This window comes from Triticum urartu, chromosome 7A (genome assembly GCF_056163025.1).
Source record: "Triticum urartu cultivar PI428250 chromosome 7A, HENAU_Tu73, whole genome shotgun sequence".
NCBI lineage: Eukaryota > Viridiplantae > Streptophyta > Magnoliopsida > Poales > Poaceae > Triticum > Triticum urartu.
In genome coordinates this window covers 695797993-695869164 of record NC_141879.1, presented here as the reverse complement: position 1 = coordinate 695869164, position 71172 = coordinate 695797993, and the positions used below count along the sequence as shown (strand labels likewise).

Here is a 71172-nt window from a genome sequence, read left to right as displayed (position 1 = left end):
GTGCAGAGTGCAGACCCACCATTAGCAACGCCATGTGCTCAACACGAACCTGATCATACAGTATTGTAGCAGCAAGATTATTTGTCCCAGTGATTGGGTGGCTAAGGATTAGATCCAAGAAGATAATGCAGTTCAGCATAACTCGATATGTTACTTGATTTCATTTAGGCTGATATAACCAGTCGCGTAAATTGGCACGATTTGTGCGGTGCACTGTAAATGAATCGGCTCGTGTGACAGTCTCCATCTGTGATTATGAAATGGAATGTAACATGGCCAATGGTAAAATTATACACAACGGCTGTACATAGCTAGTACTATATAAAGTGGAAAATCTTCTAGTCACAACACATGGATCAAGTGCTGGTTGCTTATGCTTGCAGAGTTAGGGTTGGCCGTCGTCCCCCAGACCGCACACCATGTCCTGACCGGATCGGAGCCCTCAGCAATCCATCAAAGCTTATGCAGAGAACAGGGGAGATCATGTTATCAACCCAAAGTTGGCTACAACTTTTGATTCTCTTGGTGAGGCATATGACTTCTACAATGCGTATGCCTGGGAACATGGATTCGGCATCAGGTACGGCAAGAGTCGGCTTAATGTGGAGAGGACCAAGACCATGCAGGAAACTGTTTGTGGGCGTTCGATGAGTAGAACAGAGAGTTCTGGACTGTTAATACAACTTCCTCTTTTTAAGAAAAGTAGGTATTGCATTTCATTTAATTGCAAATACATTCCTGTGTTTCGTTTACGCAGGGGAAACCAAATGCCGAAAACACAAGGTCAAGCCGGTGTGGATGTCCGGCCTTGATTCGTTTGTTGCGTACTGATGACAACGGCTGGTACATCACGGAGCACAGGGTGACACACAACCACCCTTTGACTCCAACGTGAGAAGATCTCTGGCCATCCCACAAACATATAGATCTGTATACAAAGAAGTTGGTACGTCAGCTGAGGGAGGACGACGTGAACGTCGGAAAAGTCAACAACATTATAGGAAGTTTCTCGGGAACCATGGAGAATGCGCCATTCACTAAGCATACACTTAGGAACCTGTGTGGTCAAATTAGCAAAGATCAAGCATACGATGATGTCAGGAAGACAATTGAAGTCTTTGCAGACATGAGAACAAAGGATCCAGACTTCATGTTCAGGATCCAAGCAGATACTGAGAGCCGGATAAAGAACCTCATGTGGACCAACGAGCGGAGCCGAATGCAGTACAAGTACTTTGGAGATGTTATCACGTTTGACACAACTTACATGACCAACCCGCATGACATGCCATTTGGACTATTCGTAGGCGTAAACAGCCACTTTCAGAGTATCATCTTGGCTGGAGTGTTGGTTAGGGACGAGCAGGTAGAGAGCTTCGAATGGGTTTTCACTGAATTCATAAGAATGATGGGCGGTGAAGCACCGATGACAATTCTGACAGGTGAATATCATTTTTATTTTGCGTGTTACCCAGTGGACCATCTACAAAAATCTAAATTAATTAGTTATTTGTATTGTTTCAGATCAGAATCAAGCCATGGAGGCGGCCATAAAGAATGTAATGCCGAACACATCCCACCGATGGTGCAAATGGCACGTCTTGAAGAAAGCAAAGGAGTCCCTCAGACCCCTGTACACAAAACGGAATGAGTTCCGAGCAGAGTTCCATAAGGTTGTCGATCACATGCTGACGATAGATGAGTTTGAGACAGCATGGGAGATGTTGATTGAAAAGTACAACTTAAGGTCACATCCGTACATGAAACAACTTTACAAAATCAGGAAGAAATGGGCAAAGCCATATTTAAAGGGGGTGTTTTGTGCCAAGATGACGAGTACTCAGAGAAGAGAGACCGCCGAGAGCATGCTGAAGACATATATACCACCTGCATGCCCGATGCATATGTTCGTGAAGCATTACATGCGGTTGCAGTTTGACCGGGACGCAGAGGAGAGCTACGAAGAGAAACGGACCAAGATTGTAAGCAATTAGATTTCTCATAATATATAGGATTCAGTTCATCTATAAAACATTGAACCTTGCTAGAAGGATGATATTTGAAATAAGTGATCTGATATTTCCACAGGATGGTGCCGTGATGAGGGCTAACCTGTCAATTGAGCGTCATGTGAGCAAGATATATACTCGTGCGATGTTCAAACAGTTTGGTCAAATCCTCTATGAAGCAGGAGGAGATTGAGAAGAACAGGGTGTACAGGACAGAGCATACTGAACCAGAGACAAGGGAGAAATGGCGCAGGGCGGTCTACGAGGTTAAAATGATAGATAAGGGGGTTGAATTTGACTGTGAATGTGGTAAATTTGATCACATGGGTTTGCTGTGCTGCCACATTCTAAAGGTTAGAAGAATACTACTAACTTCTATCATAAATATTGATCTTCTGCATAATGTTTTCAGAATGTCTACAAGATATTTACCATAAATATATGTACTGTCCGGCAATGCAGGTCATGTATTATGTAGGAATCAAGGAGATACCCAAGAAGCACATCGTGAAGAGGTGGACGAGAGACGTGCGAGATGCGGTGCAACAGGCTCCAACCTTGTACAGCAAAGCTGTTGAACTAGTCAGTCTTGGAACTGCTAGCGCAGAGGCCCGTGATAGGTTAAGGGGGATATTCAAGGAAGCCATGGAGATCATGGCACCATACAAAGAAGCAAGAGGTGGCCAAGGGCTCGAGGATCGACCAACCTCAGGAAGGCCAATGGTGGATGAACGACCAGCAGGTGATTGCTCCGGAGACGACAGCGATACGGTGTCGGCAACACAATACCAACTCGTCAGAGTTCCTGCTCAGCCCAGAAGGCCAGCAAGCTGCGACGAAGCACCAGATGAGATGCGCAAACGCGGCAGGTTTTGCAGCATTTGCCGGGGTCAAGGGCATAAGAGGACGACTTGTCCGGAGAGGGGTGACCTGCCAAAGCAGCCGAGGAAGCAGGGGAGGTGTAGTAACTGTGGTGTTGCTGGACACCGTAGGAGCACTTGTTCTGAGCCCCCTGGATTTTAAATCAATGGTGGTAAGTAGCATGAGTATATGTTGGTTGTGTGACTTCAGTGTTAGAGTTGAGCTTTAGAATCTCTTTTGTGAAACGGCTGCTGGAGTTACCGTTAGCAGGTGATGGTTGGATCAGGGTAGGCGCCGTATTTTGTTTGGCTGTGGTGTGCTGGCTCATGGGCTTTTGCCGTTCCTTTTATGTAGTATCTAAATATCTAATATTGTATAATTAGTTGTCTAACAAAAATGGTGAACCCTGCATTTGATCGACCAGATTTACTATGTGTTGTTATAACATATCTTGCATCTTGTTATGCATGTCATCTTTGATTTTGAGCGGTTCCGTACATGAGTTTGGGCATTTTTTTTATATACAAGTATGTTTGATCAAAAATTTAAATGCCACACCAATTACAGACATTCCAAACAGTGCCTAAGGATTATTTCTGCATGCCAAAGTGCGATATTTGGCTGATCTCGATATGAAGATGAGAAATTGATTGCCTAATGGTGATTCCATAGGTAAAGGGGGAAATGGCCCAACCCATTATTTTCTATTCCACACGGCAAGAGACTGCATTACTAGTACATGACATATTGACATGCATTCAGAAGGCTTCACTTTTATGGCTGCATTCGTCGAATTCGCAAACAGCAGAGTTGGTGTACATGACATTGTTGTAGGCATTAACAAAGATAGTTCAAGCAATGTTTGCCATGTGTAGAAGCTTGCCAAAAGGAAACGAAAGTTTATCCTGGTATGAAAGAGAAAGAGCAAAACTCTCCAACAAAGAGGAACCGAACATTCATAGTAGTCTTGACAATTGCATATCTCAAAGAGTTTTTAACAATCTCAGAGGACAATAAGGCATACAAGTGAACACCGGAACTTGACCTCATTGCAAAATACTACAAAGCATGGATAATATTTCCTGTAATATACAACTTTCGGATTGCTGTTCCATATGTGACTAACTGCAGCAATTAGGTGGCACATTAGCTAAATGCAAACATTTGGAAAGGGAAGACCATAGGACCTAAATTCATGTAGTGACGAGATATAAAATCCCAAAGATGATAATCAAGAGTTACATTTGTAGTATCAGCAGAGATACAATTAGTCTTGTTTTCAGGCTAAACATTAAAGAACACGTGACAATAAGGACTTAAGTGCTATTAGCATCAATTTTTCACGTAAGATATGAAAAACAGAGATGATATCACTCGCGACCTTGTTCATAATTGGCCTCCGAACGCCAGGTGATGCTACCATCAAACACGCAAAGCATCTCCAGCCGATTTGCATCCCATCCTCCTTGACATAATTGTCATGCTTAGCAGATGGGAGGAGGGCAAGAAGACATACTGAGAAGAGCTCGTTGTAGTTCCCAGCGTGACACATTAGCTGTCATTTCTACTTGAAACTACAGTCAGTATATTTACTCCTTCGATGCATCTGCCACCGTGGGCTAGCGATTTTGAAAATATTAGTATTAAAATTTATGAATACTTAATTACAATGATTTAAATTGCAACACAGATGATTCCTTTATCTGTTATGCAAACAGCAAAGACTTGCTTGATTAGAATCCATATACAATATTCCATACATAACATTAGTCTAAGGATATTAAGTTGATTTTTGTTCTATCAATTAGAATGTAGATCCCTATTTTTACATTTATAAAAAAATAACTTGCGGAAGATGGTTAGAAATATCTTTCCAGATAAATTTAGGCATAACAAATAAAAAAAATCAAATGAGTCATACCAGGATGAAAGGTGGCATCTGCTGACCTTCTGACATATCGAGGGCTATGTGGCCTTGTTGATGCTACTGTAGAGGGCCAGGGGCCATAATCATGGTGACTAATGTCACTGGAAATTTCCATGAACATGTGGAAGGAATACCCATCTGCAGAGTACAGTAAGGATAGCCGACTCGTTGACAGTACATGCGCACAGCAAGTGCACTCCACACGCCTGCCAGCAAATTCAGAGAGAGGGAATCAGTCTGACTGAATCGCAATATGCAAGGAAATTATGTGTGATGCCTACGTTTTGTTGTTGCTTCCAGGCTGGTGGCAAAATGAGATGGCATTTCAGGCAGTGTGGAGATTAGGGACAACACCAAGCAGGCTAGCATGATGACTGCCGGGCCAAGCCATGCTACTGTCATAATGCTTTTTTCCTTATATGCAAGAAAAGAGCAACAATAACTGTAGCTATCAATGTAAGCATTTTGTAGTCTGTTTGTCAGTAGAAGCATATCAAGAAGTGATACATATAGATGGACACCTAGATTCAAAATGCCATATAACAGGGTCTGTTGGACCCTGCATCATGCATAACAAAACACAATTTTTAGGAGTGCAATATTCCATTGAAACTTGTATATAATGCAAGGATATGTAATCTGAACCAAAATAACACAACAGAAAGCAAAATAAACATTACATGCCTGCTAGTTTGTCTTGCTTCTCCTTGTGATTCGATCCGACGACCTACTTTTGATTCAGTAAGCATGTAGATCATTTTGACTTGACCTATACCTCGTGAAATTGCCTTAGACAGCGGAAGCTTTTATTTCCTGGATCGTGACATAAATCCTAAATACCACACTGGCAAAATATATGTGAAATCAAATCAGGGTTGAGTATCTTTGTGCCAAGGAAGTTAAATTTATCCATGAGACATTATAGGAACCAAAAGAATAAAATAAATGGTGAGTGGACCTATAGATGAAATTTATAATCAAACCACAAAATAAAATGATGCTTATGTTACATGGAAGACATCACTCTTAACCTCTAAAAAGAGCTTATAGTGAATATACTACTGTTATCTAAGGATATAAAGAAACTTCAAGAATAGATGGGAGGAGTTTTGCTTAACTAAACAATTATATATGCTTGTTTACATCAGTAAACTATTTCACTTCAGTGTTCAGTCCTAAATCTCTTGAGTACATGAATTCTGACATCATAATCGATCACTAGGTGCTTAGCTAGAGAAAACATGCTGTGCAGACAAAAATATTATATTATACAAAAACAGAGCCTTTTGCCCCACGCAAGTTGGGGTAGACTAAAATATTATATTGCATTTTACCAAAAATCCCCACAAGAACATTGACCATGTTTAAAGTGGTGGAACCGATTTGAATCCCGGACAATGATCTCTCTCTCAGTTAGTTTTGATATATATTTGGTGGCATTGTGGCAATCCCCACACACGCGCAAATTCTTGTATATATGGAGCGGAGTTCTTGGAGGAGTATTTATGATGCCAAAGGCAATAGCTAATCTCTCACTATGATTATTCAAGATGTGTTGCTTTTCATCCTCCTCTACATCCTGTAGGACAAAACTGTAGTCCGGAACATAACCTATAGATCTCATCTTGGCCAACAGATTCTGCAGCTCTGCCTGGATCTCTTCATGTTGAGGGTGGGGTTCTGTCTGGTTGCCACTGTAAAACACATTCACTGATCTTTTCACCTCTATTGAACTCCATCCAGGGGTTTTCTGCAAATTTTGGTGTCTGACCAAAGACCTCACTTCGTCAACTCCATCCCATTTCCCAACCTTTGCATACATGTTCGACATTAGAACATAATATCCAACATTCTCTGGATCAAGTTCAAATAGGTTTTGCGAAGCCACTTTGCCCATTTCAACATTCCCATGAATCCTGCAAGCACCAAGCAGAGCTCCCCAAACAGCGTAATCGGGTTTAATTGGCATGTTGTGTATGAAATCAAAAGCTTCCTGAAGCTGACCAGCTCTGCCAAGCATATCTACCATGCACGCATAATGTTTTGCAATGGGGATAATGCCGTATGTTACACGCATCATATCAAAGAAACTCCGGCCTTGGTCAACTAAGCCAGCATGACTACAGGCAGCCAACAGTGAAACAAATGTGACATGATCAGGATTAACTCCTTCCTGCTGCATTCGTGAGAAGACACTGAGAGCCTCTGCGGCATGCCCATGAACTCCAAGGCCAGCCATGATGGCATTCCAGGGACCTGTACTCCTACTCCTTTTGGGCATATTTTCAAAGAAAAGCATTGCGTCCGCCAGCTTCCCGCATTTAGCATACAAGTCTACCATACAAGTTCCAACATAAACATCCAGATTGAACCCAGTCTTAACAGACAGAGCATGCATCCGCATGCCCTGCTGCAAGGCACCAAGTTGTGAGTATGCAGGCAAAACACTGACAATTGTCCCTTGAATAGGCTTCAGACCCTCATGATTCTGCATACGACTATATGCCTCAATTGCCTCGTTGGCAAGTCCATTCTGCATATACCCCGTGATCAAAGTATTCCAAGACACAGCATCTCGAACTGGCATGGTGTCAAACATCCTCTGGGCGGCCTCAATCTTTGATAGCTTGGCATACATATCAACCACAGCATTCCCTGCAATTATGTCACCCAGATCCCACCCCCGCCTCATCACATAACAGTGCACTGACTTCCCACCACAGTCACCTCCACACTGTGCGACAGCAGACGCCAGGCTCACAAGCGTCAGCACGTCAGGGGAAACCCCACTGTCCCTCATACCGTGAAACATCTTGACCGCAGCAGCAACCTGCCCACCCTGCTCATACCCTGAGATGATCGAGTTCCATGTCACCAGATCGCGGCGCTCCATTCCATCAAACACCTGCCGAGCCTCCTCTAGCATCCCAAGCTTTCCATACACATCGATCATGGCATTGCACACGAAGAGCTCCTTGTCCAGCCCGTGCTTCACCGCATACACGTGCACGACCAGCGCAAGCACCCAGTCCCCCAGCAGCGCGCACATGGGCAGCACGCTCGAGACCGTGACCGTGTCGCCGGCGACGCCCTCCCCCGCCATCCGCCCGAGCAGGCGCACGGCCTCGGCCGCGCGGGCGTTGCGGCACAGCCCGGACAGCATCGCGTTCCAGGCCGGCAGGTCCCGCGCGGGCATTTCGTCGAACACCCCGCGGGCCTCCTCCACGCGGCCGAAGCGGAGGTAGGCGTGCACGAGGGAGCCCGACGCGAAGACGCACGGGCGGAGGAGGCCGAGCCGGAGCGCGCAGGCGTGGAGCTGCGCGGCGGAGGCGTGGGCCGGGGCCGCGCGGATGAGCGGCGGCAAGGTGAAGGCGTCGGGGCGGAAGGGGCGGGCGCGGCGCAGGAGGTGGCGGAGGAGCGGGAAGGCGAGGCGAGGGAGCGCGGCGCGGGAGAAGGCGGCGATGAGGGTGTTGGCGAGGAGGAGCGGGGGCACCTGGAGCTGCGGGTCGAGGTTGCGGAGTTGGCCGGAGGTCACCAGCACCGCCTGGACGCCACGGGGCAGCGCCGCCGCTGGCATTGGCGTTCCGCGCGGGGGGGTGTCCGTCTTTCTCTCCCTTTGTGTGTGTGTGTGTGTGTGTGTGTGTGTGTTTTGCCACGCGAGTGCCTCACCGGAGCACGGCACGCAGCATGCCGGGAAGCCGTCGGGCCGTGCGCACACGGTCGGCAAGGAGCTCGTGCGGCGGAGGGTGAGCTGGCAGCGACGGAGGCGGCGGAGGAGATGGTGGCGCCGGCGTGAGGGAGCAGCCGCATCGACCGACGCCAGCCTGGATCGGTCCTGCTTCCCACCGTCCGATTGAATCAACGAAAAGCTAACTGACGACCGTTCAACGGAGAGGCAATCCCAGCAAAGTGCTCTCTTTCGTTGGATTCCTTTGCACGAATCTTGATGCAGGATCGGAGGACCGGAGCCATGTTCAAACTACGTCACATACTATGGTAATTTAAACATTTTTTCCTATTTTGTTTTGTTTCACAAGTCAAGTTTGTTTTTGCACATGGCACTTTTTATTATTAAGAGATGGCATTTTTTATCATGACATTTTCTTAGACGCGAATTTTTGAGACATGCGGCCATGCGATGCCGTAATCCCATGCGTCGGCGCGCACACCGCGATTGCTACTTATTATAGCCCCATTCATAATGCCTGACACGTTAATCACCATTGCTCGTGAATACATTATGCTATACGCCCCGCTAGTGAGCCAGAAGGCATTTATGTTGGTAGGAATACAGGCTTGTTTATGAGCGGCCCACGTCATAATGGAGGCGATGGCATAACTGCTCTTGACGTTGGGTAGACATCATTAAGCACGCGCGCTCACTGGTGGCTCGTAGTGTAGATCTTCTCCAAGCCCTGTCATGTGGAGAAACAAAGGAAGAAGGAGTAATTGACAAAAAACTATCACATTTCACGTAAGCGTCCCACAGAACTACCACATTTTGAAAACTGACCAAAAACTCCAGTTTAGCGCTGATTTCGTGACAAAAAACTACCACATCGCGTTGATGACCGTTTGAAGCGTTTTAAACCACTTTCTGACAGACCCGGCCCACCGGTCAGGATGGAGGCCGCGCTAACGGCTAACGGCGCTCGCCTGCCGCCCGTTAGCCGCGCGTGTTGGTCGGGCCCGGTCGGACCAGGCATAACCTGGCCGACCGGCTCGCTCCTCGTCCTCACCACCTCACTCTCCCCCGACCTCACTGTCCTAACCCTAGCCGTCTTCATTCATGGCGGCGGCGGATCCAAACTCCGGCGCCGAATCGGTTGGAGGAGCGCCCCTCGACGTGGTTGGCGGCGGGGATGCCGTCTTCGTTGAGATTGATAACTGGCTAGGCAGTAGTAGCTTTGCGCTCGAAAACCAATCCCAGCCTCAACCTGAGCCGTCCCAGACGATTGTGAAGAGGCGCAGCGTTGAAGAGAAGAGGCGTGTAGCAGCGTTGAAGAGAAGAGGCGCAGCTCGAGGCCGGCGCAAGCTTCCTTGTCCTGCTGGCGGCGCGAGGTATGGCAACTGATCTGTAATTGTTTTTCTGAAATGATTTATTTTGTTAGGGATCATCATATATAGGATAGTTGCATAGTTAGATTTACATTAGAACCATGTTAGAGCACAACAGGAATTGAAACCTGCTGGGAACATGAACAATTTGTTTTGCTGTGACTGAATCCAAAATGTCAAAAACTAGAAAATTTGAACTGTCAGACACTAAATATTGTGCAGACCATTTAATTATAAATTTTCCAATTTGTGGTGCAGTATTGATGACCCCAAGTGGGAAATTTGGTTCCATTCTTAGCCAGAGAATCTGTGGTTAGAGGAATTTACCAGTCAGACATATCATTTTTGACTATGGTTTCTCTCATTCGGAGTGAGGGCTATGGAGCTGATGATTATATGTACTATGTTGTCGATGAGGAGAAATGAATAGAAGGTATGGAGCATCTTGGTTCTGAACATGATGTGCAGCAGATGTTGATTCACTTTGAGAAGGAAAAGAGTGTGAACATACGAGTTGTCAGAGCAGATGAGCCATGTAATGCAGATGAAAATAGAGATAGTTATTTTGCTGAACATTGCATTAACACTCAACAAAGTTGCACAAAGTTGGTGGATGCAATCAATGACAGAAAGGATGAGCTTAAGCAAAGTTGTCTGCAGATGGAAGCTGACTTTAACCATTTTGAAGGTGACACTGATGTGTCTGAATTTCTTTCTGATGATGCGCAGTCAGGTTCAGATGACAACAATGTGCAATTACATCCAGGTTCCCCCTCTGAAGAAGAAGCTGCACAAGTAGATACATCAGTGGTCCAGAAACTTAAGCCAGTCAGAAACCCTGGTCCAACCATTAGATCCCACCAAGAGGTTCAGAAAGAGGTAAAACCAGACTGGTTTTCTGAAGCAGATGAATTTTGTTTTCCTGGTGATGTTGGCATTAGTGATGAAGAAGAAGAGCCTGAAGGAGCTTTCAAACTAGCAAGTGGCAGGAAGAGAGTGTTGAAGAAGTCAAAGGATAGGGTATGGTTCAATGAGAAGCTTCCAGATCCACATGAACAGTTTTGTAAGGGATTGTGCTTCACCACTGTTTATGAGTTCAGAGATGCACTTAGGGATTTTCACATCAGGACTCTGAGGAATTTCCAGTATCACAGAAATGCCCCTGATAGGATTGTTTTTTGGTGCTCAGAGAGAGCCCATGGATGTGATTTTCATATCAGTGCATCTAAGATAGCTCATGGAAAAACTTTCTGCATCAAGAAGTGTGATATGCTGCATACTTGTGGAGCATGTGCAGAGACCACAAAGGTTACTACAAAGTGGTTGTCCAAATCAGTACAACCAACATTGAGAGAAGACATTAGATCTCCTGTGGATGCATTAATAAAGAAGACTAAGACTAAATTCTCAGTTGATGTTTTAAGAAGTGTTGCCTATAGGGCCAGGAGGAAGGTTGTTGGTGTGGTGCAGGGTGACCACAAGCAGCAGTACTTGAGGCTGAGGGATTATCTTCAAGCTGCTCTTGATACAAACCTTGGGAGCAGGTGTATTGTAACAACATTTGTTGACCCAGAAAACCCTGCACCCACTCCTAGATTCAAGTACATGTTCTACTGTTTGGCAGCTTCAAAGGAAGGGTTTCTTAATGGTTGTAGACCATTTATAGGTAAATATTTCCTGATTGTGTTGTACATATTTGTGTGTCAATTTTCTTCTGTAGCTAATGTGTGACTCCATCCAGGGCTTGATGGATGTTTCATCAAGTTAACCACTGGACAACAAATTCTTGCTGCCACGGGAAGGGATGGCAACAACAACATCTACTCTATAGCTTTTGGTGTGGTTGACAAGGAAGATGGAGACAGTTGGACTTGGTTTTTAAATCGGTTGAGATGCTGCATTGGTAGTGGCAACAAATTTGAAACATACACAATAATATCTGACAGGCAAAAGGTTAGAAACTAAATCATTGACCATAGTTGGTATAGTAATTCACTGAATTATGTGAGCGTGTTCATATGTAGATCTATTTTCTGAATGTACAGGGTTTACTTAAGGCAATAAATGAAGTGTTCCCTGATTCACCTCAAAGATTCTGTCTTAGGCACATATATGCCAACTTCCAATCAGCTGGTTACAGAAGCAAAGAACTAAAGAAGTGTGTTGACAAGGCTAGCTACTTTTATACTAGACATGGGCATGAATTAGGGATGGCAGAGCTGAAAGCACAGTGTGAGGATGCTTGGAAATGGCTTAAAAATATAGAAGTCTCTGCTTGGACTAGGTATGCTATGGACCATACTTGCAAAACAGATCTAGTTGTGAACAACCTTAGTGAAGTCTTCAACAAGATGATACTTGATGTAAGATCCAAACCAATAAGGACAATGTTTGAAGGGATCAGGACAAAGAAGATGATCAAGAGGCAATAGACTAGGGAGAAGTTACAGACTTGCAGGTGGACAATCACACCAAATTACTCAGAGATTCTAGAGGAGAATAAAAAATATGCCAAGTACTGCCAGGCTGACAGAGCTGGTGAAACAATTTGGCAAGTAACAAGCAAAGAAAAGCAATATTGTGTGGACATGGCAACCTGCACATGTGACTGCAAGAGATGGAACATGACAGGTGTACCTTGCAGTCATGGCATATCTGCAATGACAAAACAAAAGCTGCATCCTGAGGACTATGTGTCTGAATTCTTGAAGAAGTCATTGTACATGGAGACATACAAAGCAATTATTTACCCTGTCCCTGGTCCAGATTGCTGGCCTGATACAAACACTCAAGACATTCATCCTCATGTGTTTAAAGAAAAGGCAGGCAAAAAGCAGACATCAAGGAGGAAGGGAGAGTTCGAGGTTCCAGTTCCAAGAGACACAAGTAGGATGGGCACTATCACATGTGGAAACTGTGGTTTGGAAGGACACATATATACAACATGCAACAAGACTCTGAAGCCTAGTCTTCAGATGACGAAAAACAAACACCAGGTAATTATCAAGCTTGGAAAAAATCTCAGACATTTCTGAATGAGTACACTTTTAGAAATAAAAGTTATGTTTGACATGCAGGAAAACAGGGCAGTTTACTCTGATATACTTGCTGCAAGAACCACATCAGTCCCTGTTACAAGAGGTAGAAGAGGAGCACAAGCTTCATGTAGGCCTGCTACATCTCAACCAAGTCCTTCTACTTCTGCACCAGGCCCTACACCAAGAGCTAAAAGAGGTAGGACTGCAGGTGGAGGGAGGATCCATGGATTCACTGCACCAAGAGCTGCAACCACTTCAGATATTCAAGTTGGGACCAAGAGGAAGAGGACCCCAAACTCAAAATTGGCAGGCTACTTCTACTGCAGTGGTAACTACTGAAACCTGTCAGCTCAAATTTGGGAGGTTTTATGTGCACTTTCTTAATTTGTTTAGCACTTCCTGAATTTGTTGTGCACTTTTCTGAACCTGTCGTGCACTATCTGAACTTGTTGTGCACTATCTGAACCTGTCGTGCACTATCTGAACCTGTCGTGCACTATCTGAACATGTCGTGCACTTTCTGAATTTGTGCATTTGTGGGTGGAAATGGGCCTCAGATTGGGCTCTCATATCGGACCACAGTCCACAAGCCTGCGTAGGTGTCTATAAAAAGACCCTAACATGTCCTTTCCCGTACCACTAAAACCCTAGCCGCCAGCATCACTACAACCCTACCTTAGCCACAAAGATGGATCCAAGCATAGGAGAGGTTGTCGACGACCAGGATGAGAGTTGTAGAGCAGCAAGAAGGGCTGCAAGAGCAGAAAGGAGGAGTCGTAGGGCTCAGACACGTGAGCAACGCCAGAGGCTGGCTGCAACGATTATGGCAGCCCGCAACTCCCTCGACGTGATGCAGTTCAAGGAGGTGTTCCCAGATGGAACAATCATCACGGATGAATTGATCATTTGGTGGGCTAGAGATAGGGCAACCTTCCATCGCTACCAAGTCATAAGGGCTAGGTGGAGCAGAATCCTTGATTCTGCGTCTTGAAACAGTTCAATGTTAAGTTCTTCAATGTTATCTGAATTCTCCAAGTCTCTGGTTCTACTATGTATGTGATGATGTGTCTGAAATTTCTCTGAATGTATGCGCACTTGTATGCGTGGATTTGCGGAATTTGCTGAAATTGTGCTCTGAATCTATGCGCTTTTGTATGCGTGGATTTTCTGAATTTTCCGAATTTGTGCTCTGAATCTATGCGCACTTGTTGATTTTCTGAATTTGTGCTCTGAATGTATGTCAATTTCTCTAATTTTTCTCTAGAAACAGTATCCCAGTCAACAATATATGTTTTCACCACAAAATAACTATTGCACAACTTTCACCTAACATCACTTAACCAGCACAAGTTTCGGCACACAATAACTACTCCACAACTACCACCCTGTCAACTACTGTTGCACAAGTTTTACTTCTCCACTGCCTCACTCCACCTCTCTTTAACTACCCCCCTCTTTCTTCAGCTACTCTACTCACATCACTCTAATCACATCACTCTACCTCACGACAACTTCACCTAGCTCAACACCACTGCACTCGCCACTTCCTGCTCCAACCATGGCTGCTTCTTCCTCTTCTTCGGACCCATGGCTCAACCCATTCCCAACTGGCAAGGGATGGGTTGCCATGCTTTATGGTTCAGCGCGCGGCGACGACGACCTCTTCATGGACTACATCAAGGTCGCCACAAGGTACACCAGCGTTCAAGATCTAGTGGATGGAGCAGACGAAGTGAGAAAGAAGGCGACGAGTGAGGAGAAGCAACGCATGGACCAGCAATGTGGAAACCGAGGTAAGGGGATCCTGCCCATAGATATACTGCTATGGGCAATGAAAGAGGCGGGCTCCGCCGATGCTGGGCAGAGGCAGCGGTGGGCAGACCACAACTACGTCGCCCCAGCACAATCTACGGCTGAAGCAAACACAAACAAGCACCAAGACGAGGACGACGACCTTCAGATCATCGCACCACCAGCACTGCAGGCTCACCGCCGCCCTCCTCCCATCATCTTTATCGATGAAGACGAAGATGAAGAAGAACAGGAGGTGCATATGTTGGCAAATCATCCTACCGAAGTGAAGCAGGAGGTACGACGCTCAGGCCGCTTAGCAGGGCAGGCGCCTAACTGAAACTGAATGTGAAACTATTTAGTTTCACATTCAGTTTCGTCAGTCTTATTCAGTGTTGGCTAGTTTCAGTTATCCTCAAACTATTTGGTGCTATCTATCTATGTAATGCTATGTATGTTGCATCCTCAGACAATTTGTGTTATCTATGCTACCTCCTATGTAATGCAAGTTTCATTTTCATTTTCATTTTCAGTTTCAGTGTTTTTTGGTGTTACTAGATTCAAGTGTAAGTATTAGCAACAACTACCTAGCAGCAACAAATTGCAGATGGAGATATAACAACATCTGGATAATATGGTTCAGGTGGCATTACAAATAGGATTATCTTAGAGCATTACAGATCAGGGGTATTACAGCACCCAACAACACAACCAAAATGATCTGAAACCATAGGCAGTTCATAGGGAGTTCATATTAATACTAAGATGCATATCTGCATCAGATTCTAGTACTAGGCCAGTTATATATATAGGCCTCATATTCACTTACCAACCCTAGCTACCACTTCACTCCTCCATGACAACTTCTTTGATCTTGTCTAGCTTTTCTTTACACCCATGACCTTCCTTCAAGAGCTCAGCAATGATATGCTCCAGCTTCTTCTTCTCTTCTTTAAGGAGGTCTCTCTCAACTTGTATCTCCTTCATGGCTTTCCTGGTGTTTTGAATGATATCAACTTGACTCTGCAGGATGCACCTTTGTTCTTTCTTGAGCTTAAGCTTCTCCATTTGAATCTCAATCTTTGCCCGCTCCTCAAGCTGATGCTTCTTCTCCTTAAGTTCATTGATTGCCTGGCTTGTGTAATCCATGTCATGGGATTTCTGCCCATCCTGGTAATCAAACAGCTTGGATACATCATCCACAAGCTGACTGTACTGATTGCCAAGAGAATCCAGCTCCTTCTTCAGTTTCTCAACCTCTATCTCATGAGCCTCTTTGTCTTGCACTCTACCAAGGTTCTCCTCACGATACATGCATATCCCAGAGCTTGGTTAAGCACCTTTGCAAAATCACAGGCCAAGGGGCATCTACCCACTCTAAAACACCACAGTTCACACCATCCTGAAAATTCAGTTAAATTTAAAGTGAGCTTTATTCTTCATTAACAAACATATTCACAATAACAAATCATAAACAGTACTCATATATGTAGCTACAATACACTAGCTAACTCTATGCTACAAATTATAAATCAGTGCTATGTTTCCATTGCTCTTTGCTGCTATTTGCTACAAGTGCATAATTTAGACATAGCAATGTTCTTATAATTAATCAAAAATGAGAAAAGCAGCAGCATTATTCAGAAAAGCACAAAAAGAATCAATCACAGCCATGACAACTTGGTTCATTACCTCAGTTGCACATCCTATGAATCTCCTGCCAGTGTCAGTGCCTTCAAATGCCACAAATTTGCCAGCCCTCTCCCTGTGTAGGATGCACCTACGGTCAGATTCAATCACAAGCCCAGAAAAGCTTGGATCTATCAAAGTGTCTGGAGTTTGCTGCAGCAGGAAACACATATATGTCAACTACAACTCGCATACATGAACTTAAATGGAGAAATCCCTAGCCTTCTTCAAACCCTAACCCTAGCAGAGGAGAGGAGAGGAGAGATTGAGCTGACTTACAAAATACTCCATATTCATGCTACTGAACTCGCTCATGTACTCGTCATCATCCTCAGAGGTCTCGTTGCTGTTGGGCCACGACGGCATGGTCGCGGCGTCGCCGGAGTGCGAGAAGAAGAAGAGGAGCAGTGGAGAGCAGAGGAGCAGAGTGAGTTGGGGGAGAGTGAGGTGGTGAGGACGAGGAGCGAGCCGGTCGGCCAGGTTATGCCTAGTCCGACCGGGCTCGACCGACACGCGCAGCTAACGGGCGGCATGCGAGCGCCGTTAGCCGTTAGCGCGGCCTCCGTCCTGACCGGTGGGACGGGTCTGTCAGAAAGTGGTTTAAAACGCTTCAAATGGTCATCAACGCGATGTGGTAGTTTTTTGTCACGAAATCAGCGCTAAACTAGAGTTTTTGGTCAGTTTTCAAAATGTGGTAGTTCTGTGGGACGCTTACGTGAAATGTGGTAGTTTTTTGTCAATTACTCGAGGAAGAAGAGATGCTTCTACAGAAACGGAGTTCAACGGGTCTTTGCCTACGAGAGAATGTGCCCACCGTCAACAAATTTGCAGATTTGTTGGATTAGGTTGATGTTGGCCAAGGAACAGACCTTGTGGATTCAGACGAGAAAAAGCATGAGTGGATAGAAAACAGATATGTAGCCATTGATGATAAAGTTGGATGGGTTGGGAGCTAAGATTTGGTTGCCGTATCCTTTTTTTTTCTTTGCACGGCTAGTTGGATTTTAGAAGGTTTTCATTGCTCGCTGATTTCATGGAAAAGGAGAGCAGCAACGCTAGACGAGAGAACAAGTTCAAAGGGTAATCACACTGGAAACAACACTAATAGTACTAGTACCCTAAAAAAACACTAGTAGTACTAGTAATAGGATTTGCTGAGAGCCATGATGGGCTGCAGGGGAGCTGGGTGGAATTGATGGGCCTTTTAATTTGCCTCGCTATGGAGTTAAATGCATGTCGGATGTCCAGTCCTGATTGATTGACGTTGGGTGGGTGTGGTTCACATGTAGTATTGAACTTGTTCTCTCGTTATATTAATGCCGGCCCTGCTCCTTGGTGTGCTTTCATTTGTTTTGTGGGGTATCTCATGATTAAAGTTCGGGTAATCTTCATTACGACTTGCCATAATGCTGCATGTAGATGTAATTATTGATAGGCTAGCCTGCTATCCCGCGTGAGCATGCAGCACGTTCTAGCAGCTACATGCAGTGCAAAGCACACACACAAAAAAAAGGAATACATGTGAAACTAGAGCAGCCCCTTCGCAGAGCAGAGCGGAGATAAGCTTTTCAGAGTTTGTGCATGAAGATCATGGCCATGCATGGCCAGCAGGTTCACGAACCCCAAGATGAAAATGTGCTTCAGCCAACAGCCATGTTTGATTCTCTTCAAGAAGTGAGGCGTGGCGATGGACCGATGCGTGGGAAGTACTATATGTACTTGTTCTCCCATATTTAGAAACATCATCCTCCGTGCTGCAATCTGCAAACAAAAAGAAAATATTAGCTAGAAGATGGATGGAAAAGATATTGAAAAAGTTACTCCATGCCAATCGCACTTTTATAAATGCCTCCCTGGGACAGACCAGATCGCGTGGCCTATGTTGCATTTGAGGCAACGAATGAGAAGGAGCGGAGGCAACTGGTTCGAGGTGTTGTAGGATCGAAAGTATGTCTAGAGGGAGGGTGATTAGACTACTTGACCAAATAAAAACTTAACCTTTTCCCAATTTTAGTTCTTGGCAGATTTTAGCTATTGTAGGACAAGTCAAGCAATCATCACACAATTCAAGCAAGCATGCAAAGAGTATATTGGCAGTGGAAAGTAAAGCATGCAACTTGCAAGAATGTAAAGGGAAGGGTTTGGAGAATTCAAACGCAATTGGAGACACGGATGTTTTTCCCGTGGTTCGGATAGGTGGTGCTATCCTACATCCACGTTGATGGAGACTTCAACCCACGAAGGGTAACAATTGCGCGAGTCCACGGAGGGCTCCACCCACGAAGGGTAATGGTTGCGCGAGTCCACGGAGGGCTCCACCCACGAAGGGTCCACGAAGAAGCAACCACCCACAAAGGGTCCACGAAGAAGCAACCTTGTCTATCCCACCATGGCCATCGCCCACGAAGGACTTGCCTCACTAGCGGTAGATCTTCACGAAGTAGGTGATCTCCTTGCCCTTACAAACTCCTTGGTTCAACTCCACAATCTTGTCGGAGGCTCCCAAGTGACACCTAGCCAATCTAGGAGACACCACTCTCCAAGAAGTAACAAATGGTGTGTAGGTAATGAACTCCTTGCTCTTGTGCTTCAAATGATAGTCTCCCCAACACTCAACTCTCTCTCATAGGATTTGGATCTGGTGGAAAGAAGGTTTGAGTGGAAAGCAACTTGGGGAAGGCTAGAGATCAAGATTCATATGGTAGGAATGGAATATCTTGGTCTCAACACATGAGTAGGTGGTTCTCTCTCAGAACATATGAGTTGGAATTGTGTATGTGTTCTGATGGCTCTCTCCACGAATGAAGAGGAGGTGGAGGGGTATATATAGCCTCCACACAAAATACAACCGTTACACACAGTTTTCCAATATCGGTGGGACCGAATCAACAAACTCGGTCGGACCGAAAAGGTAAACCTAGTGACCGTTAGAGATTTTTGGTGGGACTGACATGCAACTCGGTAGGACCGATATGGTTAGGGTTTGGGCATAACGTAATCTCGGTGAGACCGATTACACAAACTCGGTGAGACCGAATTTGGTAATTAGCTAACCAGAGAGTTGGTCAGGCAAACTCGGTGGGACCGATTTGCTCTTTCGGTGAGACCGAAAAGTTACAAAAAGGAAACACTGAATTTACATTGCAATCTTGGTGGGACCGATTCGCTCTTTCGGTGAGACCGAAAAGTTACGGAAGGGAAACAGAGAGTTTGCAATCCCATCTCGGTGAGACCGAGATCCCTATCGGTAGAACCGAATTGCTAGGGTTTGGCAGTGGCTTATGACAAATGAAACTCGGTGGCGCCGGATAGAAAGAATCGGTAGGACCGAGTTTGGCTTAGGGTTTAGGTCATATGTGGATATGGGAAAGTAGTTGAGGGTTTTGGAGCATATCACTAAGCACATGAAGCAAGAGGCTCATTAAGCAACACCTCATCCCTCCTTGATAGTATTGGCTTTTCCTAAAGACTCAATGTGATCTTGGATCACTAAAATATAAAATGAAGAGTCTTGAGCTTTTGAGCTTGAGCCAATCCTTTGTCCTTAGCATTTTGAGGGTTCCACTTTCACATCCATGCCATGCCAATCATTGAGCTTTCCTGAAATAGTCATCTTGGAATAGCATTAGCTCAATGAGCTATATGTTGTTATGAATTACCAAAACCACCTAGGGATAGTTGCACTTTCAATCTCCCCCTTTTTGGTAATTGATGACAACGTATAGATCAAAGCTTCGACAAATGATAATAAGCATGAAATATATCGTCGCTTTGAGAAGTATGTGACAAGTAAGAGCTCCCCCTAAATTTGTGCATATTTAAAATTTGCTTTGGACTGCAAATGCACAAAGAGTTAGAGTCATGGGTTACTCTTCCATGTCACATACATCTTGGTGGAGCGCTTAAAATGATAAGAATGAAATACATGCACTCATCACCAAGAATAGTGAATGATCACATAAGATAGATAAGATAATAGCATTCATCAAGCATTAAGTGTAGCTTATGATCAAACACATGATCATCAATGTCTCACGAGCAATGACATAGTATCTCACACAAAAGCAAACAAAGTTCAAAAAAAAGAAAAAAACACCAAATAAAACAAGAGAGAATAAAAGCAACACTCTCTCTCTCGAAGCCTATGATCTATACATTTTCTCCCTCTTTGGCAACAAGTTACCAAAAAGTTCCTAGAAAATGCATAGTGCTAAGTCGACACTCAGGCTTGATCTTCAGGTGGTGGTGGAGTCCGCAGCACTCCAAGGACAAAGCCTTCTGTAGACGTGGTCGGAGTCGAGGCTGAAGTGGACGCTGGAGCTGGTGGAACTGAGGCTGTAGCTGGTGCAGACGTGGTGGCTCTGGAGTCAGCAACTGGTACTGCAGACGACCTCGGACCTCGTGGCACTCTGGCAAAGGCATCAGTTGTAGTCTTTCCTCTCCTCTCCTGCATGTCATCCTGGAGCTGCTCCACTGCAGTCTGAATCTCTGTCACTTTGACATCCAAGTCATAGAATTTTTGTTCCATGATTCTCTCTAAGCTTGCCTGGTTCTGAGTTAGGGTGGCTAGTCCTTGCTCAATCCGCAGGGTGGATGCAATCAAGTAACCAAGTTGCTCTTGTTTGGTTTTCAGGAAATATTCAGATGCCTCCTCTTGAGTTGGCATCTTGGCAGCTTTCTCCTTCCTTGCCTTCTCCTTCTTTGCTTGTGCTTGTGCAGATGATGGTTCATTCTCATTCATGACAACTTGATTATCTTCAAAATCTGGACGGATGGGCAGGTGTTCCTTGTCCAATAAGTATATGCCCGTGCCCATCTTGGAGTTGATTAACTCCTGAATCTGAGGGGCATAACCACAGCTCCTCTTCTGATCTGCTGCAGTCCTCTTGATAGTTTCTACTATGAGGCTCATGACCTTGAATTTTTGAGGCACATCAAATACATGAAGCAAATTGATTGCATGGCCTCTGATCATCTTGTGATCTCCAGACTTGGGCAATAGGGTGTGCCTAAGAATCCAGTTGATGGTTGGCAGCCCTGACAGAAGATAATGCACTGAGCCAAACTTGAAAGTATCAAGTGCTTCATTTGGGATCTCCTTGTACATGTTTGACATTGAGTTATGATCCATCTTCTTCTTGGCATAGATATCCAAGTCATCCTCATGCTCTTCAGGGGCATTGATGCGCTGTGCCCACTCAGCAACTGTAGATTGGTACCTCGTATCCTCAGACATCCATACAATTCTGCCATCTGAATAAAAATGTGTTGCGGAGTAGAACTGCATGATGAGTTCCTCGTTCCACTTTGTGAGCTTCTGCCCAACAAAGTCCTCTACTCCACATGCCTTGAAGTTGTCCTGCACTCCAGGGTAGTGCTCTTCGTTGTCCTTGATGTATTCCCAGTCGACCCATCTCATATCACAAACTATGGGCTTCTTATCAAGCAGCACTGTCTCATAAAAGTCCTGCTGTTCCTTAGTGTGGAACCTGTAGTCAACAGCAGTCCTTCTCCTTGAAGCATACGGATCTGCTTCTCTCCACTTCCTGAGCCCTGAGTCTCTCCTGAGCTTCATGTCCTCAGCCACAGGATGAGCATCACTATGGTCTGGGATCTTGGGCTTGAGCTTTCTAAGCACTTGACCTTCTTCTTCTTCAGCAATGTCAGGCACTGGGGCCTTGTTCTTTTCAGCTGTAGGTATGCTCCTTGTATTCCTCTTTGGTGCAGACTTGGGCTTGGAGGCAGCTTTGGGTGCTTCTTTGGGCTTAGATGTGGCAGCCCCTGATCTTATAGCATCACCCATAAGCTTAGGTGCCTTAGGTGCTGGTGCATCAACCTCTTCTTCTTCCTCTTCTTCCATGATGGAAGCCTTTCCAAGCACTCTGGCTACGGTCTTCTTGACCCTTTCCTTCCTTTTCTTGCCTTCAGCAGCAACTGGCTCTATGGGAGTGGGTTTCTCAGTTGAAGCTCTAGCCTTTGACATAGGCTGCCTGCCTGTTGGCCTTTTGACTTTCATCCCTAGCTTTGTGCCTTGAGCTGAGCCATGTTCCTTCTCAAGCACTACTCTCTTTGAAGTTGCTTCCTCTTCTGCCACATAATCCTCATCCTCTGATTCTGAGGTTCTCTGCTTCCTCTGTCTGGTGGCAGCTTTAGGCAGATTTCTAGGAGTACTTCTGCTGCCATCATCTGAAGAACTTGAGGGACTAGTGCCCTCACTCATCTGCACTTGCTCTTCTGACATGTTCTGGCTATCACTCTGATCTGACATGATGAACAAGCTGACTGCTGACCCTGTGAATAGTTTATAGATGAGGTAGAGTGGATGAGCATCACAAAATGCAGAGATTTTTGCAAAAGAATAATTCAAAAACTTAGTTTTAGTTTCCCACTGAAATCATCTCGGATCTACCAATTTTTAAACTCGGTGATACCGAAGCAGTTTTGGAACCTAAACTAGTGAACTCGGTCAGACCGAGTCATAGTTTGGTGGCACCGAGACTGCTAGGGTTTCACAAAGTTCCAAAATTGGTCACACCGATAAGTAATTCTCGGTCAGACCGAGTCTCACTTGTGCAATGGCATAAGCCAAATCGGTGGGACCGAGTTTTTCAACTCGGTGGGTCCAAGATGGTTTCGGCGGAACCCTAACCCTAAAATTTTCGAATCAAAACTAATCTACGAAGGCATTGACTGGATAGGAGTGTTTCAATCGTGGCAAGAATCATTAAGAACACAATGTGCTAGGAATCGGACGAGGAATAGCACTGTGATCGAGTCCATACCCTAGTTCGGCGGAGACTCGCTACGGCGGCAACGGCGGGGTTGAATTCCATTGACGGCGATGGAGACCAGCGACTGGAGGCGGCTGGCGGCGAGGAGACGATCCGGAGACCAAGTTGGCAGAGCAGGCTATCGCGCGGGCGAAGGGGTTCGGAGAAATTTCCAAATTTTTGCCCGTGACTATATATAGCCCGACCCTGTCGGTGTGACCGAGTGGAACAACTCGGTGGCACCGAGATGCAAAACTGTATACAGTTGTTGCAACTCGGTGTGACCGAATGGTTCAAATCGGTTGCACCGAGATCGAAAACCAAGATCAACTTAATGATCTCGGTAGGACCGAAAGTGGGGTATCGGTCAGACCGAGAATCATAAAGAGGTTTTGTAAGTTTAAGTCTATGACGAATCGGGGACTCCGAGCGCTCCTCACACAGAGTGGTTCGAATCTGACTTGATCAAATTTTGTGATGTAGCATGAATAGAGTTTGAGACGAGAAAAGCATAGATAGCTAGAGGAGGTTCTTAGGCATTCTTGTCCATCCACTTGGCAAAAGGAAATAAAACCAAACAATCAAAACAACAAGTGGATGTCCTCGAATGAGTAAAATATGCAACCAGCATGCTCACACAATAAGATGGCAAATGAAATATGTGACAAGGCATGCACAACCAATTCTAGCATCTATCAAGCAATTTGTGATGACAGGGTCATCTATATATGAGTATATTGACTTAGGAGTCAAGTGAGAACACTTGATCATAGGTCATACTCATCATTTAAGCTCAAGTGGGGTTACCACTTTTACATAAAGCATTGTTGTGTTCACATCTTTAGAGTTGCTTTTGTTAGGGAACGCAGTAATTTCAAAAATTTCCTACGCACACGCAAGATCATAGTGATGCATAGCAACGAGAGGGGAGAGTGTTGTCTACGTACCCACGCAGACCGACTGCGGAAGCGTTGACGCAACGTAGAGGAAGTAGTCGTACGTCTTCCCGATCCGACCGATCCAAGCACCGTTACTCCGGCACCTCCGAGTTCTTAGCACACGTACAGCTCGATGAAGATCCCCGGGCTCCGATCCAGCAAAGCGTTGGGGAGGAGTTCCGTCAGCACGACGGCGTGGTGACGATCTTGATGTTCTACCGTCGCAGGGCTTCGGCTAAGCACCGCTACAATATAATCGAGGTGGAATATGGTGGCAGGGGGCACCGCACACGGCTAAGGAACGACCTCAAGGATCAACTTGTGTGTCCTAGGGTGCCCCCCTGCCTCCGTATATAGAGGAGCCAAGGGGGAGGGGGCGGCCGGCCAAGGAGGGCGCGCCAAGGGAGTCCTACTCCCTCTGGGAGTAGGATTCCCCCCCCCCAATCCTAGTTGGAATAGGATTCCTCGAGGGGGGAAAGAGAGAGAGGGGGCCGGCCACCTCTCCTTGTCCTAATAGGACTAGGGGAGGGGGGAGGCGCGCGGCCCACCTTGGGCTGCCCCTTTCTCCTTTCCACTAAAGCCCACTAAGGCCCATATAGCTCCCGGGGGGTTCCGGTAACCTCACGGTACTTCGGTAAAATCCCGATTTCACCCGGAACACTTCCGATATCCAAACATAGGCTTCCAATATATCAATCTTTATGTCTCGACCATTTCGAGACTCCTCGTCATGTCCATGATCACATCCGGGACTCCGAACAATCTTCGGTACATCAAAATGCATAAACTCATAATAACTGTCATCGTAACGTTAAGCGTGCGGACCCTACGGTTCGAGAACAATGTAGACATGACCGAGACACGTCTCCGGTCAATAACCAATAGCGGGACCTGGATGCCCATATTGGCTCCTACATATTCTACGAAGATCTTTATCGGTCAGACCGCATAACAACATACGTTGTTCCCTTTGTCATCGGTATGTTACTTGCCCGAGATTCGATCGTCGGTATCCAATACCTAGTTCAATCTCTTTACCGGCAAGTCTCTTTACTCGTTCCGTAATACATCATATCGCAACTAACTCATTAGCTACAATGCTTGCAAGGCTTAAGTGATGTGCATTACCGAGAGGGCCCAGAGATACCTCTCCGACAATCGGAGTGACAAATCCTAATCTCGAAATACGCCAACCCAACATGTACCTTTGGAGACATCTGTAGAGCTCCTTTATAATCACCCAGTTACGTTGTGACGTTTGGTAGCACACAAAGTGTTCCTCCGGCAAACGGGAGTTGCATAATCTCATAGTCATAGGAACATGTATAAGTCATGAAGAAAGCAATAGCAACATACTAAACGATCGGGTGCTAAGCTAATGGAATGGGTCATGTCAATCAGATCATTCATCTAATGATGTGATCCCGTTAATCAAATAACAACTCTTTGTCCATGGTTAGGAAACATAACCATCTTTGATTAACGAGCTAGTCAAGTAGAGGCATACTAGTGACACTCTGTTTGTCTATGTATTCACACATGTATTACGTTTCCGGTTAATACAATTCTAGCATGAATAATAAACATTTATCATGAAATAAGGAAATAAATAATAACTTTATTATTGCCTCTAGGGCATATTTCCTTCAGTCTCCCACTTGCACTAGAGTCAATAATCTAGATCACATCGCCATGTGATTTGACATCAATAGTTCACATCTTTATGTAATTGGTTCACATCTCCATGTGACTAACACCCAAAGGGTTTACTAGATTCAATAATCTAGTTCACATCGCTATGTGATTAAGACCCAAAAAAAGTAATCATGTTTTGCTTGTGAGAGAAGTTTAGTCAACGGGTCTGCCACATTCAGATCCGCATGTATTTTGCAAATTTCTATGTCAACAATGCTCTGCATGGAGCTACTCTAGCTAATTGCTCCCACTTTCAATATGTATCTAGATCGATACTTAGAGTCATCCAGATCTATGTCAAAACTTGTATCGACGTAACTTTTTACGACGAACCTTTTTGTCACCTCCATAATTGAGAAATATTTCCTTATTCCACTAAGGATAATTTTGACCGTTGTCCAGTGATCTACTCTTAGATCACTATTGTACTCCCTTTCTTAACACAGTGTAGGGTATATAATAGATCTGGTACACAACATGGCATACTTTTATAAACATATGGCTGAGGCATAGGGAATGACTTTCATTCTATTTCTATCTTCTGCCGTGGTCGGGCTTTGAGTCTTACTCAATTTCACACCTTGCAACACAGGCAAGAACTCTTTCTTTGACTGTTCCATTTTGAACTACTTCAAAATCTTGTCAAGGTATGTACTCATTGAAAAACTTATCAAGCGTCTTGATCTATCTCTATAGATCTTGATGCTCAATATGTAAGCAACTTCACCGAGGTCTTTCTTTGAAAAACTTCTTTAAAAACACTCCTTTATGCTTTGCAGAATAATTCTACATTATTTCCGATCAACAATATGTCATACACATATACTTATCAGAAATGCTGTAGTGCTCCCACTCACTTTCTTGTAAATACAGGCTTCATCGCAAGTCTGTATAAAACTATATGCTTTGATCAACTTATCAAAGCGTATATTCCAACTCCGAGATGCTTACACCAGTCCATAGATGGATCGCTGGAGTTTGCACATTTTGTTAGCACCTTTAAGATTGACAAAACCTTCTGGTTGTATCATATACAACTCTTCTTTAATAAATCCATTAAGGAATGCAGTTTTGTTTATCCATTTGCCGGATTTCATAAAATGCGGCAATTGCTAACATGATTCGGACAGACTTAAGCATAGATACGAGTGAGAAACTCTCATCGTAGTCAACACCTTGAACTTGTCGAAAACCTTTTTGCGACAATTCTAGCTTGGTAGATAGTAACACTACTATCAGCGTCCGTCTTCCTCTTGAAGATCCATTTATTTTCTATGGCTCGCCGATCATCGGGCAAGTCAACCAAAGTCCATACTTTTGTTCTCATACATGGATCCCATCTCAGATTTCATGGCCTCAAGCCATTTTGCGGAATCTGGGCTCATCATCGCTTCCTCATAGTTCGTAGGTTTGTCATGGTCTAGTAACATAACTTCCAGAACAAGATTACCGTACCACTCTGGTATGGATCTCACTCTGGTTTACCTACGAGATTCGGTAGTAACTTGATCTAAAGTTACATGATCATCATCATTAGCTTCCTCACTAATTGGTGTAGGTGTCGTAGAAACAGTTTTCTGTGATGTACTACTTTCCAATAAGGGAGCAGGTACAATTACCTCATCAAGTTCTACTTTCCTCCCACTCACATCTTTCGAGAGAAACTCCTTCTCTAGAAAAACTCCGAATTTAGCAACAAAAGTCTTGCCTTCGGATTTGTGATAGAAGGTGTACCCAACTGTCTCCTTTGGGTATCCTATGAAGACATATTTCTCCGATTTGAGTTTGAGCTTATCGAGATGAAACTTTTTCACATCGCAACTCCAAACTTTAAGAAACGACAGCTTAGGTTTCTTGCCAAACCATAGTTCACACGGTGTCGTCTCAACGGATTTAGATGGTGCCCTTTTTAACGTGAATGCAGCTGTCTCTAATGCATAACCCCAAAACGATAGTGGTAGATCGGTAAGAGACATCATAGATCGCACTATATCTAATAAAGTACGGCTATGAAGTTCGGACACACCATTACACTATGGTGTTCCAGGTGGCGTGAGTAGTGAAACTATTTCACATTATTTTAATTGAAGACCAAACTCGTAACTCAAATATTTTACTTCTGCGATCATATCGTAGAAACTTTCATTTTTGTTACGATGATTCTCCACTTCACTCTGAAATTCTTTGAACTTTTCAAATGTTTCAGACCTTTGTTTCATCAAGTAGATATACTCATATCTGCTCAAATCATCTGTGAAGATCAGAAAATAATGATATCTATCGCGAGCCTCAATATTTATCGGACCACATACATCAGTATGTATGATTTCCAACAAATCTGTTGCTTGCTTCATTGTTCCGGAGAACAGCGTTTTAGTCATCTTGCCCATAAGGCATGGTTCGCAAGCATCAAGTGATTCATAATCAAGTGATTCCAAAAGCCCATCAGCATGGATTTTCTTCATGCGCATTACACCAATATGACCTAAACGGCAGTGCTACAAATAAGTTGCACTATCATTATTAACTTTGCATCTTTTGGTTTCAATATTATGATTATGTGTATCACTACGATCGAGATCCAACGAACTATTTTCATTGGGTGTGTAACCATATAAGGTTTTATTCATGTAAACAGAACAACAATTTATTCTCTTACTTAAATGAATAACCGTATTACAATAAACATGATCAAATCATATTCATGCTCAACGCAAACACCAAATAACACTTATTCAGGTTCAACACTAATCCCGAAAGTATAGGGAGTATGCGATGATGATCATATCAATGTTGGAACCACTTCCAACACACATCGTCACTTCACCCTTAACTAGTCTCTGTTTATTCTGCAACTCCCATTTCGAGTTACTAATCTTAGCAACTGAACTAGTATCAAATACTGAGGGGTTGCTATAAACACTAGTAAAGTACACATCAATAACATGTATATCAAATATGCTTATGTTCACTTTGCCATCCTTCTTATCTGCCAATCACTTGGGGTAGTTCCGCTTCCAGTGACCAGTCCCTTTGCAGTAGAAACACTTAGTCTCAGGCTTAGGACCAGACTTGGGCTTCTTCACTTGAGCAGCAGCTTGCTTGCTGTTCTTCTTGAAGTTCCCCTTCTTCCCTCTGCCCTTTTCTTGAAACTAGTGGTCTTGTCTATCATCAACACTTGATGTTTTTCTCGATTTCTACCTTCATCAATTTCCGCATTACGAAGAGGTTGGGAATCGTTTCCGTTATCCCTTGCATATCATAGTTCATCACGAAGTTCTACTAACTTGGTGATGGTGACTAGATAATTCTGTCAATCACTATCTTATCTGGAAGATAAACTCCCACTTGATTCAAGCGATTGTAGTACTCAGACAATCTGGGCACATGCTCACTAGTTGAGCGATTCTCCTCCATCTTTTAGCTATAGAACTTGTTGGAGACTTCATATCTCTCAACTCAGGTATTTGCTTGAAATATTAACTTCAACTCCAGGAACATCTCATATGGTCCATGACGTTCAAAACGTCTTTGAAGTCCCGATTCTAAGCCGTTAAGCATGGTGCACTAAACTATCAAGTAGTCATCATATTGAGCTAGCCAAACGTTCATAACGTCTGCATCTGCTCCTGCAATAGGTCTGTCACCTAGCGGTGCATCAAGGACATAATTCTTCTGTGCAGCAATGAGGATAAACCTCAGATCACGGATCCAATCCGCATCTTTGCTACTAACATCTTTCAACACAATTTTCTCTAGGAACATATCAAAATAAACACATGAAAGCAACAATGCGAGCTATTGATCCACAACATAGATATGCTAATACTACCAGGACTAAGTTCATAATAAATTAAAGTTCAATTAATCATATTACTTAAGAACTCCCACTTAGATAGATATCCCTCTAATCTTCTAAGTGATCACGTGATCCAAATCAAATAAACCATAACCGATCATCACGTGAGATGGAGTAGTTTTCAATGGTGAACATCGTTATGTTGATCATATCTACTATATGATTCACGCTCGACCTTTCGGTCTCCGTGTTCCGAGGCCATATCTGCATATGCTAGGCTCGTCAAGTTTAACCTGAGTATTCTGCGTGTGCAAAAACTGGCTTGCACCCGTTGTAGATGGACGTAGAGCTTATCACACCCGATCATCACGTGGTGTCTGGGCACGACGAACTTTGGCAATGGTGCATACTCAGGGAGAACACTTCTTGATAATTTAGTGAGAGATCATCTTATAATGCTACCGTCAATCAAAGCAAGATAAGATGCATAAAAGGATAAACATCACATGCAATCAATATAAGTGATATGATATGGCCATCATCATCTTGTGCTTGTGATCTCCATCTCCGAAGCACCGCCATGATCACCATCGTCACCGGCGCGACACCTTGATCTCCATCGTAGCATCGTTGTCGTCTCGCCAATCTTATGCTTCCACGACTATCGCTACCGCTTAGTGATAAAGTAAAGCATTACATCGCGATTGCATTGCATACAATAAAGCGACAACCATATGGCTCCTGCCAGTTGCCGATAACTCGGTTACAAAACATGATCATCTCATACAATAAAATTCATCATCATGCCTTGACCATATCACATCACAACATGCCCTGCAAAAACAAGTTAGACGTCCTCTACTTTGTTGTTGCAAGTTTTACGTGGCTGCTACGGGCTTAAGCAAGAACCAATCTCACCTACGCATCAAAAACACAACGATAGTTTGTCAAATAGACTCCGTTTTAACCTTCGCAAGGACCGGGCGTAGCCATACTCGGTTCAACTAAAGTTGGAGAGACAGTCGCCCGCAAGCCACCTATGTGCAAAGCACGTCGGGGAAACCAGTCTCGCGTAAGCGTACGCGTAATGTTGGTCCGGGTCGTCTCGTCCAACAATACCGCTGAACCAAAGTATGACATGCTGGTAGGCAGTATGACTTATATCGCCCACAACTCACTTGTGTTCTACTCGTGCATATAACATCAAACCATAAAACCTAGGCTCGGATGCCACTGTTAGGGAACGCAGTAATTTTAAAAAATTTCCTACGCACACGCAAGATCATGGTGATGCATAGCAACGAGAGGGGAGAGTGTTGTCTACGTACCCACACAGACCGACTGCGGAAGCATTGACGCAACGTAGAGGAAGTAGTCGTACGTCTTCCCGATCCGACCGATCCAAGCACCGTTACTCCGGCACCTCCGAGTTCTTAGCACACATACAGCTCGATGACGATCCCCGGGCTCCGATCCAGCAAAGCGTCGGGGAGGAGTTCCGTCAGCACGACGGCGTGGTGACGATCTTGATGTTCTACCGTCGCAGGGCTTCGGCTAAGCACCGCTACAATATAATCGAGGTGGAATATGGTGGCAGGGGGCACCGCACACGGCTACGGAACAATCTCAAGGATCAACTTGTGTGTCCTAGGGTGCCCCCCTGCCTCCGTATATAAAGGAGCCAAGGGGGAGGGGGCGGCCGGCCAAGGAGGGCGCGCCAAGGGAGTCCTACTCCCTCTGGGAGTAGGATTCCCCCCCCCCCAATCCTAGTTGGAATAGGATTCCTCGAGGGGGGAAAGAGAGAGAGGGGGTCGGCCACCTCTCCTTGTCCTAATAGGACTAGGGGAGGGGGAGGCATGCGGCCCACCTTGGGATGCCCCTTTCTCCTTTCCACTAAAGCCCACTAAGGCCCATATAGCTCCCGGGGGGTTCCGGTAACCTCCCGGTACTCCGGTAAAATCCCGATTTCACCCGGAACACTTCCGATATCCAAACATAGGCTTCCAATATATCAATCTTTATGTCTCGACCATTTCGAGACTCCTCGTCATGTCCATGATCACATCCGGGACTCCGAACAATCTTCGGTACATCAAAATGCATAAACTCATAATAACTGTCATCGTAACGTTAAGCGTGCGGACCCTACGGTTCGAGAACAATGTAGACATGACCGAGACACGTCTCCGGTCAATAACCAATAGCGGGACCTGGATGCCCATATTGGCTCCTACATATTCTACGAAGATCTTTATCGGTCAGACCGCATAACAACATACGTTGTTCCCTTTGTCATCGGTATGTTACTTGCCCGAGATTCGATCGTCGGTATCCAACACCTAGTTCAATCTCGTTACCGGCAAGTCTCTTTACTCGTTCCGTAATACATCATCTCGCAACTAACTCATTAGCTGCAATGCTTGCAAGGCTTAAGTGATGTGCATTACCGAGAGGGCCCAGAGATACCTCTCCGACAATCGGAGTGACAAATCCTAATCTCGAAATACGCCAACCCAACATGTACCTTTGGAGACATCTGTAGAGCTCCTTTATAATCACCCAGTTACGTTGTGACGTTTGGTAGCACACAAAGTGTTCCTCCGGCAAACGGGAGTTGCATAATCTCATAGTCATAGGAACATGTATAAGTCATGAAGAAAGCAATAGCAACATACTAAACGATCGGGTGCTAAGCTAATGGAATGGGTCATGTCAATCAGATCATTCATCTAATGATGTGATCCCGTTAATCAAATAACAACTCTTTGTCCATGGTTAGGAAACATAACCATCTTTGATTAACGAGCTAGTCAAGTAGAGGCATACTAGTGACACTCTGTTTGTCTATGTATTCACACATGTATTATGTTTCCGGTTAATACAATTCTAGCATGAATAATAAACATTTATCATGAAATAAGTAAATAAATAATAACTTTATTATTGCCTCTAGGGCATATTTCCTTCAGCTTTAGCTCAAGTCTTGGAGTAAAGCTCCCCCTAGATGTGATATCCCCCCTTAGAGGGATGAACTAACCTCGGGTTTTGTCGATGATGACTTCATGTAGATGTTGAAGATGTGGATGCTCAATGTTGATGTAGATCACTTGGAGCTATCCATTTGAGTGAATTGCACTTTCAATACCTACATGGGTTAGTCCCACAAGGAACAAACAAGGATATCCATAGACATAGAGTGATGCACACACAAGATGATGTCCATGAAAACTTTTAGGTTACCTTGTCCCTTGTCTTACCAACAAGAGGGTTTGTGACTCCTTGAACTAGTGCAAGATGTGGAAGTTGATTGCACTTGTTCTTGCCAAAATGATAAGAGTGAAGTATGTTGGCGGAGTCACCCTCAAGAACTCTCTAGTTCTTCTTCTTTTGGATCCACACCATCTTGATGGGAATCCTTGGAGTTGTAGTCGTACTTGATGAAGTGGAACTTGAAGTAGTCTTGGGAATCCACTTGACTGAGGTCTTAGGAGCTTCTTCAAATGCATCAATTTTCTCTTGAAGCTTGTCCTTGCCTTTTTGCTTGTAGTCTTGTGGTGGAAGATCATATTGAGCTTGTGTCCCCTTGAAAGAAGTATCATACTTCTCTTGTTGAGGAACAAACTTTGTCTTGGGGTATTGATCTTCTTCCCACTCAACTCCATTGGCATTGAACTTTCGTTCAAAACCAACACCTTGATTCTTTCGGTGCATTCCTTGCTTGCGCACAATTTCCTCGAATTGCTTACTCCCGGCAAGGCTTTTTTACACTCCTTTCTCTATAATTCCCTTCAATAAGATATTTTCTTGCTCAAGTGTAACTTGGCTAAGAGAATCATTAGTGGAATCAAGAGAACTACTAGAAGCAACAATATTGGATTTAGCATGATCATTGTTACTGCTAGAGGAAGAATCTTTCTTGTTCTTGTTACTAGACTTGACTTGAGGCATGTAAGTGGATAAGAGTAAATGCTTGGCAATGTAAGAAGAACTTTTCTTGCGGCGATCATCATTGATTGCTTTTAAGAACTCATGCTCTTGCTCAAGATTGAGCTTTTCAAAGCGTAATTTCTCATGAGCTCTTAAAAGTTCTCGATGATCTTCGAAGATAGTTTCATGAGCTAACTTAAGAGTGTTTAGTTCTTTAGTTAGAGCCTCAATCTTCTCCTTATCATTGTCATTCGTTTTATCTTGATTAGATGATTAATTGACGTTTCATCATAGTATTCATCACTAGAGTTGTCAACAAGCAAATCATCACCTAACAAGTCATCTTCATCACTATTGAAATCAACATACTCGGGGTGTGTTACCTTAGGAACTTTGGCCATGAAGCATCTTCCAATTCCTTCATTTGGTGAGTCAAATATGTCGTAGGAGTTGGTTGACACAAGTGCTAGACCGGCAACACCTTCATCTTGAGTATCTTCGGAGTCGGAGTGATAACTTCTCTCGGAGTGGCTGTCGGAGTCGGAGCCGGATACCCATTCACCAACATGAGCTTGATGTCTTCATTTTGTGTAGCTCCTTGATGATTTTTCCTTCCTTTCCGAATCCTTGCTTCTCCGTGAGTATCTTCGTTCATAACGATCATCTCTACTCCTTCTCTCTCTTGGTGGTGATTCTTTGCTTCTTCTTTTTGGAGAATCTTCTCTTCTCTTGTAGGGAGCCGTACACTCATTGGAATGGTGCCCGGGTCTTCCACAACTATAGCAGTTTCGCTCTCGACTAGAAGATCTTTTGTCATTGTAGGACCTTGACTTGAAGCTTCTATCTTTGCTTCTACTCTTGTAGAACTTGTTGAAGTTCTTCACCATTAAGCTCAATTCTTCATTGAAGTTTTGTTTCTCACTTGATGATGTAGGGGCTTCACATGAGGCTTTGTAGGCACCACTTGATTTGTTGTGAAGTTCCTCTTTATCCTTAAGTGACATCTCATGAGCAACAATTCTTCCAATCACCTCCGTTGGCTTGAGATCTTTGTAATTGGGCATCATTTGGATCAATGTGCACACGGTATCATATTTTCCATCCAAGGCTCTTAGAATCTTCTTGATGATGAATCTATCGGTCATCTCTTCACTTCCTAAGCCGGCAATCTCATTTGTGATGAGAGCAAGCCTAGAGTACATTTCAGCGACACCTTCACCATCCTTCATTTTGAACTTGTCAAGTTGACTTTGAAGCACATCCAACTTGGATTCGTTGACGGAGTCGGTACCTTCGTGCATATCAATCAAAATGTCCCAAATTTCCTTTGCATTCTCAAGACGACTGATTTTGTTGAATTCTTCGGGGCACAATCCGTTGAAGAGAATATCACAAGCTTGAGCATTGTATTGCAACATCTTCAACTCATCCGCGGTAGCTTCACGGTTTGGTTCTTTCCCATCAAAGAAGTCACCTTGCAAACCAACACACACAATAGCCCAAACGGTAGGGTTATGTCCAAGAATATGCATTTTCATTTTATGCTTCCAACTAGCAAAATTAGTACCATCAAAGTAAGGACCTCTACGGTGATAATTTCCCTCGCTAGATGCCATACTCTCCTAGGTTGTGAAACCAAGGCTATGACCACCAAAAGCTATGGAGATCAAAGCAAATGGAGACCAAAGCTCTGATACCACTTGTAGGATCGAAAGTATGTCTAGAGGGAGGGTGATTAGACTACTTGACCAAATAAAAACTTAACCTTTTCCCAATTTTAGTTCTTGGCAAATTTTAGCTATTGTAGGACAAGTCAAGCAATCATCACACAATTCAAGCAAGCATGCAAAGAGTATATTGGCAGCGGAAAGTAAAGCATGCAACTTGCAAGAATGTAAAGGGAAGGGTTTGGAGAATTCAAACGCAATTGAAGACACGGATGTTTTTCCCGTGGTTCGGATAGGTGGTGCTATCCTACATCCACGTTGATGGAGACTTCAACCCACGAAGGGTAGCGGTTGCGCGAGTCCACGGAGGGCTCCACCCACGAAGGGTAATGGTTGCGCGAGTCCACGGAGGGCTCCACCACGAAGGGTCCACGAAGAAGCAACCACCCACAAAGGGTCCACGAAGAAGCAACCTTGTCTATCCCACCATGGCCATCGCCCACGAAGGACTTGCCTCACTAGCGGTAGATCTTCACGAAGTAGGCGATCTCCTTGCCCTTACAAACTCCTTGGTTCAACTCCACAATCTTGTCGGAGGCTCCCAAGTGACACCTAGCCAATCTAGGAGACACCACTCTCCAATAAGTAACAAATGGTGTGTAGGTAATGAATTCCTTGCTCTTGTACTTCAAATGATAGTCTCCCCAACACTCAACTCTCTCTCATAGGATTTGGATCTGGTGGAAAGAAGGTTTGAGTGAAAAGCAACTTAGGGAAGGCTAGAGATCAAGATTCATATGGTAGGAATGGAATATCTTGGTCTCAACACATGAGTAGGTGGTTCTCTCTCAGAACATATGAGTTGGAATTGTGTATGTGTTCTGATGGCTCTCTCCACGAATGAAGAGGAGGTGGAGGGGTATATATAGCCTCCACACAAAATACAACCGTTACACACAGTTTTCCAATCTCGGTGGGACCGAATCAACAAACTCGGTCGGACCGAAAAGGTAAACCTAGTGACCGTTAGAGATTTTTGGTGGGACTGACATGCAACTCGGTAGGACCGATATGGTTAGGGTTTGGGCATAACGTAATCTCGGTGAGACCGATTACACAAACTCGGTGAGACCGAATTTGGTAATTAGCTAACCAGAGAGTTGGTCAGGCAAACTCGGTGGGACCGATTTGCTCTTTCGGTGAGACCGAAAAGTTACAAAAAGGAAACACTGAATTTACATTGCAATCTCGGTGGGACCGATTCGCTCTTTCGGTGAGACCGAAAAGTTACGAAAGGGAAACAGAGAGTTTGCAATCCCATCTCGGTGAGACCGAAATCCCTATCGGTAGAACCGAATTGCTAGGGTTTGGCAGTGGCTTATGACAAATGAAACTCGGTGGCGCCGGATAGAAAGAATCGGTAGGACCGAGTTTGGCTTAGGGTTTAGGTCATATGTGGATATGGGAAAGGAGTTGAGGGTTTTGGAGCATATTACTAATCACATGAAGCAAGAGGCTCATTAAGCAACACCTCATCCCTCCTTGATAGTATTGGCTTTTCCTAAAGACTCAATGTGATCTTGGATCACTAAAATATAAAATGAAGAGTCTTGAGCTTTTGAGCTTGAGCCAATCCTTTGTCCTTAGCATTTTGAGGGTTCCACTTTCACATCCATGCCATGCCAATCATTGAGCTTTCCTGAAATAGTCATCTTGGAATAGCATTAGCTCAATGAGCTATATGTTGTTATGAATTACCAAAACTACCTAGGGATAGTTGCACTTTCAGGTGTGTGTGTGTGTGTGTGTGTGATGCAGGTGGTGTAGAGCTACGCTGGAACGTGGATGAACACAAGCTTGTGAATTACAGCGAGACTGAGAAGAATGGAGAAGGAGCACATAGAAGAATGGCAGCAGTAACAAGCAAGCCATAAGTTTAGCGAAACCGTGGGTATGTGGTGCAGCTAGACGTTGGGACTGATAAGTCATGAATGCGTGCCTCACTTCAATGCTTGAGCCTGCCTTGTGGGCAAAGCTGTCAGACGTAATACACGGGACATACCACTTGATATATGGGAGATGGAAAACGCTATACCGGCTCCATCGCACGAATCACGTGGAAACAAGCGGTGTGGATACCGACCTCGCGTGGCTGCATGTCTACTCATGATTTATCGCATTTTCTTCTTCTTTGATGGCATGGCCACAACAAGTTTAAATACGGAGTACATTTTTGAATATCTATGGTTATTTTTGGAGCATAGTATTGTTCTGTTCATGGCATCTTTTTAAGAACAGTTAACGCGACCCTTGCCCGCCCCCTAGTGAGCGATCAGAATCGTTCGATAGGAGCATTTCCCAAACGATCAATCGCCAGCTATTAGGGTCCTTGAATCAATAGCATACGCCGGACAAATTTCTCTTCCTCGGACAAGGTCAACCCTCCTCACGTAGATCATCTTCCTTATCTTGTGGCGCTTGACGGACAAGAAGGAGACAACGGCTAGGCAGCCATGTTCGTGTTACCCTCCATTGGTGAGCTCGAAGCACCCGCCGATGAAGCTCGTCGCACTCGAAGCATCCGCTGATGAAGCTCGTCGCACCACCACTGGATCCCAGCATCCCCGTTCATAGTCACAACACACGTGTGTCGCAGCTTCACCCTGTCCCAGGTGGTAGCCTCACCGTCGTGTCGACATCGTTGTCGTAGCATCAACTTCACCGGGAGGAGCCTTCTAGGTCGACCTTTGAATGGTTCAAAGCCTGTGAATATATGAAATGAGTTGCGAGTGACGGGGAAGCAAGGAAGAAAAATAAGGCAATTCAAGATCTTGCAATCAAAAACATCAGTCTTGAGGGGAGAATCAACCAGATTGAGGCTGAAAATCAAAGGCAGTGAAAAGATGGAGAATGAGCGGCACGATTGTTCTGTGAGTTCGGGTGAACAGTAAAACAAAAAGAAAATGAAAAAAATTCAAAAAAAAATCCCTTTTTTGTGTGAACCGTTGACAAAAGTTTAATAGGTTGCAAAATTTCAACACCAAAATAACATTCATGGAAAATCTAGCAATAAAATCGATGCTCCAAACTGTTATTTTCAAACACATTTTGAAGCATCAATTTTCTTTTTTGCCAGATTTTCCACCAATGTCGTATGGTGCTGAAATTTTGCAAGCTATTAAAACTTTTGTCAATGTTTCACACAAATTTTTGGATTTTTTAAATTATTTTTCTTATTTTTCTTCTGATTTTACTGTTCATCCAAGCTCATATGAGCTCGGGATCAGAACAGCACTTTCGGAGAACGAGAACAAAGATGCAAAATCATAGATATTTGCTGTAAATGTTAGCAAACAATAATTATTTGTATTTTACATACTGGTGACTAAAATGTATACCGTGTGGCTTAGGTTCTAGCCTCCTAAAGGAAAATCAGGGGGTGCTCTGCTTCCTCTGCTTTGCTCTGCTTCGGCCGCACCTTTGTTACAGCGTACGCTCTCCGGCTGAGAAGTTCCCTCTTCTTCCCCGGTGCCCTAGCTCGACGCCGCCGCCTTGCCGTTGCCGTAGCCCCGCCGACGCCTCACATCCCCCGAGCCCTCCCCCTGTCAGACGCCTCACCGCCTCTGACTTTAAGGCCGCATCGCGTCACCACGTCCTGCCGCGATCTTGGGCATTGGTTCTCGAGGTACGACTGCTCTCTGTCGTCCAGCCAACTCATCCTAATCCCTGATGATTAATCAAACCTCCAAGAAATCTGGGTGCTCACCATGTAGACCGGTCCGGCGGTATTGTCGGGGCAATGCATGGAGATCAGTGCTTCATTTGCTTCGCGTATTTAGATGCGCGTTGAATGTGAGATGTGAGAAATTCTGCTCGGACGCCTTTGTAGCTCTGAAATCTGAATGTTGGTCAACAGTCTTGCCAAATACAGTAGAAAATTTTATATGAGGCGATGAGCTGCTCACTAGAGAGAGACATGCTGGAAATCCCAATCAGCACTAGTTACAGTCTCATAGAAGTTGTTCATGCGGTGGCTCCCGAACAAGCATGCATGAATGCAGTTGCAAGAGACCGAGCTGTTACTGTTACTGCATTTTTACATGGAACCTGTTTTCCATGTGGGGTATAACTGTAGAAGGGAGAACACTTTGATTCTAGTTTCAGTGTTTTGCATTTGAAATTTGGCAGATGTTTTGCATTTTAAATTTGACAGATGACAACATCATCTGGGACCCTTTCTTCTGCTCTTTTTTTGTGAACGCAGACTTGGATGCTCTTTTGCAATTTTTTTTTGTTGAGTTGAATGCTCTTTTGCATCTACTTGGAACAAGTTCATGTGATCTTGTGCAGTATCACTATTCATCTAGTACCGTTGTAAAAAAAATGACTAAAAAAAGGCACATCCTAGTCCCAGCTGAAGAAGCATCACATGGGAATAGGAAACACAAACACAACAGCAATTTTTGTCATCTCACTACAGAGAGAGAGAGAGAGACATGGTGGAAATCAGAATCATCACTAGTTAGTTATAGGTAGTTTTCACAAAGGTAATTTTTTTTTGTCTATTTTTGCAGGATCCTCTGGGCGATTAGAAAGGTAAGCTAGCTAGGGTCATTGATATTCTTGGAAGTATTATTTATCTGTCTATTTTCTTAGGCTTTCTCACAGCTTTCTTCTTCACCGGGGAATTTCAATCATGACTAAAATTGGCAAAAGGTAAATTCTCCGAAACCAAATAATAAATATGTCATGGTTTGTATAGTTGAGTTTGAGGACTTTTATTCAGCTAAGCAATCCTCGAGTAATTGCCTAGAAATATTTATCCAAATTGTGTCTTTTCAAATTCACATGCACACTCTTGCATACCTCTTAACTCTTAAGAGAATGTGGTCGTAAGAAATTCTGTAGGAATGAAGGAAATTATTTATTTTCCTGATAGGCACATTGTTGCCCTCATGCTTGGTAACGATCCGATACTTCTTGGTCATTGCAGGAGCTTTTAGGTTTCATTGTTTTCCCCTACAAATAATCGTCTTACAAATGGTCTATGTTCATTTCATTTATAGGATCAAGTTTGTCATATGTTTGTATCTTACATAGGTCACCAACAAGTTGAAATTCGAGTATTTGAGAGATAAGCATACATGTTGCGGCTTAGAAGAATGTTATGTACTATATTCTAAGAACTGGAAGTATTATGTATTTTTCTTTGTCTATCTTGGTAATCCTACTCTTATCTTCTATCTGTACTTTACCAGGGAGTTTTTATTATGACTAACTTGACAAAAGGTAAATCCTCCAAAACCGCACATAGTATAAATATGCAGGTTAGTTTAGTTTCAGGTTTCTAAATTACAACTTTGTCTTTCCCCTCATTAGGAAACATTTGTAGGTCTGAATCTATTCAAAGGCTTGCTTTTACTATTGAAATTCTTCTTTTTTGTTAAGAGTTATTTCATGAATTTATTTCATATATAATATGTACAATTATTGGATTAGGTTTTAAGAACATCAGAGTAATTTACAAAGTTGCAAACAAAGAGTATTTTGTTCATTTAATTTTCATTTATCATGGGTATGCTTCTCTGAATAATTCTCCTACCTAAGGACACATGCATGTTCTACCTCGGCTCATGGCTCTTATTCGTTAACCGAGATGGTACATAGTTCACCGGAGTTACGTTTATAAATATAATTTCACACGGTGCTACATGAGGGCTTCGAGAAGTGCCCAAATGACGAAACACGGAAAATGATCTGATTGCATGTTGTTGATATGTTGGAGTTAAAATTAGCGAAAAGTTTGAACCTCTGCTTCCAAGTGGGTTCCATCTAATGGAAGTACCAAAATATATGTCGAAGTTGGTTTGTATTTTGATCCTCATGGAAAATATTGTACTTTATTTCCGTGGGTTATGACCCTATACTAACTGTTAGAGCATTGTCCAATATGTAGGAACGTTCGTGTACCTCAAACATGTGCATGCATATAGTTCTTTCATAGTGCCTTTGTTTACTTTTAATTATCAACTTAATAAATGTCGTTTAAAAATGTAAGAGCAACTCCAATGGAGCGACCCATTTCGTCCGCGGCCGTCCGTTTGGGTCGGCGCGGACAGAAAAGGCGACCCAACGCGTCGACCTAAACGGACACACGTTCGTTTTTCGTCCGCGGGCGGCCCATTCCCGACCCAATTTTGAGCATGATTTGCGTCGGCGTGGACACGCGACGGATGCGCGCGCGGATCGCCTACTCCTGTCCCCGGGCCCGCTGGTTTGTGGCACATTGGCCTATCTTCCCCCGGCTAACAAGCAACCCTCGCCCCCTCCACCTCCCCCGGCTCCTCCGTCACCGACGCCGTCGGCCATTTTTGCGGCGACTCTTCCAGCTGTCGCCGCCTCCACATCCGCCCAGCAACGCCGCCCCTGTCCCCAGGCGCCCGCCGCCGCCGGGGAGCGAACTAGTTCCCGCGCCGCTTCCCCCACCGCACAGCCGCCCGCAACTAAGAAGACGCCTCGCCGCCCCCGCCACATACGACCGGCACGCTCGTCGGACGCCGTCACACTCGTCGGACGCCGGCAGGGCAACTAGCTGGTCTGTGGGCGCCGCGTCTCCCCTGCCGTCTCCTTCTTCAACGCGCGCAAACTGTTCGACAGTTTGCCAAGGTACGAAAATGGACTCCGCCGATGAGTGTTTTTTTCCAAAATTTCATTTGCGACTCCGACGATTCGTCGTCCGACGGTGAGGAGGAGATATTGGCTGCCGTGTTGGTCCATCACCACCTCAACAGCCAGCGACCGTTGTTCCGTGGCTCCATTCCGGGCCACCTTTGTTGGCGACGAATGCCAGAAGGGGCTTCCCAGGGATGCTTGGCAGCATAGACTGCATGCACTGGGAGTGGAAGAACTGTCCTTCTGCTTGGCAAGGGCAATATAAGGGACATGTCAGGGCTTGCACTATCATACTAGAGGCCGTGACATCTCAAGATCTCTGAATCTGTCACTCTTTCTTTGGCATGGCTGGATCACACAATGATATCAACGTGCTTCAGCGCTCGCCGGTGTTTGCTAGGCTTGCCGAAGGCAATAGCCCACCGGTGAATTTTACTGTCAACGGACACAACTACGACAAAGGATACTACCTAGGTGACGGTATCTATCCTCAGTGGACCACTATTGTCAAAGACAATACCCAACCCTGTCGGAGAGAAGAGGAAAAGGATTTTCCCAAGAGCAAGAGAGTGCCAGGAAGGATATCGAGCGTGCCTTTGGTGTTTTGCAATCTTGATGGGGCATCGTTCGGTATCCTGCTAATATCTGAAGCACGCAGAAACTGTGGGAGGTGATGACTGCTTGTGTGATCATGCACAATATGATCGTAGAAGACGAGCGCTCGGAACGTCTGTACGATAAGGGTTTCAGTTTCAGGATGAGAATGGTGTGCCTGAGCATGGAGTAGAAGCAACGTTTGAACAGTTCACCCAATTTCATCAAGACATGCGTGATTGGAAAACTCACGTGCAGCTGCAAAATGATTTGATTGAGTATATGTGGGGTCATGTTGGCAACCGATAGATGTATCTTCTTTTATTCGTTTGCAAAACTATGAAATATTTATTTTTATTTTTATTTGTATCCGGCTTGTAAAATTATACTATTTTATTTGGTAAACTATGCTATTTGACAATATGTTTGAATGTAAACCAATATAATATTGGATAGCCAGCCGACCACGCCGGCACGTATGGTTCGGCGCGTTGGGCGCGCTGCCGATCCAAATCTAAAAAAGAACGGACGCTGGGTGGGCAGTCGACCCAAACGGATAAAAAACGAACGAAATCGCCGTCCATTTGGCTCACCCATTGGAATTGCTCTGACTGGCCGCCAAATGGAGACGGGACGGACACGTGAACGTGCGGCGTGTCCGCTTCACATCTGCGCTGAGGTATTTTAAACCTAAATTTAGGTAAAAAATGAATCCGTATGGACATGTTTTGGGAATGGGTCGTCACGTTGCGACAATATTTTTATCCACAACGACCTAAACAAATGCGGGCAGATGAAATGTATCGCTGCGTTGGAGACGCTGTTAACGGAGCAAAGTCGTTGGTAGTCGGACCGAGCAAAGTAATTGCTGAGGCAGGTAGTGGACGAGACTGTAGAAAGAATCCACGCTGAGCAGTAAGTAGCAAATGTCTTGTCGGCTCCATAAAAGGATTCTTTTTTCCCCTGCTCTCCACTGCCATCGCATCTGCAAGCCCAAATCAACACACAGAGAGAGATAGAGAGCAGAGCAACCATGGCGGAAGTTCTGGTGAGCGCATCCACAGGGGCAATGGGTTCCCTACTGCGGAAGTTGGGAGCTATGTTGACGGATGAATACAAGCTGCTCAAGAATGTCCGTGGGGACATCAAGTTCCTCAAGGACGAGCTGGAGGTCATGTACGCATTCCTCCTCAAGATGTCAGATGTGGAGGAGCCTGATGAACCAACAAAGCTGCGTGTGACGGCGGTGCGGGAGATGTCCTACAAGATAGAGGACAACATCGACAAGTTCATGGTCCTCGTGGAACAGGAACACGGGTCCTCCTGTTCCGAGGCGGCTCATGGCGTCGCCAAGCTCATGGACAAGTGCAAGAACTTGCTGCCGGACATCAAGACCCGCCGCAGGATCGCCAAGGAGGTCAAAGACATCAAGAAAGAAATTAAGGATGTCAGCGACAGGTTTTCAAGGTACCAGATCTGGTTCTCTTTACAGTACTATTAGTACCTACCATCAGATTTGCGACTGAGCTGATGCTTGCATCCATCTATCCGATTTGTTGTCACTCAAGGTACAAGATTGACTCCTCCTCCTCCTCTATGCCGGCAAAAGACAAGGTCGACCCTCGACTTCGTGCAGTCTACAAAGACGCCACAGAGCTCGTCGGAATTGATGGACCAAAAGATGAACTTGTCAAGTGGCTGAATGAGAAAGAGGGCCAGTCACTTAAATCTGTCTCTATTGTTGGATATGGAGGGTTGGGCAAGACCACGCTCGCCAACCAGATCCGGGTCAACCTTGGAGCGACCTTCGACTGCGGGGCTTTTGTCTCGATTTCACGCAAGCCTGACATGAAGGCGATATTAAGATCTATATTATCACAAATCACCAAGAAAGACGATGCTTGCTCTAGATTAGATGATATACAACTCATCATCGACAAGATTCGAGAATTCCTCCAAGACACAAGGTATATATGTGAGATCTGCTACAAAGTAACATTGCTTAATGCCTAGAATTTTGCTAATGAAGATTGTTTTGTGTGATTTACATTCGTCCTCAACTTGTATGACTGCGTTTAAAATTTGAAGTCATTGTGTCTTGCAACTTATGTCGATCTGTTCACTAGAAGATATAGCTAAAATCTGTATGCGGATTTCTGGCGCCACACATTTTCTAATTGATTGCCACAGGTTTGTCAAACTTGCGGCTATGTTCTGTTTATTAAATAATTGTGACATGGCGCCAGTGAAAACAATAGACTACATGCAATTCCCTTTTTTTTCACAAACAAATATCCGCACGCACTACATGACTGCAAATATATCTATCTTCTAAGGACCCAAAGCGTGCAGACCACTGTTACCGGATATGCTGTACATTAGGTTTGTGATTAGCCACTTTAAGAACATAGGGTTTCTAGAGGCTATAAACCTACGGTTATCAGTATTATAATCCTGAATGGATATCAAATATTGAAGAATTAATAGAGGAATTAATCATGGTCAGATCGGACCAGCCTGACTAGCGTAACAAAATGATAACCGTAGTTTGTTGCTTCTTTCCTGGTTTCGTAGCAATTTGCATGACAAATTGAGGCGCAGACCCACTCAATATGTCATCCTACCAATCATGAGGAAATAACTTGTTACCAAGAAGACAAAAGAAAATAGGTAATCCCCATCATTGTTTCGATATCTATCCTCTTGCGAACATGCTATTGGCAGTGGCAAAACATTGTACCTTGCCACTGGCAACAGCTGCCTTGACTCGGCCTGAGCATGTCGTCAAGGAATTCATAATTTTTCCTCTTGGTTGTTAAATCTTGCTATTTTTTGTTTGCCTCCTATGGAAATGTTTTTTTCCTTATATTGCGACCAAATTGTATCTAAGAGCAACTCCAACGTGCCGACGGAGTTTTTGTTTACTTTTTGTCCATTTGGATCGGCCGAGCGGACGGGTGTGTCCGGTTTTGCCATTGGGTGCGTGGGTGCGCCCAATATGGCCTACGCATTAGTCTGTGTGGGCATTTAAAAAAACTTAAAAAGCTTACAATAATTAAACAAAATAAAAATGCATATTAAAACCGGTCAAAGTCCACATAAACATAAAAGATTAAAACATTAATAAAAAAACTATGGCCCCAGCCTGCAGCCCTAGGCGTCGTCCTCGTCGTCGGAGCGGGTGAGATCGAAGAATGCTGGCGGCTCAGACCACAGGAAGGCCTGCTGGTAGGCCACCAACGCCGCTTGCTGCCGCGGTGGCTTTGCTTGGCGCCGCGCGCGCTCCTCCTCGTACGCCCAATGAAGCCGGTGCTCCTCATCCTCGGGCTCCCGCTGCATGCGGACCTGGTCGTCCTCCCGTTCCTCCTCCAGCGTGTGGTCTTTCCACGCCGCGAGATAGGCCGCCTCCTCCTCTGTCGCGCCCAGCCAAACAGGCAGCGCGCTCACCCACTCCCGGACGATGCCCTGCCATTGGTAGACGCTGGTGGGCGCGGGTGGTGCTGACGCTAGCGCGGGCGGTTACGATGGGGCCGGTGGTGGTGGCAGGTAGACGTTGTCGCTCGCAGCCGACAATTGCAGTGCGTCCTCGAGGCCAGGCCACCAGGAGTCCTCGGGCTGGGACTCCTCAATGGCGCGCTGGGTCGCCTCCTCCAACGCCTCGAGGAACGCCGCCTCTTCCTCCTCACCCTACTGCTTGACCACCGGCGGTGGCGGTGGAGGGCGTGCTTCGAGCTGGACGGCGCCATGGCGGCACACATCGTGCTCGGTGGTGAACCAGACGTCCCAGTTAGGGGAGTCTGGCGTGTAGGCGGGGTCGTAGAACTGCTCCGACGTCAGGAGAGCACACCCGTCTCGGATCTTCTTGGCTCGCGGACGTTCAAACCACGCCACGGACGACACCGAAATGCGGTGGGGGTCGAGGTGCCAGCCGTGGGGGAGGTTCACGTCCAGCCACGACAGTGGGACGCGGTACTCCTAGTGGTACTGCACGGTCCCGTGGCGTTGTCGCCCTCCCGTCCCATGACGCCGACACCAATGCGCACCCCTTCGTCAGCGGCCTCACCGGTCCTTGCGCTGAGCCAGCCTCGTGGTCGTGCTTCCCCTTGCCCTTGCCTTTGCCGAAGAAGCCCATGATGACTAGGGTTTTCTGTCGTCGGTGAGGGAGCAGATGTGGACTGGAGTGGGAGGAGAAGTGGATAAGGCCGGCCCCGCCGCACCATTGCAATTAAAAAGGATGCGATTTGGACACTTCTAGTCACTGCCATGCGGGCCCGAGGTAGGTGGGCTGCATTGACTATGACTGCGGTGGTAGTTGGTTGGCCGACACGCGGGCATGAGGCGGACGCGCAGCACGTCCATCTCGTGTTCGTGTGGACGCAAATCAGGTGCAAATTTGGGTTGGAAATGTGTCCACATGGACACCGAGCGGACGTGGTTTGGGTTTGTGTCCGCGTGTTGGGCTGGCGTTTTTGTCCATTTCGACTCAAACGGACACGCGCGGACCAATGCGCCGGCGCGTTGGAGTTGCTTGTACCTAGTACTATGTGTGGAGTTGTTATCTTTGAGTTTCTTCCCAATTTGTAGTTGTGTATTATTGTGAGATGCTCTGAGGATTTCACTTATCGTACAAGTATGTTTTAGATAATGACATCTTTATTGATGTTAGACAATTACATCAAGGTGTATTATATCTAGGATGCACACAGATGTGACATTGTTTCGGGATTTTACGTTACTTGATAGGTATTACTATAAATATCTAATGAGCTCTAATGCGTATATTCATAAAACTGTGTTGCAGGTACTTCATCATAATTGATGATATATGGGAGTTAGGAACATGGGAAACTTTGAAATGTGCATTTGTCAAGAATACATTGGGCAGCAGAATAATTATCACAACACGTATAGTTGATGTTGCCAAATCTTGCTCTCCTTCTAGTGAAGATCTTGTCTATGAGATGAAACCACTCAGTGAGGCTGACTCAAAGAAATTGTTTTTCAAGAGGATATTTGGCTGTGAAGAAAGCTGTCCTGATAGCTTGAAAGAAGCTGCCAATGATATTTTGAAAAAATGCCGTGGTCTACCTCTGGCCATCAATGCCATTTCTAGCTTGTTGGCCACAACAAGGGAAACAAAAGAAGAGTGGGATCGGGTGCGACATTCAATACGCTCTTCAAAGGTCAAAAGTGATATAATAGAGACCATGAATTACATATTATCCCTTAGTTATTTTGATCTTCCCCACCACCTAAGAAGCTGCTTATTGTACTTGGCTCTGTTTCCTGAAGACAAATTGATTGAAAGGCAGCGGTTGGTACGCAGATGGATTTCTGAAGGCTTTATCCATGGAGAAAGTGGACAAGATCTTATGGAATTAGGAGAGGAATATTTTCACCAGCTTGTAAACAGAAGTCTAATACAGCCCGGCAACATATGGTATGACGGCAAGGCAAAGTATTGCCGAGTCCATGACACCATCCTTGATTTCCTAATTGAGAAATCCTCTGAAGAGAACATGTGTACTGTCCTAAAGAAACAATGCAAGCCTAATGGCATAGTTCGTCGGCTCTTTCTAATGGGGAATGAGGATGAAGAAATCGTGGAGCAATTGGATCTGTCACACGCTCGGTCAATCAGTGCTTTTGGGGGTATCAAGCTATTGCCTTCGCTTGGGAGGTCAAAATGCTTGCGCGTGCTAGACTTGCAACACTGCGGTCAGTTGAAAAATCATCATATCAAGGACATTGAAAGACTCTATCAGCTGAGATACTTGGATATCTCTTATACAGGAATCACGGAGCTTCCCAGGCAAATTGGGGAGTTGCTGTATCTAGAGACGCTAGTTACATCCTATCGATTACGTGAGCTTCCTGAAAGCACAAGTCGGCTACAACGACTGGCACGTTTGACTGTTGACCGCGGTTGTAAGCTTCCAGATGGGTTGGGAAACTTGATAAACTTGCAAGAGCTTGATTGCATTGATGCCTTGCAGTTGAAGCATGTGGAAGAGCTCGGCAAACTAACAAATCTGAGAAAGCTGAGGATTAAATTGTACACTGATGGGATTGAAGGCAACAAATTAGAAGAGTCCAAGGAAAAGCTGGTGTCCTCTCTCTGTAAACTGGACGAATGCGGCCTCCGTTCCCTGAGTATTGATTATTTTCCGAGAGAAAAGGATGGAGAAGAGCCGTTCCTCCCTGCTTTGGGTTGTATCGAGGAGGTTTTTGTATATTATGGACAAGATATCAGCTGGATTAGCAGATGGCTCGCGTCACTTCCCAACCTACAGAGGTTGACTTTCGATGGTCCGAAAATGGAGCAGCAGGATATTGAGATGATTGGATTGATACCCAATCTGATCTATTTGACAATGTCTTTACCGGGAACAGACGACGCTGGGCGGTTCATCATCACGCGTGAAGGATTTCAACAGTTGCAGAGTTTTCGGGTTTACGATACTCGTATGGGAGTTTTAATGTTTGAACCGGGGGCTATGCCGAGGCTCAAGGAGCTTAAACTCTATAACATCATCGGAAAGCCCAAATCTGGTGCGGTCGATTTCGACTTTGGCATCCAACGCCTCTCCAGCCTTGCTCGCCTCACTGTCGGCTTATACTGCGTTGGCTCGACGGCGGCAGAAGTAGAGGCTGCGGAGGATGCTTTCAAGAGCATGGCCGAGGCGAACCCCAACCGTCCAATACTGGAGATGACAAGATATAATCCGCAGGATATGTTACGAGACGAGCAAATAGATATGGCAGGCTCAGGTACTATTAACACGTTTATACTTTTGTCTTGGTGAGCAGTAGATCAAAAGATGTGCATATGCTTAATTCTTTTTCCGGTCATCTATTTCAGCTACAACGCCGGCCGTCAAGTCCTAGATGCCTAAACCGAGATGCGCCTTTGGTTATGGAGCCCAAGTCACGTACTCTGATTGGATGCTGCAACAAATGAAGCTCCACATTTCTATTCGGGCTACCTCTTTGTCGCAAAGCTGGTGTACTCTTGTGATTTGTGTTGCGCAACTGATTCTTCTGTACATGTCTGGAAGTATCACGAATTAGTGGAATGATTAGGAATAAGTAAGACAAGTATCACGAATTCAGAGTCAGATGCAATTTTTTTCTTTTCTTTTGGGCATAAGTAGATTGTCATTTGAGTATTTTTTCCATTAATATTTGTGTATTCTTAGATTGAGACTTTGATATGTAACCCAGATTTCTGTTGTTAGGAAAGACATACCGTGTAGCTTATCAGAAGAAAAGATCTGGCGTGCATCTATATTCTATAACCTGTATGCAGTAATCAGATCCACATTTGTTCTATATTCATTGTGCCCTTGGATCATACTCACTGCCATAGTTAAATGTTTGTGAGGACTTGTTGTCTCTCAATTGTAACCCTTGGAATAAAACTCCCATATGATTTGCCAAAAAAAAAAACTAGCATATCACTGTTTTTTTTTCACATCCAAGAAAACATATATGGAGTAATAAAAAAAATTCAACTTGGATGAAAAATGTGAAAATGGCCAAACCATAATTAAATAACATCATTAGATTGTTCCCTGCAAAAAATACATCATTAGATTGTTAAATATAATTGAACCTTTTGTTGTCTTTTTTCTAACATGCACGTGGCGGTCAAAGATGCGTATTAAAAGACTATGTCAGCATGTTTATTGTGAGTCTTGGTATGAATATTGGTCTGTCCTGATTCATCCATTTTGCCTGGCAACATTTTCTATACAAAAATGTAATTTGAATTAACATGCAGACGACTGTCAAAGATATACTACTGTACATCAAAGACCACGTCAACGCGTAGACAGATTTGTGTTTACAAACTAGGCGGGTAGTGGGAAAGGATCCCATATATGTTGCATTGTTGATTATCCACTTTTACTAGGAACGGATCCCAAGTTCGCCCCAGAAGCCGTTATTTGAAATTAAAATTCAGCTAAATTTTGACGAAAATGACACGAATTAGGACCAAATTCAGCTAAATTTTGACGAAAATGACACGAATTAGGACCAAATTCAGGAGTAGGGCGTTTTGGTGAGCGAGCTCCATGGAGCCCTTTATTTTTGAAAAATTCAAAATTCAAACTTTTTTACTTCAAAAAATTCTGAAAATAAATATGCAACTATACACGGATGAAATGTATGTGTGTGTAAAAAATCAAGATGAAATACTTCGAAATGCGACCTGTACAAAAAGACAAATTTCTGGACTTTGAGGATGAATAGTAACATGTGTTAAAAAGTCTCAGATTTGTCTTTTTTGCACAACCTTCATTTCAACGTATTTCGTCCTAAAAATTTACACACATGTGTGTTATGCCTCCATGTATATCTGTAATTTTTTTCAGTTTTTTTGAATTGTAAAAATATGAATTTTCATGATTTTTGTGTTTTTCAAAAACCGGCCTCCATGGAGGCCGAGCTCCAAAAGGCATTTTCGCAAATTCAGGCAGTTTTCATTCATTTGTACAAATTTAATAGACATAATTAAAAAGCTAAAAAAAACTACGCCGCCGACGCCGCCTACTGCATGCCGAGGAGGCGGTATAAGGCGGTGTAGTCGCCGCCGTCTTGGACGCCTCCGTCCTTGCTGCAGCCCTGTCCTGGGTGCCGAGGCGGACGGGGTTGGACGGCGCTGGCGCCTCATCACCGCTGTCATCGAGGATGACGACGCTGTCCTCGTCCCGGCCGCGGCGCCGAGCGGCGATCTCCTTGAGGGCGTGGCGCTGGCGCTCCATTTCATCCCGGACATAGTCGTCTCGCGCCCACTGCAGATCGGTCTCCAGGTCGGCGGCCATGTCGATGTGCAACATTTTCCTCTTATAGCAACCGACCATTGTAACCCTAGGTACCCCGGTATCTATATAAGCCGTTGGGGTTAGGCCGTATATAGGACAACTTAGAGACACATGATCTCAAGGTAGATCAATCATGTACTCGTTACTTCCCAATCAATACAACAAAAGTAGGACGTAGGGTTTTAACTTTTCGAGAGGGCCTGAACCTGGGTAAAACATTATGTCCCCTTGTTCATGTTACCATCGTTCCAAAGCTATCAGATCGGGACCCCGTACCCGAGATTTGCTGGATTTAGCTCCATCACTGGGTCGATAGCATAGCCAGATTGGATCTACCACCGCACCACTGCGGATGAGCCGATATGCCACTGCGCCATCTCAGATGGGACGGTCTGTCACTACACCGCCACGAATGGGCTGATATGCCACTGCACCTCCACCTTTTGACGGAAACTAGGTCGTCGACAGTCACATGTGAAGAAGTGTTCAAGAGTCGGCGTGCTCGCCGAGGTGAACATTGCGGCGGTGGTGCTAGGGTTTGGCCTGGCATCAGGGACGGAAAGGAAAATGAATATGTGGTACACAAAGAGAAGGAAAAGGGTGTGCCCCCTAGGTACTCACTGAAACCGCCACACCGCCTCCAATCTTTCCTACAGGCGGTTTCAGATTTCCTACCCTCGCAGAGCTTTTTATATGAAAAAAATAACCACTTTGGTGTGGGTGTTACAGGCGACTTTGTTATGTTTGGTCACAACCGTTTTCGAGGCCCGCTATTAATGCTTGTTTTTGTACTAGTGCGTTTTTCTTAATTCAAAAGAACTTTTGTCCAGAATCTAAACTAACGTGATCTTCTTATGAAGCCGGCACCTGGAGGAGCTTTCTTAGGTCGTTGGATTGTTCAAAGCTTGTGAATGAAATGAGTTGCCAATGAATGGGAAGGCAAGGAAAAAAGAGGCAATTCAAGATCATGCTATGAAATACGTTGGTCTAGGGAGGAGAATCAACAAGATTGAGGTTGAAAATCAGACAGCGAGATGATGGAAATGAGAGCATAGATGCAGAATCGTACTCCATCTGCTCAAATTATTTGTCTTAAATTTCTGTAGATACGGAATGTGTCTAAATACATCAGTGTTTAAAGAAATCTAAGACAAATAATTCAGGAAGGGGGTAATAGATGTTTGTTGTAACTGTTGTCAAACAATAATTATTTGTATTTGAGATAGTGACTAAATGTATGCCATGTGGCTTGGATTTTAATAGCAACAAATTTTGTTACTGTAGCTCTCCTAAAGGAAAATCAGGGGGTGCTCTGCTTCCTGTGCTTCGGCCGCACCTTTGTTACAGCGTACGCTCTCCCGCTGAGAAGTACCCTCTTCTTCCCCGGTGCCCTAGCTCGACGCTGCCGCCTCGCCGTTGCCGTAGCACCGCCGACGCCTCACATCCCCCGAGCCCTCCGCCTCGCCGCCTCCGACTTCAACGCCGGCCGCATCGCGTCACCATCTCCTGCCGCGATCTTGGGCATTGGTTCTCGAGGTATGACCGCTCTCTGTCGTCCAGCCAACTCATCCTAACCCTAATCAATCAATGGAGATCAGTGCTTGTCCAAGATGCCTGTTGAATGTGAGAAATTCTGCTCAGACGCCTTTGCAACTCTGAATGTTGGTCGACAGTCTTGCCAAATACTTACAGTAGAAAATTGTATACGAGGTGATGAGCTGCTCACTAGAGAGAGACCGAGCTGTTACTGTTACTGCATTTTTACACGGAACCTGTTTTCCATGTGGGGGTATAAGGAGAAGGGAAAACACTTTGATTCTAGTTTCAGTTTTTTTGCATTTAAAATTTGGCGGATGTTTTGCATTTAAAATCTTATAGATGACAACATCATCTGGGACCCTTTCTTCTGCTCTTTTTTAGTGAACGCAGACTTGAGTGCTCTTTTGCTTTTTTTTTTTTGAGTTGAGTGCTCTTTTGCGCATCTACTTATAACAATTTCATGTCATCTTGCACAGTATCACTATTCAGGTAGTACCTTTGCAACAATTCTAACTAAAAAAAAAGGCACAACCTAGTCCCAGCTGAAGAAGCATCACATGGGAGTAGGAAACACAACACAACAGGATTTTTTGTCACCTCACTAGAGAGAGAGAGAGAGAGAGAGACATGGTGGAAATCTGAATCATCACTAGTTAGTTATAGGTAGTTGTTCATGAGGTGGCTGCTAAACAAGCAGCAATACAGGGATCAGCAACAATAGCACAAGGAGTCAGCAAAAGTGTAGGGTCCATCAGTTAGACACAGGCTCTATCTAGCATCAGGCCATTCTTCAGTCAAACTCTCTCATGGCGCCGGTATATCCGACTTGCGGATCACATGGACCTTCATCGTGAGACTGCTCGTGTCCGTCAGTTCGAAGAGGCAGATGTCATCTTCCTCCAGCCCGACATCCGAGATGAATTTCGGCCAGGCTCTGTCGATCCACCAAGTTTTGTTAGATTTCCTCAAGCCCAACATGCAGTCCCAATCCCTGTCGTCGCCGTCCAGCAGGAGGCGGAGACGTCCTGGCTGGGTCAGGAGACATGCCGAAGCATACTCCGGGCCCAAGTACTGCCCAAGAGTGCGAAAGAGTGTCAGATACGACGATCAGCCTTGGATCAATGGTTCATTCCGCAAAAGGAAGAAAAGTTCATTGCTTTATATATGAAGCGGGGCGAAAGCCTTTCTCCGGTAAAAAGGAAGAAAACTGCGCATTTTTTTACTTCAAAATTGCAGTGGCAAGTTTTTTAGGTGAGAAATGGGTTATGTGCGTGTGAGTTTGACTGTTTGAAAACGCAATCGCAAAAGTAGTGGGGTGACAAAACAAAAAACCGACTACAGATTATACGTATTGGTTGTGGTATCGATCTGAACTCACCAGAGAAGTTTTGGTAACAACCTCACTGGAGCTAACCACTTTAACAAACACAGGAAATTTGGAACCAATTGCCCGAACCCTCTCTTCGACTTTCTCTTTCTGTTGGCTATGTAGAGGGGTCGATTGGGTTGATATGTAGTTGTTGGACCTAGGAGCTTGTAAACCTGCTTCATTCGACTCGCGAGCTTGGAGTCCTGAAAAACATTCCATGCTTACTTATGGTGTTCACACAATGAGCACAAAAGTCATCCAAAATGTGGTGAAATGAAGAGAAGGAATGCACATATATGGCAGCTGTGCATTGCTCTGACCTGATTTAGCCCAACCGAAGGATGTTGAAGCCGTGTTCTGAGCGTGTGCACGACGGCCTTCTCTGGAAACGTTTGAAGAGTTTCCCGTGTCAAACCAGGTTTTCTCACAACCGCTCGGGTCAAGGACAAGAACTTCGAGCTGGGCTTTCCCCTTGCTTCTAAAGACGAGGAGGTCGTTGTCTTGCATGCGGTGACCATCTACAAAATGACTCAACTTAGATTGGAGGATTACTTGATCGTCACCATGCTTGCTTGCGCCAACAACATATATCATGTCGTTGCTATGGGCTTTGAGCTGAATTGGAGCTTCAGTTATCCCCTCTTTGACACTGTCCAAAAGCGTCAAGGGTATGTACTGCAAGAACACAAGCTGGGATTAATTAATAGCCTATGGATCGGTCGGAGTCACAGACACAAGCAGGAAATTATGTGGGGAAGGATGTAACTTACAACATGGCAGTCCCCGTTGGCATTCCTTTTGTTCACAGCTGCCACATGCAGACGAAATTCAGACCTCATGCTTCTCTGAGCTAGTTCTAGCACTTTCTTCTCTTGTTCATGGCTTAGCCTGGTCCCAGGGAATGCGGTATAGTCAATGTTGATTGATGTCTGAACATGTGCAGGATCAGGCACCACTTGTTCTGCACATCAAGAAAAAAGAGTGTTATAACCATCAGAAAAGCGTTACCAAAAGCACTCGACGACTTGAAGGTCCTAATTGACTTCACCATTCGGCACATGACAATCACGAGGAGGTGGTGGAGAAGAGTTGCCGTGACCGGGTGAATCGGATATGTGAACCTCGAAGCTGGAGTTCCCACGGTACACAAACCGGATGGAGGAGTTTTGTTCTATGTGATGCACCTTGACAAAGTCGTGCCATCCAGACCTAAGAACAATGTCACCAAACTCCCAACCGATTTTAACAGGGTACACACGGCCATCAGGAGCTTCAAGTTGGATCTCCTCGAACTCAGTGATCAAGTTTCTCAGATGGCTTGCAACCGGCGGTCGTATGCGCTGTCCAAGGAGAAGAAATGTACACTTGGTTATTTAGAGACATATGTTTCACTGGTTGTGGGAAATTCAGACAGAAAGAATTCAGGTTGCAGGATTACTGTAGAATGAACACTTTGATGGTGCAGAAAGCTGAGAGCAATGATCTTAAGTGGCAAGTGGATCTTGCTTAGCTTGATTTATCTCAAGCACAGGAATAACAATCTAACCTTGACAATCAATTATCTTACACATTCAGAGGTCAAATACTTGGATATCTCCACTACTCTATAGTCCTATCAAAAATGTGAATACTTTTTTGCAAGAAAATATGGGTAACATGTCCCTGGTTCAGTTCAGCCTTAGATTCTACTAGTTCAAACAATATATCTGGTAAAATTTTGGGGCTTCAGGAATCTGGACACATTGGACATATCAAGAAGAAACTCTTTATTAGGATCAGACAAATTTTGGGGGCGCCATATTTGCCATCTACAGTACATTGCAGGTAAAATACTAGTTTCTGTATGTGAACTGAACTTAAAGATGTTTAACCCGTGAGCTGAAATCCCAGAGAAAGGAAATAATGCCCGTCTCCCTGATATTAATGGACTCATAAATCTGAACTTTGCCAAGAATGAAAAGCATCAGGCACCAAGGCTAGAACGAAACCAAACATTATTTTTCAGCGAGATTCTGACCATTACCCCAACCAACAATATTCTCATGACGACAGAGTACAGACAGACAGACATCGGAAGGGAGGGAGGAAGGAAGCGACATTGAACCCGTACCATATGGTCCGCGAAATCGTCGCCGGCGACGAGGGAGAACTGCCTCGGGTGGTCGCCAGCGTGGCTCCAGTAGCAGTGCAGCCTCCACCACTCGCATTCCTGGCAGCCGTCCGCCCCGCACTCGCAGCCCTCCGCGTCGCAGTCCTCGCCGCAGCCTGACAGCCGGTGTGCCAGCGCGAGCAAGCAGACAGCCGTGAGAAAAATCGAAAGAGAAGAAAAAAGAGAGGCGTTTCTTGCTGACCAGCAGGACGAAGAGAGGCTTGCCCGGCCGGAACCATGGAGCGGCCGTACCTTGGTTAGCTCCGTTCATGTCCATCCGGCGCCGCCGCCGCCGTGGGGAGTGGAACGGAGTGGCCGGCCCGGCGTGGGAGCAGTCCTTGGGGACGGGGTTGATCGTTTTGGGCAATTGGTGGGGAGGGTAAAGCTGCTGCTGCACGCGGCGCGGCGAGCCGGAAGAGGAAGCGAGGCACGTGACCGCTAGTGCTCTACCGTGTGTATCTCCTCCCTCTTCAATTATTTACCCACCCAAGTACCCAACGCCCAACGGCTGTAAAATCACAAGTAGATAGGCATCAATCCTACTCTACTGGTGCCTACAATATATGCTAGTAATAGGAACATCTTCTCACTTAGCTCATGTTTCAACATATGTTTGGTTTGGCAGGAGCTCATGTTTCACTCTGGCCAGGCCGGCTCATAATGCATTTCATTCATTTTAGGGAAAAGAGTTTTTTTTTAAACATATGTGAAAAATCCACGAGTTTTAGAAAAGGTACTGAAAGTTCGGGTCCGGTTCGGATCGTACGGGTTCCGTTTGACCGGTTCTTTATATGTGATTATTATCATCCTTTCGAACAGAAAAAAGGGAGGTTTTGGATTAAAAGGCAACTTTTTGTAAAATGAAGGATATTTCTTCTACTACTCTTCTTATAAAAGAGTAGATTTTTCAGAAACAGTATAAATGAAAATTATTGAGTTCCATTTTTAGAAATACAAAATCCAATAGTTTGGGTCGGGTTCGGGTGGTATGGGTTGGGATTGAAAGGTTTCCGTATTGGGTTCGTGCGGCGTGGATTTTTCTTTGCGTCATGTTATGTAAAAAGGAGCATAACCGATTGAATGTTTATGCGATTATGAATGCAAGTTTAGGTTTTGTCTTGAAGAAGGGAGATATTGGATGGAAAGCAACCTTTTCTATTTACTTTTATGAATGAGACCTTTAGCAATTTCGCACAAAAAAAAGAATGAGACCTTTAGCACCGAAATTTAGGGTATGTCATGCCCCGCGGTAAAGCTGGGCATGGGCAGCCGGACTGAAAGCCCGACATTAGGGATGGGCTCAACCTCGCTTTTCTACCCAAAAAAGTGAAATGAGGGATTACTTTTAGAGAAATAGGTGTAATGATTTATCCGACCTAAAAAGGGTGTAATGATTCATTGATTTGCCACAATATGATTTATTTAGTTTGAAATACAAAAGTTGTCTGATACCATGTTGCTTGGTTGGACAGGTGCCAGGCTCGGCTTCACATTTTTAGATCAAAACTCGGCCCCGTCCTTATTTCTAACAAAACCTATCAATGTATTAGGTAATATATGAGGCCACTTGCTCCGCGCCTAAAGCATGGCATCTTCAATGAGCTTCGGCCTCAAGTTTCTCCTCGAGAAAGAGTGAAATGGGGATTTTGTGTTTTTAGAAAAATAGTTGTAACGGATCATTAATTTGTCCTGTGATGATTCATTTTGTATTCAAATATGGAATAATTGTTTACCATGTTACTCGGCTAAAAATGTCCCAGGCTTGGCTTGGCATTTTGTAGAGCTTAGCCCGAAACTCGACCGGGTCCGTGTTTCTTGAAAAAACTATGCATGTACTAGGTTGTATGAGGTCACCATCTTTGCCCGTAGCGCGTTGTGAGTGAACAAACACACAGTGGTCTGATTAGTATTCAATTTAATCTGGCTACGATGCTAGGATGACAGGTTTAGAGCAAGGTTTTCTTTCCAAACGTAGCTACTGCAGAAGTTTTAAAACAATGTTCACATGTTAAATAAAAAGTTCCAGATTTTCCAAAAAAATGTTGACTTTATTTTTTAATGGAATTTTAAAATTGTTCACAACTTTCTAAAAAACGTTGGCTAATTTAATTGTTTCTGAATTTTACAAGAGTTGGCAAAATTTGAAAAACAAATAATGAATTTAAAAAAATGTCCCTAAATTTTAATAAACTCCTTGAATTTAGAAAATGTTTAAAATATTAATGTATTTTAAAAAAAATTTGCCAGTTTAAAAAGTGTTCCCAAATTTTAAAAATATTTTTGAATTTTTAACAAGTTTCAAAATAAGGATGTTCAAGATTTTTTCTAAAAAGAACACCTATAAGAAATGTGCATGCTCTGTGTGCATGTGGTTTATATAGGCCATGTACCTGCTCGGTAAAGTGAAGCACATATCTCAAGTATAGAATGGATGGTGTATATAGGCCATGTACCTGCCAGAAAATGCCAACGGAGGCCGAGCTCCACGGAGCTCGGTATTTTGAAAAGAATCAAAAGTCATATTTTGAAGTTTAAAAAAATTAAAACAAATTCCATGACACTTATATGATTTCCGCATGCACGTGTGAAAAATCATTTGAAATTTTCGTGATTTGTAGACTGTACAAAAAGAACAAATTCGCGGCCCAAGAACAAAAAAAGGCCCATTTTAGAAATACATTTTTGTCTTTTTCTGTGGCTATGAATTTTTGCACATACGCAATAAACATGTGTGCGTGTATACAAAAATTTTCAAGAAAAATCACGAAGCGAAATTTCATATTTTGAAAACAAGCTCCATGGAGCTCACCTCCAAAAGCCCTTACTCATGTACCTGCTCGGTGAAGTGAAGCACAAATCTCGAGTATAGAATGGGTGATGTATATAGGCCATGTACTTGCTCTGTGTTGGTACAAAATCCACACTATGATTTGTAAACGTCTTATATTGTGGGACGGAGGGAGTAGAACTTATTAATACACATTAATGCACCACAATTACTTTACATGATACATAAATAATAATTAAAAACACAAGGTCTCCTTCGGGAGCCTCCTTGTTTTGTTCTCAGTAATAATTACTTTGGAGAGCAACTACTTGAGGAGCCCTCCTTCGGTTTTCATATTTTCATTTTTTTTTACTTTTTGATTTTCCACTGGCCTTTCTTAGCTTTTCGACAAAAAAAATTTGTGCGGAAAAACGATGGAGTTTGGAAGTGTATTTTTGATTTCGTTGATGGTTGCACATATAAGCCAACATAAATTTGATGGATAGCTACCACATCTTGAAGCTTTAATGTGTTTTTCCACCCTCTGTTTAATACATATATATTTTTTGAGCAAGAACACCATATTCTTATTTCTATATGCTTACGTTTTTCATATTTCCGTATTTTCAGAATCGCGTGAGTGTGGCCCAAGTAGTTGGCAGTGGTGCGCGTCTCACCAGTAATCAGCACTTGCGATCAGCGATCTACCTTGCACCCACAGGTAATTTATAAGAAAACATAAAATTTATAACTCGCTACTTCAAGATCTATACTCATTACGAAGATTAAGCTGGTGACAATTTCTCACAAAACAGGTCTTTAACAACAACTTCAGAACAAACTTTGGGCGCCTACTTCGACACACCGCAGGCTCAACTGCCGGCATCACACTATCCCCGCATCATGTAGTTCTCCAACCTGTGGTGAAACAGAAGGGGCCATCAGCACACTGCTTATATTCACATGAGAACAGGAACTTCACTAATGAGAAAATAAGCGCGAAAACAAGCTAATGCCATAGGTAAAAAGGGAAAATGGCACAGCCAGCCCATGCTTTTCTATTCCAGAACAACATGCTACACATTCGGAAGGTTTCAATATGCCATTTTATCTAGAACACAATCTTGATTCCCAAATAACCATCAACGAAAAATCAAGGATATGCACATCAGCCTAGTACAGAAAACAGTAAGTATATGAAGGAATCAAGTACAGTCATCCAGGGTGGATCAGGTTGTTAAAAACTAAAGTTGCATCATCTGAATTCACATTATCATAGTCGAGATTTCCGAGCAAGAGATTGCAATGATCATTACAGCTAGTTCCTCAAAACAGCTACTGTTTCGAGTTGCCGAGACCAATATTCAGACCAAAGGTGATTGAATTTCAGGATAGTACTATCAAATCAAAACATTACTCATAAAGTAAAAACAACCGATTACTTGTGACAAACAATTCATTCAGAATTCCAATTTGTCTTGGTCGCACTTGTCAAATAAATTACACGGTGAAACAAACTTGAAGTCAACAGTCAACCCCCAATTCTCCACAGCTGATTACCCTTAACTCATCCGAATTCTCCTATCAAACTAGGAAATTGGCAGGTTTATTTGGAGGACAAAAGGATCTACTAAAATCTACTCTAGTAACTTACTAATATTGCTCAGGTCGCAGGACTGTCCTAAGATGATGTGCTAAAATTCAACATGTTCCAAGTCCCGAAGCCCACAGCACCCAATTCCGCACGGCCGCAGCCGCAAAATCCCCGGGGGCAGGCGCGCGCACAGCAGATCCAACAGATCACACCGCGAAACAGGACCAAGTCAAACAAAACCGTGCAAGCAGGAGGGAGACGGGATCGGAGGAGACGCGTTCGCACCTAGCCGGAGCCGACGATGATGTTGTTGATGGGGATGAAGATGAGCTTGACGAAGAACCCCACGAACCCCATGACGACGAACCCGATCGCCGTCCGCGCCGCCACCTTGGTGAACTCTGCGCGCCGCGGAGGGAGAAACAGCGTCAGATCTGGCCAGAAACAAAACGGATCCAAAGACCGGAAAGCAGGGGACCCAGAGCGGGTGAGGATTTACCCTTGCGGTCGGGCTTGTGGCAGCGCTTGACGAGGCGGACGCTGTCCTTGGCGAACTCGCGGAGGGGGTCAACGACGGAGTCGACGGCGTCCATGGCTGCTGCCGGCGGGAAGGCGAGATCTCCGAGCCGACGACGACGACGAGGTCGCGCGCGTGAGGGGGAGGGTGGAAGCCGACGGCGAATGCTGTTTGGATTTGTGCGGGTGGGTTTCGCGGATGGCTTCTTTTATAAACTTTTCTCTGCAAAAAAGCGTGAACTGCCTGGATGGAAGTATTTGTCAATGTTCGACAGCAGGAGAGGAATGCTCATCCTCAGCTTCCACGTCGCTCGGCCAATCGGAGGCTGACACGTGTGCTCTGATTTGCAGTGGCTCAAGCTCTGCCCTCTTGCTGTGGGCCCTGACAGGTGGGCCAACCTTGTCTGTCAAACGAGCTAAATAGCTGGCTGCCTACCTGCCTGACTTTGTGATCTGTGTGACAAATTAACATGAAAGTTGTGGGTTCGTGTTATTATGCCCTTATAAAAGTGACGGTAAATTGGTGTTTTGAGCAATAGTAAGTTATTGTACAAGAATGCAAAAAAAATGTTCATTGTACATTTTTAGTTCACTAATCATGATATTAGGTTTCAAAAGAACCTGAGTTTTTTCTTTTCAAAACGAAAAGAAAAGGACTAGAGTTTTCTTTTCCGATACCTCGATAGAGGGTTCAGCTAGAGTTGGCGAACCAATCAAATGGCCCTTCCCGATCTAGATTCTGGACTTTTCCCTCCATTTGGTGATGTTTCACTTATGCTATGAGCTGCATATCATGTAAAGTAAAATAGTCTGGTCTATAATAATTGTTGTGGTTTTAGTTCCAATTTGACATACATATTTCTGGCATACTCTGTACATGGGATTTACACAAATCACCGTTCGGTTTACTGGACACGACTTCAAATTATGGGAAACATTGGGGAAACCACCGCACACTTGGAAAAGAAGGACATATTGAGTAATTATGTAGTCAAAAACAGTGTCCAGGTGATCAAGCTAAGATCCGCACACCTAAGCCTGCAACGCCAGCTCAACGTCGGCACCTGCTTCCGCGACCTGCTCCTCCACATTGCCATCTTCGTACACTGCGGAAACTTGAGCCTTCTTTCTGCGCCATTCAATCACCTTGGATATGATGCCCGCATTGTACACCATCAAGCCAGTTAGGAAGATTCCGATTAGCATGGACATGCTGCTCCCCACCTACGAACACAAAAAAAAGAGAATATTCAACTTTTTTTGAAGAAATGTTCAAATCTTAATTTGTCGAACAATATGTGTGTCAATGATTGTAGAGAATCATTTTTACCAGATGAAGTATCTTCTCTACATTCCGGTGATTGTGTGTTCGTTCTGTTAAATCAACCAACCGAAAGATGTTGATGACAGTCTCGACCAGTTTTAGGATCAGATCGCGGCGCCAGCGTTCATTGCCTCCATTCCTTTGCATCCATGACACAAATTCGAAGTGTCAAAAATAAAAACCAATTTATATAAGCAATTGTCATATAAGAACACATATAATGAAATCCAATACCTGGGCACGTATGACTAGAACACCATCGATCAATACTATAACAATGGTGATCGCAGGAACTGCATCAGTATGCCAAGCATTACTCTTTGGAATTACCATCCCACGGCAAAGTAAAAAAACTCCAGCCGCCATCACAATTAACATGCCGGAAATCTGTGGAGAAAGATGCACAAGTACTATTGAACTTGGTAGTATGCAGCATTGAAGTAGTATGATGTAAAGAGGATATATTCGGTAAATTTTACCCTTGTCCTGATCCAAGTTCTCTGGTTCCCGACGAGATGGTATGCAATAGCAAAGCACTGAAAGAAGAATCCAAACAAACACACAAATCCAAACACCTCAGATCCCTTGGTATGAAGGGCATCATACCCAATGATGTAAATCTTGAAACAGCTAATTAGTTTGTCCACCAACGATAAATTGTTGAAGACTAAGTCACCGCTTACACATGTCCAATTCATGAAACTGCAAGATAGAAAGCAGGAGACATTGTAAATACAACATGTACCACAATAGCAAACCGATTGATAATGCTGAAAATGCGGACAGGGGCATGTGTACTCTCGCAATTGCCCCCTCCCCGTCGGCTTTCTCGGCGTTAGCAACTAGGCCTACTAGTGGATGGAAAACCAGTTCACTTCAAAACAACCGTTGCATGTAGCAAGTCCTATCTTCGCAAAAAAAAAAAAGAGTAGGACATACAATCTGTCCAACCCAATCTACAAGCTTACTCTAGATACCAAACCACACGCCATTTCAACCCAAACTAGACCAAACAATTTCCATAATTTGCTTTTGGGACGTTTGCTAAACTCTTTTTAGTGGAGTTTGCTCAACTCATTCGAACCAATTAACCCCGCAAACAAAATATGCAAAGCCAATATCTCAATCTGGAAGTTGAATGCGTTTGGCTGGTACAAGTAATAGTAGGCTTTGCATTTTCTGAAAGAAAATAAAACTAATAGTACTACCGGCAAAGGAAAAGAGAGCCAAAGCCGAGGAAGTAGAAATGGTCTGCTGGAACGGCTATACACGGATTCTAGTATCATGTGATTATGATATTTGCAACTTGGCAATAGCAAGATTAGTACTAAGACTAATGCTACCCCTAAAAAAACTAACACTAATGCTACTATGAGTATAATACAATAATTTTAATTTTATGTAGTAATAAAAAATCAAATAAAGAATTGATAAGAACTGATACATGTGTTTTGCAGAAGGAACAATAAGAACATATACACATGGGTTTCAAATAAGAGTATTACACTGTAACTTACTTAGCTGGGTGCGCATGAACTTAATTTGTTGTTTTCTATTTGCTTGATAACAAGAGATTTGCTACACCTACGTAAATTAGTTAGTCCCTCCGATCCATATTTTATTAGATTTGTTAGATATGGATGTAGGTACGAAAATTTACGTATGAGTTTAGTTGGCAATTTTTGATTAGAAATTCCGCGGGGGGGGGGGGGGGGGGGGGGGGGTGATGAGAGAAAGACACGTATTCACCTAAGGCAATTTTCGTAACTTAGTTCCGTATAGATGTAGGATTTTCGGCCTTTATGTCTTACCGTATACGTTTCCATATTTCACATGAATAACCTTTTTTTCCAGGCAGCAAACGAATTTTGGAACCATATTTTTTAGGGATATTTTGGAACCATATGGGTTTGGATTTTGGAACCATATATGGATTTGGACCGTGAGCAGGCCGAGGTAGACAGAGCGGACGACTTTCGCCTGCTACGGCCCAAACCGAGTGGAGGGGGCCCGGAAGTGGTCTTCTTTGTCTCGAACAAAAAAAGGAAGAAGAGAAGGATTGAAAGGCTACAGGTGCGGAAGAAGCTGAGGGTGATGCGGTAGCTGGAGGTCGACGGAGCTCCGGCAAGCGGTGGCGGGGCGTGGAGCCCAGACCTGTGCTATATATGCGTGTACGAAGTCGACTGTACCCACATCAAACCATTTCACTCCTCGAACCAGATAAGAATATGGACGGAGGCACGGACCACGGAGCACACTCCTAAGGCCCTGTTTGGTTCCAAATAAGTCACCAACTTATAAGTCGGAAAATGAAAAAAGTGACTTATTTTGCCAAACAGACCCAACTTATAAGTCACCCCAACTTATAAGTCATAAGTTGCTCCACACCAATTTAAAACTTATAAGTCACCCCCTTTTGCATGGGTCCCACCATCTTTACATAAAAAAACAAGATGAGAAGATGTGATCAGGTGACTTATAAGTCAGGTGACAACCAAACAAGCGTGACTTATAAGTCACTGGTTTTAAATCACCTGACTTGTAAGTCAGGTGACTTATTGAAACCAAACATGCCCTAAAACGGACAACTACTTCGAAAATTTAGGGCGCAGAATCCCGTTTCTGCAGCAAATTGAGCTTACAACTGGTCCACGCAAAGCACAAAGCTGGCGGTGTTGACGATGCAGACGATGGTCTTATAGGCAGTAGGCTGAACTCGCCGTCGTCCACCTCCAACGCCCATACTCTGCAAGATGAAACTATGAACTTAACGGATCTATCCTCAGTGGGGGCGTATGACGGAGACTATCGAAAAATGCAATTTGAAACCCGAATTTTACACGCACCTTTAGTACTGTACGAATGAGAGGACGCGGACTCGGGAGCGAGCTCATGTTTGTATCCGCAAGCGCTGCCTGCTACTATAGTCTGGGTGGGTATTAACTTTGTATTAAAGTTAATACAAAGTTGGGTCATCTATTTTGAAACGGAAGGAGTACAAGGGGTTCGCCGTCCGCGGTATTTAAGCAACTATAGTCTGGGTGGGTATTCACGGCGTTACCCTTACTCTGGTTTCAGATTTTAGGCTTACTGCATGGGTATTTGCAGCATTACACCTACGACGTGCCCACGGCCTTGGAAACAATCGCTTTCTTACATTCGGTGGGTCACATGCATGGGACGACGCCGACAGGCAAGTTTGTCAAAACGAACCCTGTCGACGCCGGCTGGTCTCGGCGGCGGGTCTACGGAGAGAGTTTTTTTTTTTTGCGGGGTCACGGAGAGAGTATTTGTTGACGTGAAAAGTGGACGTGCGTGGGAGCTACACGATGAAGCCACTCAAAGTCTTGGCCACGAACCACTTGGCACAACTAATTTTTTCCCTCTTTTTTTTCTCAAAAAGCACTAAGGTTATATTCCCCCCGTTCCAAAAAGCACTAAGAGTAATTTGGAACGGATGGAGTATATTAAAAATCACAAGCCTTTCAAACACACCAACACAGAAAAGTAAATCACAATCAAAGCATTGGGGTGTCGCAGTCTTCTTCCTCCAGCATCCACCGACGGCGCGTTGTGAGTAAAACTCGGTGCCGCCTCTGGGCCTCCGTCTTGGTGGAGCAAACTTTTCACAACCCAGTAGCTTGTGGAAGCCGCGTTCGAGAAGTCATCAATGCAAAACAGAAGTCATTGAAGCAAATCGTCGCAATGGAGAAAAGAATGCCGATAAAGACCTATAGAAACACCAAAGACAACTGTAGCCAGCCGAATTCAGACGAATCCACCAGAAACCTAAATCGACAGGATCCCGGAAGAGCCGCCAGAGACAAAAAGACACACAACCTCCGCCAGTGATAAGCACACCAACAAGGGATAAGGGCAGGGAAAACATTATTCCTAAACTGGGGAAGCGTCACACCAACAAGGGATAAGGGCAGGGAAAACATTATTCCTAAACTGGGAAAGCGTCACTGGCTCACCGACACGCCATCCCTAACCAAACACGAAAGACACCGTAAAGAACACCTGAGACAAATTTCACATGCAGATGTATGACAAGTTCGGATCTAAGATCAAACTCGTCACCATTCGGCCATGCCCCGACGTCATCTTCTTCATTGGCCTAGCCAGGCAGGCCGCCGTAGAAGTTCACCATGTTGGTTCGTCTGGCCGCTGTCGGATTCACCAACGCCGCCATCGAGCGCCACTTGACGGAGACCTCCACTCGAGCCCTCATATCCTTCTCTTACCGCAGCAGCTCTCCAAGTCCTATAAAACTTCCCCAGCAAGATGCCCCTGAACCAGTCCTCCTTGCCACTGCCGATGCCGCACCCCGGCGACCACTAGTGAAAAAACGGCTAGCCACAACTTTAGTTGGTGGGGTACCATTTTCCATCAACGTCAACACTATTTTTTTGTCAAATAGTGCTGACATAGGCATAATTAGCACATCAGCTTTATATGTTTAGTGCTGGCATAACTTTTTCTAGACACGCCACAAATCTGTTGGCTCATATGGACTCACCGTTTAGAATATAGTGGTGACGTTAGTTTTCTATGCACGCCATAGTTAATTTGTTAGTGTTGGCGTTCTTTTTCTATGCATGCGAGTAACAATTTTTCCATTTTATCAAGTGTTCTAAGTATTTAATGATTATACTAGTCAAAAAATAATGAAGATTTTATGTTATATTTTTTGTCATCATTATTTATAGTTTTTTTCATCATTTTAGGACTTTTATTTCTTTACTACCAAAGCTAATTTTAAGTCTTTTATTTTGTTAAGTCTTTCATTAATCTCAGTCTTTTTTATTTGGGTTGTTATTAGCTATGGCGTTGCGCTTTAGTCCCATGGCAGCAATAGCCCACCTGAGTCAACTTAGTAAAAGACGTAAGTCACCGCACTCTCATTTCACACCCACCCCGGCCGTATACACTTCTCCCTCGACCAGAGCCGCCACCGCCCCTCGCTGGCACCAAGGTTTAATCCACTCCTTCTCCTCCCATCGCATCTCCTTTCTCTCCACTCCCACCTCCTCTGCCCGCAGACACGCCATACGGAATCCATTGGGATTCATGTAGTTGATTTAGGAGATTGCTTTAATTTGTGTAGAAATTTTAGTACTCCCTCCATTCCCTTATACAAGGCTACAATAAAAAAATACATTTTGCATCAATACAAGGCCACCAACAGTAATCGAGACAAAAATTAATGATGTTTCCTCGTACTAGCAACTTCTTAATACTTACATGCATGTAGTCATAATGACAGTTAGTCACTTCCTTCCCATTCATTCACTGCATGCTTGTGATGTATTAATGATCCCGTTTAATGAAAAGAAAAGTTGACTTGCAAATGTGTCATTAAATTTTATCTTGGTACCTGTAATATGAGTTTGTGGCCTTGTATAAGGGAATGGAGGGAGTATATATTATGGATTGTTTTGTGTGATGTAGAATGCAAAGTTAGTTGCATGGATTGCTTTGTGTAGAAATTTTAGTGATAATCCGATTGCTATTATGTAGAGTCCGATATTTATAATGCATTTTGATTAGAAATATTTTGAGTGTCTAGATTATTAGGAACAAATAAAATGAAATCCTATAAATTACTAGTGTAGAATTTGTTTATTTGTGTCTCCCTCCGTGGATTTTGTTTATTTGTGTATATATTTACTAGTGTAGAATTATATACTTAGTTTTCAATATATTTTGTGTAAAATGAACTCCAATTATGTTTAGTATAAATTGATTTACTAGTGTACAAACTGATTATATACTTAGTTTATATTTTGTGTAGAATAACTCGGCCACTACCATGTCCAGTGTGCAAGTCAAGGTGCGCAACCAACCTTACAAGTGACACGCTGTTTGGCATCTACTTCCAGCCGTGTTCTGCTCCTGCAGCGGTAACACATTATTTGAACCTTCTAACAGTTAGTTCTTTTGTTTTTGTTGCTATTTGCAGTAATGCAATGTGTTTATTTTTTAGTTTTTCTTACACAGGTCGTCCCTTGCAATGTGAGATTGGAGTTCAATGGGCTCATTACCGGAGACACTGTGATTTTCGATGCTCGTGGAGGTCCTACACTATGGAGGTCCACAAGGGACGAAATATATCCCAGATTGACGTAGATGAATGGGATCGTTTCATCACCCACATGCATCTCACCGAGGGTGAATTGATCAACTTCTATTTCAGAAGACAATAGTACTACTGGGAAAGGAAAATAGGGCCAAAGCCGAGGAGGTAGAAACAGTCTGCTGGAAGCCTGGAACGCCTATAAACAGATTCTGATATCACGTGATTATGATATTCACAACTTTGCAATAACAAAACCAGTACTAATACTAATGCTATTGTTAATATAATATATTAATTTTAATGTTAGATAAAAATAAAAAATCATATAAAGGAAGAACAGATACATTGCTTTGCAGAAGGGGAAAAAAGAACACATACATGTGGATTTCGAAAAAAAGAGTATTACGCTGTAACTGATCTAGCTGGATGTGCATGAACTTAAATTTGTTATTTTCTATTCGCTTGGAAATTATCGTTTGAGTTAAATGCACTGGAGGTCCTAAAAGTTTCATCGGGGGGTCACTTTAGTTCTAATTCTTTCAAAATGCACCTTTAGGTCATAATTCATTAGTAAGTGGTTCACCCAAGGTCCTTTTTTCACGAGCGCTCGTTGACCTACCCGCGTGGTACGTTGACCCATGCCACGTCGTAGAGGGCCCAACCACCTGTCGAGAAAAATACATTGGATGTCCTAAAAGTTTCTAGATAGTGTCACTTTAGTCCCACTTCTTTCAAAATGCATATCTAGGTCCTAATTTTATAGTAAGTGGTTCGCCCGAGGTCCTTTTTGCACAATAATTTGCTGACCTGCTTGGTTGCACGTTGAACCTTGCCACCCCAACTTAGGGTCACTAGCAGATGAGGAACATTGCAAGAAAAACTAATTTTTTTCACCGCTATCGTCCTATAGCTACTTCCTCTGTCCTTAAAAGAGTGTACTTCCAACTTTGTTGGAGAGTCAAACTATTTAAAAGTTTGACCGAGTTTGTGCAAAAATATATCAATGTTTGTGAAACCAAATAGGTATATGATGAAAATATATTATATCACGAACCGAATGCTACTAATTTGACGGCATAAATATTGGTCTATTATTGTATAAATACAGTCAAACATAATTTTTTTTGACTTTTCAAGAAAGTTGAAAGTACACTCTTTGAAGAACGGAGGGAGTATGTGATTTCCTCTACTCTGCCACAATCACCAGATGTAGGCATTGATTTTGTTTGATTTGCACTATCTATATCAATATAAAAGACCCAAATGGGCAGATCCAAACCATCTCGACCGTCAAATCATGTTATCTAGCGGTTTAAATCGCTTCAATGTTGAGCACCAAACACGTTTAACGCTCTAATTACCCACCACAGCCATTGGTTATAAACATGTTTTGACTCAACGCAATTCCTTGAAATCTGCCATGTAATTAATACTCTACCATTCCAGCGAAAAAGTAATTGATATCTTACCAAATACCAATGTGCAACATATATATCTTACCTAATATAACATGCAATTAATATCCTATCTTTTTTTGTGGGTGAATTAATATCCTACCTAATATAAACGTGCATAGCTCGCTCCGTTGATTCGGAGAATGAAGTCTTAGTCATCTTGTCCATAAGACATGGTTCGCAAGTATCAAGTGATTCATAATCAAGTGATTCCAAAAGCCCATCAGCATGGAGTTTCTTCATGCGCTTTACACCAAATATGAACTAAACGGTAGTGCCACAAATAAGTTGCACCATCATTATCAAACTTATATCTTTTGGCTTCAATACTATAAATGTCACTACTATCGAGATTCAATAAAAATAGACCACTCATCAAGGGTGCATGACCATAAAAGATATGACTCATATAAATAGAATAACCATTATTCTCCGATTTAAATGAATAACCGTCTTGCATCAAAAAGATCCAGATATAATGTTCATGCTTAACGCTGGCACCAAATAACAATTATTCAGGTCTAAAACTAATCCCGAAGGTAGATGTAGAGGTAGCGTGCCGACGGCGATCACATCGACTTTGGAACCATTTCCCACGCGCATCGTCACCTCATCCTTAGCCAATCTTCATTTAATCCGTAGCCCCTGTTTCAAGTTGCAAATATGAGCAACAGAACCAGTATCAAATACCCAGGCGCTACTGCGAGCATTAGTAAGGTACAAATCAATAACATGTATATAAAATATACCTTTCACTTTGCCATCCTTCTTATCCGCCAAATACTTGGGGCAGTTCCGCTCCCAGTGACCAGTCCTTTGCAGTAGAAGCACTCCGTCTTAGGCTTAGGTCCATACTTGGGCTTCTTCACTTGAGCAGCAACTTGCTTGCCGTTCTTCTTGAAGTCCCCCTTCTTCCCTTTGCCCTTCTTCTTGAAACTAGTGGTCTTGTTGACCATCAACACTTGATTCTCCTTTTTGATTTCTACCTTCGCAGCCTTTAGCATCGCGAAGAGCTCGGGAATTGTCTTATCCATCTCTTGCACATTATAGTTCATCATGAAGCTTTTGTAGCTTGGTGGCTGTGATTGAAGAACTCTGTCAATGAGACTATCAAC

General features: G+C 44.1%; 6 protein-coding genes and 1 pseudogene across 8 annotated transcripts in view; 4 read left to right on the top strand and 3 right to left on the bottom strand.

Annotated features, from left to right (window-relative positions):
• The window catches only part of LOC147961664 (protein FAR1-RELATED SEQUENCE 11-like), an 8962-nt gene extending 8937 nt beyond the window's left edge, over nucleotides 1-25 (top strand). The window contains exon 10 of the mRNA XM_087533891.1: nucleotides 7-25. Within this exon, the coding sequence (XP_087390017.1) occupies nucleotides 7-25 (19 nt within the window). The remainder of the gene's footprint in view (nucleotides 1-6) is intronic.
• A 978-nt stretch (nucleotides 26-1003) lies between these two features.
• LOC147961663 (protein FAR1-RELATED SEQUENCE 5-like) lies at nucleotides 1004-3135 on the top strand (annotated as a pseudogene).
• Nucleotides 3136-5904: 2769 nt separating this feature from the next.
• LOC125524345 (pentatricopeptide repeat-containing protein At4g33990) lies at nucleotides 5905-8617 on the bottom strand. Its single transcript, XM_048689409.2, has one exon. The coding sequence runs from the start codon at nucleotides 8372-8374 to the stop codon at nucleotides 6128-6130; it is 2247 nt and encodes a 748-aa protein (XP_048545366.2). The 5' UTR covers nucleotides 8375-8617; the 3' UTR covers nucleotides 5905-6127.
• A 2507-nt stretch (nucleotides 8618-11124) lies between these two features.
• On the top strand, nucleotides 11125-11820 carry LOC147961662 (uncharacterized). The gene is made up of 2 exons (XM_087536233.1): nucleotides 11125-11521; nucleotides 11597-11820. Exons 1-2 carry the CDS (start codon nucleotides 11125-11127, stop codon nucleotides 11818-11820), a joined length of 621 nt encoding a protein of 206 aa, XP_087392359.1.
• A 31535-nt stretch (nucleotides 11821-43355) lies between these two features.
• On the top strand, nucleotides 43356-49733 carry LOC125518968 (disease resistance protein RGA5). 3 transcript variants are annotated; one of them, XM_087534734.1, is made up of 4 exons: nucleotides 43356-43902; nucleotides 44004-44402; nucleotides 47237-49153; nucleotides 49228-49733. In XM_087534734.1, the coding sequence occupies exons 1-4, from the start codon at nucleotides 43469-43471 to the stop codon at nucleotides 49394-49396; spliced, it is 2919 nt and encodes a 972-aa protein (XP_087390860.1). In that variant the 5' UTR covers nucleotides 43356-43468; the 3' UTR covers nucleotides 49397-49733. The 3 variants fall into 3 exon arrangements, with proteins under 3 accessions (XP_087390860.1, XP_087390859.1, XP_048539818.2); XM_048683861.2 differs by having other exon boundaries at nucleotides 43365-43902; nucleotides 47237-49206; nucleotides 49298-49733; XM_087534733.1 differs by having other exon boundaries at nucleotides 43358-43902; nucleotides 47237-49241.
• Nucleotides 49734-53435: 3702 nt separating this feature from the next.
• Nucleotides 53436-58346, bottom strand: LOC125522135 (B3 domain-containing protein LOC_Os12g40080-like). The gene is made up of 7 exons (XM_048687214.2): nucleotides 56573-58346; nucleotides 56282-56436; nucleotides 55220-55511; nucleotides 54942-55132; nucleotides 54492-54846; nucleotides 54181-54374; nucleotides 53436-53873 (listed from the first exon to the last, which is right to left on the bottom strand). The coding sequence occupies exons 1-7, from the start codon at nucleotides 56595-56597 to the stop codon at nucleotides 53607-53609; spliced, it is 1479 nt and encodes a 492-aa protein (XP_048543171.2). The 5' UTR covers nucleotides 56598-58346; the 3' UTR covers nucleotides 53436-53606.
• Nucleotides 58347-59843: 1497 nt separating this feature from the next.
• Nucleotides 59844-61454, bottom strand: LOC125522655 (protein transport protein Sec61 subunit gamma). The gene is made up of 3 exons (XM_048687702.2): nucleotides 61181-61454; nucleotides 60967-61082; nucleotides 59844-60005 (listed from the first exon to the last, which is right to left on the bottom strand). Exons 1-2 carry the CDS (start codon nucleotides 61272-61274, stop codon nucleotides 60967-60969), a joined length of 210 nt encoding a protein of 69 aa, XP_048543659.1. The 5' UTR covers nucleotides 61275-61454; the 3' UTR covers nucleotides 59844-60005.
• Between the last annotated feature and the right edge of the window lie 9718 nt (nucleotides 61455-71172).

Excerpts from the sequence above, each read along its gene's own strand:
- LOC125524345 (XM_048689409.2), bottom strand. The coding sequence starts at position 8,374 with ATGCCAGCGGCGGCGCTGCCCCGTGGCGTCCAGGCGGTGCTGGTGACC.
- LOC147961662 (XM_087536233.1), top strand. The coding sequence starts at position 11,125 with ATGCTGCATACTTGTGGAGCATGTGCAGAGACCACAAAGGTTACTACA. Across the intron at positions 11,522-11,596 it reads TGGTTGTAGACCATTTATAG|GGCTTGATGGATGTTTCATC; the intron begins GTAAATATTTCC and ends GACTCCATCCAG.
- LOC125518968 (XM_087534734.1), top strand. The coding sequence starts at position 43,469 with ATGGCGGAAGTTCTGGTGAGCGCATCCACAGGGGCAATGGGTTCCCTA. Across the intron at positions 43,903-44,003 it reads GTCAGCGACAGGTTTTCAAG|GTACAAGATTGACTCCTCCT; the intron begins GTACCAGATCTG and ends TTGTCACTCAAG. Across the intron at positions 44,403-47,236 it reads GAATTCCTCCAAGACACAAG|GTACTTCATCATAATTGATG; the intron begins GTATATATGTGA and ends ACTGTGTTGCAG.
- LOC125522135 (XM_048687214.2), bottom strand. The coding sequence starts at position 56,597 with ATGGACATGAACGGAGCTAACCAAG. Across the intron at positions 55,512-56,281 it reads ACGATTTCGCGGACCATATG|CGCATACGACCGCCGGTTGC; the intron begins GTACGGGTTCAA and ends CTCCTTGGACAG. Across the intron at positions 53,874-54,180 it reads TTGTTACCAAAACTTCTCTG|TACTTGGGCCCGGAGTATGC; the intron begins GTGAGTTCAGAT and ends ACTCTTGGGCAG.
- LOC125522655 (XM_048687702.2), bottom strand. The coding sequence starts at position 61,274 with ATGGACGCCGTCGACTCCGTCGTTGACCCCCTCCGCGAGTTCGCCAAG. Across the intron at positions 61,083-61,180 it reads CCACAAGCCCGACCGCAAGG|AGTTCACCAAGGTGGCGGCG; the intron begins GTAAATCCTCAC and ends CGCGGCGCGCAG.